Below are 71,667 nucleotides of genomic sequence, written 5' to 3' on the forward strand. Positions count from 1 at the left end.
GGAAAAAGGCTTGACAAGAAAACAGTCCCAAAAAGCAAGCTGGAGCAGCCATTCAAATATCTAATAAAATATGCTTTCAGCCAAAATTAATCAAAACAAATCATATTCATCAAAGGAAATTCACCAAGACTGTGCCTCAATTCTGAACATCTGTGCTCTAACTGCAAGGATATCCACGTTCATAAAAGAGACATTACTAAAGCTTAACTCTCACTGTGAACCTCCCACGTTAATAGTGGGAGACGTCAACACCCTACTCTTTCCAATGGACAGGTCATTGAGACAGAAACTAAAAAGAAAAATAATGAGACCAATCGATGCTACGAATCAAATGGACTTAACATATCTAAAGAACATTTCACCCAAACAGAAAAGAATACATCTCTTCTCAGCACCTCAAGGAACCATCTCCAAAATTGACCATATAGTCTGTCACAAAGCAAGCCTTAACAGATACAAGAAAATAGAAATACCCCCTAGTGTTTTATCAGAGCACCATGCTTTAAAGCTGGATTTCAACAACAGAAACAACAGAAAGCCTAAAAACTCATGGAAACTGAATGACTCAACCCAATAACCACTCAATCAAGAAAAAGATAAAGAGAGAAATTAAAGACTTTCTAGAATTCATTTGAAAATGAGTGCACTACACACCCAAACTTACAGAACACAATAAAAGCAGTGCTGAGAGGAAAATTCATACCAGTTAAGTCCATTCATAAAGAAACTGAACAGATCTCATACTAACAACTTAAAGGTTGTACTTGAAAGCTTAAGAACAAATAGAAGCAAACACCCCAAAGAGGAGTAGATGGCAGGAAATAATCAAACTCAGGGCTGAAATCAATTATAAATACAGAGAATCAAGTAAACCAAGAGCTTGGTTCTTTGAGAAAAAAACAGTAAAATAGACCTAGCCAATCGAACTAACAGGTAGAGAGACAATATCCAAATTAACAAAATCAAAAAAAAAAAAGGAAAACATAACAACAGACACTAAAGAAATCCAAATAATCATTAGGTCTTACTTCAAAAGCCTTTACTCAACAAAAACTGAAAAGTGTAAACAAAATAGATGCTTTTCTAGATATATGCCACTTACCAAACAAAGTTAAATCAAGATCAGATAAACTAGTTAAATAGTCGTATAATATGTAAGAAAATAGAAGCACTCATTAAAAGTTTCCCAACCCCTTCCCCCCAACAAAAAGCCCAGAGCAAAATGGTTTTAGCACAGAATTCTACCAAATTTTTAATGGAGAGTGAAAAACAGCACTCCTCAAACTACCCCACAAATTAAAAACAGGAGGAACGTTGCCAGACTCGAAGCAACAGTCACTCTAATACCTAATCCACACAAAGACTCAACAAATAAATTATTTCAAACCATTCCCCTTATGAACATTGATGCAAAAATACTCAAAAGGGCCAGCCTGGGCTTTGCGGATGGAGTGGCGGGGCCCCAGGAGATCATGGTGCAGGGCTTCTAGCCCAGTGCCCTGCGGGGCCTGGGGCATCCAGGGAGGTTCAGGTATGCCAGTGGGGAGCTAAGGACAAAGGTATGGCACTGGTGAGCTCTGCGGGAGCGACCTGGAGGGGACAACCGGTGAGGGCCTTCTGTGTGTCCCTGGAAAGCAAGCGTGAATAGGCTGGGGACCTCCTTCTGGCAGCCCCGGGTACCCATGTGCATCCCCTCTCTCATGAGGCCCCCATCCTGGAACTGGGCCTGCTCCCCTTAAATGCCTTCCCTGTCATCAAGGGCCCCTATGGTGTTTAGCTCACTTAAAGTCCTGGAGGCTGCAGACCCTCCACAGGGCTCGCAGATACCTGCCTGGAATCTACCACCAGGGAGGAGGGAGGATCACATCGTGAGACCCATTCAGAAAAGGATGTGACTTGCAGCACTTGGACTCTCTGAAGTTATTAAAAGCTACAATGTACATCTACAGTAGCAGTGTGTGTGGAGGAAGTGACGGGACTTGTGGCCACACTTGTCAGGAACCAGTGTAGAAATGGAGCAGCCATACGTGTTAGATGATGAAGAACGAGATCCGGAACCACAACAAAGTTCACAAGAACCAGTTCAAGTCCATGATGAAGATGCTGAGCTAGCTCATCTTTGTAAGGGAGGAGAAGGTAAAAGAAGATGCTGAGCTGATCTTTGTTGGAGGAACTTCAACTTCACAACCAGCCAACTCGAACATTTTGAACAGGGTCACCCTGAACTCACGGTTAGAAAGAAAGCATGACCGACTTAGGGAGACCACCCTTCAAAGATTGCAGCCCTCACGTCGGGGCGCCTCCACATCGGAGGCCGTGATTGTCTTGCCGGTGTCTCCAGCTGAGTCAAGATCAACAGACAGTCCTACTATTACTGAGCCTTTGTCTGTGTCTGATTTAAAAAGTAATTCACCACAAGTTGTGCCTAGTAGCTCTTCAAAGTTTTGTCCACCTCTGGTTACACTCCCAAGTGCAGAGTAGCCCAATAAAGGCAGCGCTTTCAGGAGATTTGAATGGAAATTTGGATGTTTCTAAGAGCCATTTTTTCCACAAATCCACAGAGGCCTGAACGTCGTATTGAGATGGAGGAAAACCTCTCTTCAGCTTTGCCCCCTTCGGGTACCCTCCGTACTTCGAACGCACAACAGAGGACACTTTCCTGTGAGGCTTCCAAACCACTGAACCTCTCTGCGAATGGGGCACTTCGATCAGAGAACGCTGTCCACCCTCGCCAGGACAGTGGCTTGGTGGGAGCAGACTTTTCAAGCCTAGCAAGTCAGAAGACTTTGGATCCCAAGAAAGGCAGTTTGACCCTGTTACTTAGTGACTTTTATTACGGACAGTATAAAAGAGATGGGAAGCCGGAACAGAAGACTCCCACAACCTTTAAATGCCCCGGCACCTCGAAAGTTCTAAAAAGTGTTAAGCTTATGACCCACACCAAACATCATTTGGAGCTGGAGAGGCAGGGGAGCAGGGACGCCTGGGAGAGCCACACCACCTGCCTGCGCTGCCACCAGCAGTTCCCCGTCCCCATTCCAGCTGGAGTGCCACACTGACTGCGTGCACACGGTGACAGACCCTTCCATGATCTGCAAAATCTGTGAAATGTCATTTGAAACAGACCAAGTCCTTTTAACCTTCAAGGAAAATAACAGAACCTAAGACCCAGTGCCACCAAGTGTTTAAGAAGCCTAAGCAGCTGGAGGGGCTGCCTCCTGAGACAGCAGTGACTCTGGTGTCAGTGAAGCCTGCTGAGTCCGAATCTGTGAAAGTAGCATCCATCCCTGTGAGCACAACTGACTGGGAGCCATCTTACCCCAGACCTCAGGGCAGACTTTCACAAAAGCCCCATTGATTCTAACCTACGTCAGAACCCCAACCCCTCAGAGAGAAGAGTACAAATCCATCCGTCGGTCAATCGCTGGCACCCACGGTGATGAACCAATGAGCAGTTCTTTTTATCTTTAATTTTGGCAATAATGCGGGGGGGGGGTGTTTGTTTAGTTTTTGAAGGTTTCTTTTGTTCTCAATTAGTGCTGGAGCTGGATCCAAGGCTTCACAGATAATAAGTGCTCTAATACCCGATTCCCCTGCAGGAGCATTTTCTGAATGAACAGTGAGTGTTATTTAAATTACGCCTGGTTTTCATAGTAAGTGTTTATCTTATCACAAGGAAGGTGTTTGAGTCTGTATCCCCATGAATAGAAAACAAGCTGAAGTTATTTATTACTATTTTATATAACCCTAAGTTTGAGAGCACTTTTATGTAAAGGTTTGAAGTCTGGTGTGTTCACAAGGCCCCACCTCTCCCTGAAGATCTATAGGCAGTTAATGCTTGCTATAAGAGGGAAAGAGGCATTTTTTTTCTTTTCTTTTCTTTTCTTTTTTCTGTTTTGAGAGACATCTTAAGTGGTATAGCAATGGGTAAGTGGACAGGCACGTGTCTTTTTCAGTCTTGAAACCAAAAAAGGAATTCTGCCTGAATATCTTTACCTAAAAGAGTATCCAAGGAGGCCACGCCATTCTTGTAAAATACCCATGTTTGTGAAAGGCCCCTGCAAACATTAAAAGCACAGCTGTGTGTTCTCAGCGCCACATGAAGCAGCAACAGTAGTTCGAAGACTGGGACAGAGCCAATGACCATGGACTTTGTTTTGTTTGATGCTTGGAGTAGCTAGAGCTATCCACTCTCTGTTCCGTTTTGGCTAGCTATGTTTGAAGAAGTGGCCATGTCCTCCTGGGCCCATCTACCAAGTGACTTGGAGAGGTGCTGGGGCAGGAGAAGGCTCTTCCACAGGTCCACGCTCCTGGGAAGGCTGCTCCCGAATGGAGTCACCTTAGAATTCTGAGTGCTTGTGAGAAAACTTCAAGAAAAACGAGGCTAGAGTCTTGTGACCTCAAGTGTTTCAAAGCACACAACTTTTTTCTTGGATTATGCTTGTATGTCCCTCCCAGATGGAGTGGACAGAAGGGAATTTCCTTCTGATTATTCATTACAGCTGACTATCGCCATTGGTTTATATGCCTCTGTGGAAACCACCGGTTGTTTGTTTTATTTTGTTTTGTTTTATTTTCGTCCACTTACTGCTTGTCTTTCTGCTTGTTCACTTACTGAGGTGACGCTATGTAACCACTGAGTACAAACTGGCTGATGTTCTGAAGAAAGTTAGCTATTGCATGAGACTTTATTCTGCTCGTTTGGAGACTCCCTTCTAGAGGTTGCACCACCAACTAGAGGGATGACCAGTTCCTGTATTCTCATATGGTCTGAGCTGCCCATCATCATCTAGATGTTGTTTAACCAACCAAGTTATAAATTAGGACATGCCTCGTAGCAAGCCATTATTAAAAGGAAATGATCTTTACATGATCTGACACAAGCAGGTCCTGAAGGCATTACAAAGTTGCAGGAAGACGTTTCCCAAATGCCTAAGGTTTCTCCTCCATTGACAGTGCTGTCTGCTGCCAAACATGCTCGTAGAACCTCATGATGTTTACCCTATGATCCATTGACGAAGGTAGACAATATTAGGGCCTGTTTGAATGATGGTTCTGCATGTTAGGTAGGCCGCAGCCAGCTGTGGACAGATGGGGCATTGCAACCCTTTCTGGTAAAGCCCTGAAGCAAAGGGACATCTTGTTTGGTAGAACGTCAGGTAGTACTCATGATCATGCATTTTTCTTGGGAAGAGACATGGCCAGATGTGCAGTTCTTCTCGGATCCATGGATATTGCCAATAGATTTTTCAAGGGCTTGCAAATTACATGTTTAGAGAATCAATGAGAAAGACAACTGGTGAAGAGTACGAGGAGAGATCTCTCCAGATAGGAGAGAAATGTAAAGATACTTGTGTCCTACATATCATCACATCTAGCTGTATAGTCATGGGGAAATAAATAAGCTCCCCTGTGTCTCAGTTTCCTCTTCCATAAAATGGATTGATGACATCATATAGGTCAAAAGGCCATCACAGGAGTCACAAAATGTGACAATCTCTATGTCCCTGTTGTCACTAGACACAACCCTTGCCAACAAGAGCTGGGCACTGTCTGTGCAGGTATACAGAAATTGGCCCTTTGTTCCTACCCTTTCATTTGGGGTGATGAAGGTGGAGGTGTCCATCAGTCCTGTGAGCTGGAAATTTAGGTAAAGGCTACCACCCTGCCCAGAGTAGGAGTGTTCAGGGGAGAGGAGCTGGTCTGACCTGCGGGCTCCATGCTGCAGCAGCAGAGAGGGCTCCAAAGGTGCCAGATATGGGCAGGGTGGGAGACCCAGCAAAAAGGCAGTGGATGACGGAAACTAGGGCCTGGAGGAGGGAAAGAGTGAGGACAGAACTGGGCGCCAGGTTTTCATAGACACTGAAAATAGACTCCAGACAGCATTGGAGTCAGGAGCCTGAACTGTAGACTTTGAAATTGTGATTCAAACCAAACTTTTGGTTTGCTCAGTGGATTGACCCAGATCACTGAATTCACTGATCCATTGATCAACATGTGTGTTTTCATGCCAGCACCATGGAGTTTTATCACTGTTGCTCGGTCATATCGCTTGAAATCAGGGATGGTGGTACCTCCAGAAGTTCTTTCATTGCACTAGTATTTTTTTATAACTATCCTGGGTGTTTTGGATTTTCCATATGAAGTTGAGACTACTGATTTTTTTAATTGGTTTTTAGTGTTCATTTTGAAATGACTTAGACATTCGAGGACAAATGTTGGCTGCCGCCCCCACTGGAGACAAGTAGGGCAGAGGTCATGCCCTCTCCTTTTGCTTCTGACTTCTTTTCCTTTCCATACAGACTTTGAACCATTTGATTCAGAGAAGACATACCCAGGAGGTCAGTGGGCTTGTGTAGAATGGAGGTGAGAATTTCCACATCAGAAAGTGGTTCTGAGAGAGACTACAAATCAGTGTTCCCAGAAATCACCCTGTCTGCACAATTCTAATCAGAACACAGAGCACAGCTTGTCCATGCCAGCATTTCCTAAGAGGGGGAGGAGCCTGTGATGGGGATAAATAGGCTTCAGTGTCCTGGGGAGAGCAACACACCAGGCAAGTGGCAACCCTGAACATCAGGAGTGAGCTTTCACAGAGGTTGGCAGCTGGCTGGTATCTGCTGTGCAGGTAATGTCCAGGATTCCTTGCTTCCAGAGACAGAAGGAACCATCCCAGAACTGTGTGGTACTGGCTATGGCCTGAAACCTATGTTTGTGGTTGTTGGGCAAGGGCTTTGCCTGAGAGACTGGGTTAGAATCATGAAACATTTCTGGAGTTCATAAAACCTTCTGTCTGTGCTGTTTCTCTTGCCTATGAAAGATGCAGGTTGTCTTAGTCGGGGTTTCTATTCCTGCACAAACATCATGACCAAGAAGCAGGTTGGGGAGGAAAGGGTTTATTCAGCTTACAATTTCCACATTGCTGTTCATCACCAAAGAATGTCAGGACTGGAACTCAAGCAGGTCAGGAAGCAGAAATGGATGCAGAGGCCATGGAGGGATGTTTATTACTGGCTTGCTTCCCCTGGCTTGCTTAGCCTGCTTTCTTATAGAACCCAGGTCTACCAACCCAGGGATGGCACCGCCCACAATGGACCTCCCCCCTTGATCACTAGTTGAGAAAATGCCTTACAGCTGGATCTCCCTCAACTGAGGCTCCTTTCTCTGTGATAACTCCAGCTGTGTCAAGTTGACACACAACCAGCCAGTACACAGGTGCTGTGGTCTATACTCATGGAAAATAAATGAGCCTCCTCCTCTGACTCCATGGGGGCAAGTGTTTTCCTTTTTTTTTTTTTTCTTTGATATTTTATTTACTTACATTTTAAATGTTATCCCCTTTCCTGGTTTCCCCACTGGAATCCTCCTATTCCATCCTCCTCCCCCGGCCACTATAAGAATGTTTTCTCACTTACCACTCCCTCTCATCTCCCCGCCCTAGCATTCCTCTGCACTGGGGTATTAAGACTTCACAAGGCCAAGGACCTCTCCTCTCATTGGTGCCTGGTAAGGCCATCTTCTGCTACATATGTTGCTGAAATCATGGGTCCCTCCATGTGTACCTTTGGTTGGTGGTTTAGTCTCTGGAAGCTCTGGGGGTGGTGGGGTTCTGGTTGGTTTATTGTTGTTCTTCCTTCCTGTAGGGTTGCAAACCCTTTGAGCTCCTTCAATTCTTTTTCTAACCCCTCCATTTGGGACCCTGTTCTCAGTCCAATCATTGGCTGAGAGCATCCGACTCTGTATTTGTCACTGTCTGGCAGAGCCTCTCAGGAGACAGCTATATCAGGTACCTTTCAGCATTTGCTTCTTGGTGTCCACAATATTTTCTGAGCTTAGTGACAGTATATGGAATGGATCCCTGGGTAAGGCCATCTCTGGATGACCTTTCCTTCAGTCTCTACTTCAAATTTTGTCTCTATATTTCCTCCTATGAATATTTTGTCCCCCCTTTAAGAAGGACTGAAGCATACCCTCTTTGGTCTTCCAAATTTCTTGAGTTTCATGTTGTCTGTAGATTGTATCTTGGGTAATCCGAGCTGTTGGACTATTATCCAATTATCAGTGAGCACATACCATGTATGTTCTTTTGTAATTTGGTTACCTCACTCAGGATGATATTTTCTAGTTGTATCCATTTGCATAAGAATTTCATAAAGTCGTTGTTTTTAATAGCTGAGTAGTACCTCATTGCATAAATGTACCACATTATCTGCATCCATTCCACTATTGAAGGACATCTGAGTTCTTAACAGATTCTGGCTATTACAAACAAGACTGCTATGAACATAGTGGAGCATGTGTCCTTATTATATGTTGGAGAATCTTTTGGGTATATGCCTACAAGTGGTATATCTGGGTCCTCAGGTAGTACTATGTGCAGTTTTCTGAGGCAGCTACAGACTGATTTCCACAGTGGTCATACCAGCTTGCAATCCCACCAACAATGGAGGAGTGTTCCTCTTTCTCCACATCTTCAACAGCATCTCCTGTCTCCTGAGTTTTTGAACTTAGCCATTCTGGCTGGTGTGAGGTGGAATCTCAGGGTTGTTTTGATTTGCATGTCCCTAATGAGTAAGAATGTTGAATATTTCTTTAGGTGCTTCTTGGCCATTTGATATTCATTGGTAATTCTTTGTTTAGATCTGTCCCCCATTTTTAATAGAGTTATCTGATTCTCTGGAGTCTAACTTGTTGAGTTCTTTATATGTATTGGATATTAGCCCTCTATCTTTTCCCAAATCTGTTGGTTGCTGTTTTGTCCTATTGACAATGTTCTTTGCCTTACAGAAGCCTTGCAATTTCATGAGGTACCATTTGTCGATTCTTGATCTTAAGAGCATAAGCTATTGATGGTCTGTTCAGAAAATTTTCCCCTATGCCTATGTGTTCGAGGATCTTCCCCACTTTCTCTTCTATTAGTTTCAGTGTATCGGGTTTTATGGGGAGGTCTTTGATCCACTTGGGGTTGAGCTTTGCAGGTGATAAGAATGGATTGATTTGCATTCTTCTGCATGCTGACCTCTAGTTGAACCAGCACCATTTGTTGAAAATGCTGTATTTTTCCACTGGATGGTTTTAGCTCCTTTGTCAAAGATCAAGTGGCCATAGGTGTGTGGGTTCATTTCTGGGTCTTCAATTCTATTCCACTGACTTATCTGCCTGTCTCTGTACCAATACCATGCAGTTTTTTTCACTATTGCTCGGTAATACACCTTGATGTTGAGGATTGTGATTCCCCAGAAGTTCTTTTAGTGTTGAGAATAGTTTTTGCTATCCTAGGTTTTTTTTTTTTTTTTTTTTTTTTTTTTTTTTTGTAATTCCAAATGAAATTGCAAATTGCTCTTTCCAACTCTATGAAGAGTTGAGTTGGAATTTTGATGGAGATTGCATTGAATCTGTATATTGCTTTTGGCAAACTAAATGCAGAGAAACTTGAAGCAATCCCACAAAAACCAGGAACTAGACAAGGCTGCCCACTCTCTCCCTACCTATTCAATATAGCACTTGAAGTCCTGGTCAGAGCAATTAGACAACAAAAAGAGGTCAAGGGGATACAAATTGGATTGAAAAAAGTCAAAATATCACTGTTTGCATATGATATGATAGTATACTTAAGTGACCCCAAAAAATTCACCATAGGACACCTAAACTTGATAAACGACTTCAGCAAAGGGACTGGATATGAAATTAACTCAAACCAATAGGTAGCTTTTCTCTACTCAAATGATAAATAGGCTGAGAAATAAATTAAGGAAACATCACACTTCATAATAGTCACAAACAGTAAAAAGAAAAAAAAATACCTTGGTATAACTCTAACCAAGGAAGTGAAAGAGCTGTATGACAAGAACTTCAAGTCTCTGAGGAAAGAAATCAAAGATGATGTGAAAAGATGGAAAGATCTCCCATGTTCATGGATTGGCAGGATTAATATAGAAAGAATGGCCATCTTGCCAAAAAGCAATCTACAGGGGCAAGTTTTGAGAACTGGCCTAGCTTGGATAGCTAGAGTAAGACAGGACTGTTTTAGAGTTGGCAGCTTTACCATATTCACATCACAGAGGAGATACCTGGGGGCTTGGGACCCCACTTCTTTCTTAAATCCCAGATCCCTTGTCCGAGCAGAGGGACTTCACCCTCAACTAGGGAAGCGAAGGAGGCTCAGTTACTGAGCCATGTCTCCTACTGTATGAACTGAGCAGCCTCTTTTCTCTGGAAAGAATTTTGGCACCAAATATTGTTTAGTGCTTTTCCAAAGAAATGGTTGCATCAGTCTGAAAGTAAAGCACAGGGTAAAGGTGGCCAAGCAATGGGAAGAAGCAGCTTAGCGCTAACACACCCTCCTCTACTCCCTCCTGTTCCCTGTATGTTCTTTGAGAATTCTCTTCCCCGTTTTCCTTTTGCTCCCTCCTACTTTCTCTCCTTCTCCCTCCTCATATCTCCTGCCCCCCCATTTCATCAATTTTTCTCTACTACTTCCTTTCTCCAAACTTTACTTCCACCCCCCTGTCCTCCCTCCTCTCTCCTATCCTCTCCTGTCCTTCCTCTCCCTTCCCTCTTCTCTCCTCTCCCCAGTCTCATTGTTCCTTCTCTCTCCACTTCTTCCTCAGCCTCCTGTTCATATCCCATCCACCTTAACCTTTACACATCTGAACAAATGCTCAGAGGTTAAAGGTAGGTAGCCATAATTATCATGATTGCAAGCTTCCAACTGTAGCCCATTAGGAAGGCTGTGGTCCCCACTCCGGGAGTTCAAAGAGCAGAAGGACCCCTAGTCATTCCGTGCAACCACTCCCAATGCCCACAATAACCAACCACTTACCAGTAATGTAACCTGGCCCCCTCACCAAGCTGCACAGAGAGGTCCACCCGTTTGCTTACTATCACACAGCCATCCTGACAGACAACGTAAAATCTGGTCCAAATATCAGAAACTGATACCATTGCTTCTTCTTCCCACCAGAAGGCCTTCCAAGCCTGAAGTACAAATCACCATGTGGTTCCCTGAGAGAACCATCCTCTGTGTGTCTTTCTGCTACCAGTTCTCATGGGTCCAGGACTTCTGAACTGCACCAGATATCTCTCCTTCCTCCTCTCAACTAACCCTCCCAACACCTAACTTCATGAACTTAGATGCCTTAAGATTTCTCCGACCTGTTATCAAAGGGATAAGAAAGAACCTGGGACTTTTTTTAAAAAAAGCCTCAAGTTTCCTGAGTTCTGCCTAAGGAGGTGGAGGCTGTAGGTAACTCAAGTACAAGGTACAGACAGGGCTCACACTTATCCCTTGCTTATCCCTTGCTCCTATTCTGGCTTGCTCTGTGACCCTAACTTGTGTCTTCCAATCTGGGTCTTGGTTCTCTACCATGAAAATTCACTAACGCAAGAGCACTTCCTCCATGTTAGTAGGGAGCACATGAGGCAGTACTCCCTTCTGAGTCTCCAGGGCACCTCCTGTAGACTGTCACAGAGGCAGGAAGGGCAGCAGAGCAGGGCACGATGCTGGTCACATGGGAGAACAAGGAAATGGTGAGAGTACCAGCTGGTCCTCTAAAACTCAAAGGATGTTTTCCTTTCAGCCTAGAGAACAGAGAAGATGGCCGTCCTTTCAGCTCTAGTTCTCTTGATGGCAGGGATCTGCTCTGATGTCCTATGCTTCCCAGATGGAACATTAAAAGAGACTCAACTCCGTGAAGACCAAGACAATGGAGCACATCTGGAAAGTCTCACATTGGCCTCCATCAACACTAACTTTGCCTTCAGCCTCTACAAAAAGTTGGCTTTGAAGAGTCCAGATAAAAACATTGTCTTCTCTCCAATAAGCATCTCAGCTGCCTTGGCTATTGTGTCCCTGGGAGCAAAAGACAACACCCTGGAAGAGATTCTAGAAGGTCTCAAGTTCAATCTCACAGAGACCCCTGAGGCAGACATTCATCAGGGCTTTGGGCACCTCCTACAGAAGCTCAGCCAGCCAGGGGACCAGGTACAGATGAGCATAGGCAGCGCCATGTTTATCCAAAAGCACCTGCAGATCCTGGCAGAGTTCCAGGAGAAGGCACGGGCTCTGTACCAGGCTGAGGCCTTCACAGCAGACTTCCAGCAGCCTGGTGAGACCATAAAGCTCATCAATGGCTATGTGAGCAATCAGACCCAAGGAAATATCAAGGAACTGGTCTCAGAGCTGGATGAAAGCATAGCCATGGTACTGGTGAATTACATCTACTTTAAAGGTGAGAGTGGATACTGCCTGGGGGTGGAAGGAGAGGATGTTGACTAGGAACTTGTGTCCTTTATGCTGACCATTGGAAAGGATGTGCTCAAAGCCTTGGAGAAATGGGTGCCTAACTTCTTCTTACTCACAAGTGGCCACTTCAAAGATATTTCTGGACAATAGTTGTGTTTTCTTTTCAAGAGAAGCCCTGAGCTCTCCATAGAAGAGCTGATTATTGGCTATGACTTAATCCTACTTACAAGCAGAATGTCATACCTCACATGTCCTATCTGTTGGTCAGAAGCCATGGATACTCCTACAGAGACAGGTTCCCCCAGGATTCCCACAGCAGGCATCTCTAATGCATTCCTATGACAGATATCTATGCCTGCAGGAGAGCCTCTGCCTCTAGGTGTATCCAGGTTGGCTCGGGACTATTTGATCATAAGAAGCCTAGAGAGAGAACAGATATCGGCAGGTAGCATTGCCCACAAATAGTGAAGAGCCCTGTAGGCAGTTACTGTGTTGTACTTCTCCTCTGATCATTTTCTGTATTAAACTGATGTGAGCATGGAGAAGCAGGGGTTGGGTAAAAGCCCCTAGAGATGGGATAGTGTGGGGCAGACAGTGTTACGTGTTTAGTGTCAGATTGCTTTGTGTAATTTTGCCTTTGTAAAATAACTAGCCACTTAGCATGAAAAGTCAGAATTCCCAAGACGTATTCCTAAACCAAGAATTCTGATGAGACTTGGGTGCAAGACAGATGCAGACTCAGCTGGAGATGTTATGGGTCACAGTACTGGGAGAAATCCAGAGATCCCACACCAGCAAAATCCTGCCCCATAGAGATCAGGGATCAAAATTGGATCAAAAAGCCCCGAAATTGGTGCCTAACAGAAGTCATGGTGTGACCAGACCTGGGGTGGATCTGGAAGTGATTAAAGTTAGTCCATGGCAGAAGTAGGGCAGGTCTGAGCTGTAGACAAAGACCTCAAGGTGACAATGGAGAGAAATATAAGATAGGAGGTCAGGAACCCCCCAGAGTTGTTGTGGCTAGGAATGGTAGAAGCATTGTGACAGCCTGAGGGTCAGACTGCAGGACATGGCTCTCTCAACTGTCCACAGGACACAGACTCAAGTGTCTTGGTGTGAAGAGTAATGCATGTTTAGGCTGCGAGATGCCCAGACCAATAAATTGTTTTACTCTCAAGTCCTACACTGTGCGTTGGGAGTGGGAGAATAAACTAGAAATCTGGTATAATCGTGAGCTAGTATGTGTGGTTTGTAGAGACTGTCACAGCACATGTGGGAGAAGGACTCACGACCCACGTCTTAGCTACAATCTATGGGATGATCACCTGCTCTGATGTGGGAGAACTCAGTCTCTAATGCTCTGCTTTCCCTAAAACCTATTGTAAAAGCCATTGCCTTCTGGGCATGGTTCCTCTGAGAAACATAGGACCTTTTCCTCTCCACAGGCTCACCATCTTCAACCTTGTCTCTCTTACACACTCCACCCCAGATCACAGTGTCAGGAGTGCAAGTAGCCAGATTGAGGTTTTGAGTTTCCCCTGTCCAAAACAAGCCTGGGGATGATACTCTAAGCTGGCAGCTTGATCAACTCCCAAACTTTATCCAGTTCAGCATATGCCAAACTAAGGGACACTCTAAATGACTGGAGAGGAGTGGATTGCGGCCATGATTCACAGGCTGAGCATAAATGGGGAAGAGGGGGAGTGTTTGTCCTGCAGTTAACACATGATCATTTGTCTCATCTTTAGGCAAATGGAAGATGCCCTTTGATGCCCAAGACACTCTTGAGTCTCAGTTCTACTTGGATGAGAATAGAACTGTGATGGTGCCCATGATGAAAATTAAGGACCTGACCACACCCTACTTCCGGGATGAGAAGATGAAATGCACTGTGGTGGAGCTGAAGTACACAGGAAATGCCAGCGCCATGTTCATCCTCCCTGACCAGGGCAGGATGCAGCAGGTGGAGGACAGTTTGCAACCAGAGACCCTGAGGAAGTGGAAGGAATCTATGGAACCCACGTATGTGTCCTCGAACCAGAACTGGCCTGGCTTCCTGTTCTACTGTTGCCTTAGAGTCTCACTAGTACCCAGTGGAATGAATGCTTAAGGTGTCAGCAGGGGACAGGTGGAGTTGAGTTGAATTCCCCTCTGCTATGTATTTTGGGCCCTGAGTTGCTGTCGAATTTGTTGTTCACAAGATGAGATCATCTAGAACTGGATGCTGAGAGTCCCTCCCTCTAGCAGGCTGTAAGTTACTCATGAACCTAGAATGAGCTGGAAGGCGGAGGGAATTGTGATTGACAGGAGATAAGCTCTGAGAATCAGCTGTTCCTGGTGAAGCCATCTTATCCTCTCAAGACTATTCATTCACCATACATGGAATAAGACTTGAAGACCTACTATGTGCCATCTGATGTAGACTTTGAAAGTATATCAGAGACAGAAGCACAAACTTACCCTTGGGGTTTCTCTTGTAATTGAAGAAGAAAGAGTGTAAGAATGCAAATTAAGTTAATTATTGTTTTTTAGGATAAAATATGAGAAAGGGTGAAGTTAAAAAGGGGAGTATCCAAGGATTAGGAAAGCTGGAGTTACACCATGGAAGGACTGCATTTCTGGATCTAGAAGGACAGCATTCTCAGTAAAGGAACAGCTAGGACCAAGTAGGACAAGTTAACTTTCTACTCGAACTCTCAGTCACTGATGAATACTTAATGCATTAGGAAGAGCAAGGTCAAGTTGTCCAGTTAAAGCTTCACTCCAGGGAGTGGGCTGTGTGTGAAAAAGAGCCCCAGTGACATGATGGATTGAGGGTGTCATGAAGTCCAGGGAACCTTACATTGCTATTTTTATTCTCAGCAAGATAAAAGAGCTCCAACTGCCCAAGTTCTCAGTGTTTGCTGACTACAGCCTGGAGGATGTTCTTCCAGAGCTGGGCATCAGGGAAGTCTTCACCAGACAAGCTGATCTGAGTAGAATCACAGGATCCAAGGACCTAAGAGTCTCCCAGGTAAGAAATACAGGGTGCTTCGGCTTGGGTCCTGAATGTGGATGGTGGAGGTCATGTGAGCATGGGGCATGGTACATGTGTAAGAACACCTACATTTCTGATGCTCCCTAACAAATGTCCCTCCTCCACTCTGTGTCCACGAGCTCACCTAGGAGACCAGGTGGGGAAGGGCCTATACTTGCTTTATAGATCCATGGGTACCAACCTATGAGCGCTGCAGGGCCACTCACAATCCACTGCAGAGCCAAAGCACATCCAGCCTCAGCTTCTGCCCTCCAAGCCTGGCACAGTTCTTCCTGACCAGCACACTGATTACTAACAGTAACAGTGACAGCAAGGAATCTTTGACAGTTCTGATGAAACCCCAAGAAACAGAGAGAAGTTGCCTTAGACCCTCAGACTGCAACCCTAGCTGCACAGCCTGTCAGTGCCCAATGTGCTGTGTCCACTCAGAGCCCTGGGCTCAGATGTGTAACAGCAGGACGTGGCATCTGGGAATGTGAAGCCATGGGCTGTGCACTGCTGTTGTGTATCCCGAGGAGGCTGGACAGGAGGGATGTGAACCCTGCACTGGCTGCCAGCACCCTGGCTGTTCCCCTGAAGAAGCTGAGGAGCTGCCTGGGAGGAAATGCCTGCTGTTGCCCACTGCCATCCTTCAGTTTGTACTGGGTGTGAGGGCAGCAAGGTTCAGACCCTTAACAGGCCTCATCTCACACCCTGAGCAGAGACTTGGGAAATCCGTGGTTAGAGCTTCATGAAAGGAACAAGAAAGCTCACCAGCAGACGAGGCCAGCACTCAGTGCTTGCTCCAGACCTCTCTCCTGCCTGCTCTTGTCTGCACTGAGTGATGTGTTTCTCTCCCCACAGGTGGTCCACAAGGCTGTGCTGGATGTGGCTGAGACAGGCACAGAAGCAGCTGCTGCCACAGGGGTCAATTTGGTGTTACGTGGGAAAAAACTTCAAGTTATGACTCTGTTGTTCAACAGGCCATTCGTCATTGTCATCTCTGACACACATGCTCAGACAACCCTCTTTATGGGCAGAGTCACTAACCCCAAGCAAGCCTGAAGCTTCCCAAAGTCTGACAATTCTGCCCAGGTCCCCAAGATGGACCCAGCATGTGGATTTCGCTGTACATCCTACCATTCGTGCTCTGATTGGCTGTTGCAAAGATGGCTTGACAGTGACACCCACTATCTCTGTGTCTCCCACATGCACAGGATCCTTCAGACTGTCTGTGTCAGGCTCTCAGGCCTCTTGGGAGCATCTGCACACGTTTCTGAACATGGAATCTGTCTTTACTCTTCTTCCCTGGTGACTCCTTTTTATGTGTCCACACCCCAAATCTCGGCATTGACAAATATATGCATTTTCACTATAGGCTCTGAGCACATCTGCTTTCAGCTTCCACCATCATGATGGAGCCATGACACCCTCTGGGCCTACCCATGAGAATGAGGCTCAGGACTGAGAGGGGATCCTGCTGCACTGAATGCTATTCTAGCATCTGAGCTCACCTGGTGCCATGCTCTTAGGTTATGCTTTCCCCTCTGCAGGCAATGCCACTCAGTGCCCCTTGCAAGGTCCCCTGACCCTGAGCACATTTGGCACAGTTTGAGCCCAAACTCCTGTAGCTGCATGGGGGTCTGCGGGTCAAAGCAGCTCCTCTCCTCCTGGCACTCCTACTCTGGGCACAGTTGTAGCCTTTCTCTAATTTCTCAGCCGACCAACCTCACAGAAAATATGAACAACATAAACCAAAGTGAAGCGGTAGGATCAATAAACATACAAACAGAAAGTGCCCAGGATGTGTTCCCTCAACTCCCGTTGCATTGTCTCTTGTGACAACATAGTAGTAGAGATTGTCACTCACTCCGTGACTCCTGTGATGGCCCTGTGACCTTCATGGTATTAACAGTTCCTTTATGGATGAGAAAACTGAGGCCCAGAACAGCTTAGTAATCTCCTTGTGAACACACAAGTAGACATTATATCTTGGGGGGTGCTCCTCCAAGTTTCCTGATGCCAGAGGAACTGTCATCCCCAAGTTGTAACTGTTCATGAGGTGTCACTGTGGTGGCAGGTGGATGAGGAAACAGGGCTCTAATACTTCCCAGAGAAGAACCAAATGATCCACTGATCAGTTGACATCTCTATTGAGGTGAATCCAAGAGTGATGAGAAGGTGCTCAGATAACTAGAGAGAATATTTGGGGCAGGGGAAAGAACAATAGGCCATTTCAGAGAATCTGAGAGAAGGGGAATTTCTGGGATAACAGAGCCGAGTGATGTTAAAGCAGAAGAGGTAGGAGTGGACACAGGGTAGCAAAGAGCTTGTCTCCTTGAGGATTCTGGAATAATTCAATGCCACAGGAGTGTTGGGATTAGATAAAGCTTCTCACTTGGAAAAGGTACTCTATGAGGTTACAGTGCAAAGAACTGTGTTGTGAGAGGTGAGCAGTGCCCTTGAGGGCAGTCTTGGGAAACATCAGGACACAGCTGGAAAGGAGAGTGGATAAGCTCAAGAGATAAGCTGGTTTGCTGTCTCCATGAAAGAAGAAGGAGGGAGGTCAAGGTGCATTCAGCTTGCAGTACCTGCTTTTCATGGAGAGTCCTCTAGGCCTGGGAACATAGCCAGTGTTGTATATGGAGAGGTGCTGCAGTAAATATTTAAAAGGTGGAAACCTTTTATCCCACTCCAGTGCCGGCCCCCGGAGGCCATATGGGACTGCAGAAATCTCTAACTTGGTGGCTCCATGAATTTGGCTGTGGTTCACTCTCCACCTCTGTATATTGTTTTCACTCACTGTCCTTCACTGCCCGGTAGAAACATAACTTTACAATCATTAACTTATCAAACAGGTTTATATGTTAAATTCTCAATCCATAAGCCCTCTACACAATAAGCTCAAAACCAGTGGACAAAGATATAAACTGCCCTTCCAGATGAGATAAATTAGACCCATAGAAACCCTTAGAAATAATCATAACCTTATCAAGCTAGAGATGTGCTGAGAAAAACATACACATCTGCCTCCATCTTCTTCCTCTGCCATTCTCCTCCTCCTCTCCCTCTCTTCCACTCCTCCAGACTCTTCCCACCTACCTCTCCACTGTTCAATCATGTATTGCCTTAATTTCAACTTATAGAGAGGGACAGGTATATATTCAGGTTGAGACTTGCTTGAGTCTTAAGGCTACTAAGAACACCCATTGAGTAGAGGACATGAGGTCATCAGAGAATTGGAGCCTTGTAGACCACACTCAGGACCCCCCAGTGAGCACTCAGGTGAACTTCCCCGATGGCCATGAGATGAAAGAGGAGAACTTATCTATTGAAACAATCAAATGTCCCAACAGTCTTCCCAATGTGTCTATTAGGCATCACCCTGAGACTGGGATACTACATTGCACTCCATGAATGCTGACTAGCCGCAGCTATATCCCTCCGCTGTCCTGGATTCAGGCCAAGTGTCTAAAGAGCCTGGTGCTTAATGCATCTCGTTCTACTGATTAGCTGATTCTGGAACTTGTGGCCAAATCTGAGTCCATGTCTCCTGCAGTCTAGAACTTAGATATTGGGAATAACTTCTCATTCCCTGGGCATTAAGGGTTTCCTCTCTCTTGTCCATCAGTTGTTGCCTTGGTGATGAGCCCTCTACAGGGAGAGATCCAGTGTGCAATTGAGGTAACAGATTATGGTGGGGGAACGATAGGTGCCCCCAAACACTGCATTTCACTGAGATTAAATGCCTGGGAACTTCTTTCATGGTTCAGTGTTTTCCAGAGGCTGATGGTGTTCATTTCATACTATTTTAACTTTGGGAAGTGGCTGTTGGGAGGGTGAGATGGTAGTTTGCATCATGCTGTCAGGAGAAACAGCAAAAAGGGACTACCCTCTGGAGGCTGTTCACATGCAGCACCTAATTGCCCGAGAGGCAGCGGCTGTCATCTACCACTTGCAGTTATTTGAGGAGCTCCACCACTGGTGCCCATTACCAGCGACCCCACAGAAGCTGCCGCCATGGATACCGTGGAGGCCTCCTTCAAGTGCTGCATTATTGGACTCACCAAGTTTGGCAGGAGTGCTCACCAAGTGGTCAGGTACCACCCTCGTGCCCCTGTCATTGCTGTGAAGTGCAAACCCCAGACTGCTCGCCAGGCCCATCTGTACCACGGCATCTTCCCTGTGCTGTGTAAGGACGCCGTACAGGACGCCTGGGTGGAGCATGTTGACCTCCGTGTAAACCTGGCCATGGGTGTTGGCAAGGCCCGAGGCCTCTTCAAGAAGAGAGATGTTGTCAGCAATGTTTGTAGTGCTCACTCTGAGCCATGATATGGCACTGGTGGGCTGGGACACCAGGAAAAGTTAATGCCTCTGAAACGTGCAATACAGCCCAGCTATTTTTCATGGCCCTACCTAAGCCAGGGGTGAAAGAAGAATGCAAGACTGGAAACCCTCTGACTATCACAGAAGGGCAGCAGCATCTCTGTGTATGTTGCTCCTGTAGAAAGTTGTCCAGAGAATTCCCGGCTCTAACCTGGAGCCAGGAGACAAGAGTAGGGGCTGAGAGTGTGGGGCCCAGGGTTCCCTGTAGATGACTTGGCCCTGGCCCTGACTTGCTTTCCCAGCAGCTTTGGCCTCCCTCATCCTCCTTGTGCACCCATTGCTGTCACTGCAGATGCTCCACTCTCCACCTTGTCTTCTGTAGCGTCTCTAGGCCTGTTGCTATGGTGCCTACCTGAATGTCAATAAACAGCATCTGAAGCACCAAAAAAAAAAAAAAAAGCTTTTTATCAGTTCCACTGTTGGAAACACCAAGATTAGTTTGCTGGTACCAATGGTCTATATGAGTCATGCAACCATAAAAATTACTTTGAAAGTGCCGTGCATTATGATTAGATCATTTAGATCATTGATTTGTCTATGCTGCCCATTATGATAAGTAAGATCACCTTGACTTTGCTGATTCAGTTCATCCACTTGGCCCCTGCTACATCGAGGTCCAACAAAATTCATTGCATGTAGCGATCGCCTATCTCACCAGCAAGAAAGACGGACCACAACAGGATCTTTCTACAGGCGTTTATTGCGGGTTTGATTGTAGTTGCGAAAGACCCCGAGCCCAGAAATCAACCCTCCTTATATATGCTTAGGAGGGATGTGTGCTACCTGATTGGTGCATTCTGTATGCCCTAATTAGCATACTTGGGACTAGAGAACAAGTCAGCATGAGTCAGCAAAACAGGCATATGTGCATGCGCACTTAGGTTGTTTATCTCAAAACTGGCCATCCTCCCTTTGGGCTGAGCGCCATCTTGTAATGGCGAATGTGGTGGCTTCCCACAATTGCATTGAATGCATCCAACTGAACAGCAGTGTCTCCAAACCCCAGGTCTGTCACAGGAAAAGGGCGACCATAAAGCCCTTCAAATGTGCTGATGCCCTTCTCACCATTTTTCATGTTACAAGACTGGTGAAGAGCATCTCTTCTGGGCTTTCCCATTGTAAAAGATTGGGTTTTACACAGCACACACAATCTAGCATTGCAATTTTCCTGAACCTTAAAATCCCTTCATCAGCACCAACCCAAGAAGTACCAGGCATCTCCAACCCACTTTCAGTAGTGGTTCTTCAGACAAATGCTTCAGATATCCATATTTTTAATTGGTATCTTTTAACTGTATGAGTATCCCAATTAAACTAGAGTCTCTACTATCTGAGCCATATCAATAACCTCAATCTGATCCATTTTACATTCCTTCCACAATTACCCAACACTCTAAAAATGCATTCCCATACAAATTACTCAGTCTTCTACTTCACTGAATTGATTGGCTGGCTAGATTATGTCAGCTTGACAAAAGCTAGAGTCACCAGAAAGAGGAAACCTCAATTTAAAAACAAAAAGGTTCAATAAGGTCAGACTGTAGGAAAGCACTGGGGAATTTTCTGAATTACTGATTAATGGTGGAAGGGCCGGTGCATTATGGGAAGGGCCATCATTGGGCTAGTGATCCTAAGTACTATAAGTTATCAAACTGAGGAGGCTGTGGGAAGCAAGCAAGTAAGCAGCACCCCTCTATGGCTTCTGCATCAGCTCCTGCCTTGAGGTTCCTGTCCTGCCTGAGTTCCTGTCCTGGTTTCCATCGATGATGGACAGTGATGTGGAAGTATAAAGCAAATAAACCCTTTCCTTTCCAACTTGCTTTTTGGTCATGGTGTTTCATCACAGCATTTGGAATGCTAAGACAACTAGCAAACTTGTTGAGCTCCTTAGTAGTATCCTTTAACAGGTCCCCCAAAAACACAGGAGGCCCCCAGACCTCTGCACGACTGATCCATTAAGGAAGCACCAACAAGGATGTGAAAATAAGCATGTAGAAAGCATCACTAACAAAAATGAAAGCAAAGATCTAATTCATCAAAGTTCACAGTTGGGGGGCAAAACATCTCTAAATGTACTACCCTTACTTCTTGGTTTCTATGGTTCTAATTCTGACTAAATGTTCTTGTTAACTGAATTATACCCCCCCCCCAGGATATGGTTTTTCTACTTAAAAGTTCACCCTGAGAAATAGGGATACAGTGTCATCCTGAACAGCCACTGTCATCTCTATCCAGCTATAAAGACTTTCTACTGGCTTAACCCAGTATCCAAGTCGTCTTCTCTGGTAGGTAGTCTACAGCAGCAGTGTACCTCCATTCCAGGAGCCAACTTAGCCTTAAGGCTGGTTATATACAGGTGTAGAGCAGACTATGGGTGGGCTCTGAGATTCAACAGTATTTTTTGCCTGATGTCTCCTTTAGAGCAAGTCATTTCTGGTTCAGTAGACTAACGTGGAAACTTTTGGTTTATTTGGAAAGTCATTTATGTCAAAAGTTGTTTTGCTGGGGCACACAGGTGAAAGGATGTTTTCCTGAAGCAGACATGGGTGAAAGGATTTTGGATATAGCAAACACGTGAAAGATCCCATGATGCAGGAGTATAATAAATATGACCCCACAGACAGTGGGAGACCACCACTATGCATTGGTTCAGTTTGCTCTGTCTTGCTATTCAATTCTTCACAAAAGAAACACGTGTCTAAGTTCGCCTGACATATTGTTGTTGAGCTCAACTTGTGGTAACACAGCTTGTGAGGCAGTTTGCTGCTTCTGTGGCCTTGCCTTAGTCTGGTTGGCAAGCTTTGCAGCTTTTTCAGGAATGAACTACAGCTGCTGGTTTGTGCCTGGTGTCTGCCTGCTGAGAGGACTGGTCTGCAGCTGCTGGTTTGTGTGTGGTGTCTGCCTAGAGATAAAGGTCTGGTCTGCAATTGCTGGGTCATATTTTGTGTTTGCCGTGGGACTGACCTGCTGCCAAAGATGATCAAGCTTAACCCCAAAGAACTATTGCTGAACAGGTCCACTTCCCCCATAGCCTAATAACTTTTCTCTTCAACTACCTTTGCTGGGTAGTGGGCTAGAGAAGAGGTTAATCCTTATTAAAAGTAGGTTGCAAAAAGTTATGTCTACAGTAGACAGTGAAGAATTAATTTCCTCAGTCAAACGTGGGAAAGGCAATATTTTAGAAGGCAAGGTTGAGGGTTGACTACATCTCATGCTAAGGATGAAGTGACTACATTCCTAGGTTAGATGAACCCTTGAGAATCTGAGGGTTTAAATCTCATGCCTGCCCCAGTCTCCTTCAGCCTGCAAAGCTCTCAGCTATTTCTCCAGTACCATGCCTACCTGTTTGATAGCAATGGGCACGACTGCCTTTGGGCTTCTGTTTACACAGTCAAAGGCTTTCTGTTAGAGCCTTGTCTCCAGCACCACTGTTCTGGGGTCTCTGCTTTGGACCCAACATTCCAGCCTTTTGTTAAACATGAGAATTGCAAAGAAAAAGAACAAACCCACAATTGTCAGATTGAAATAAGCTGTAGTGGGGGTACACCCAGAAGTGGGTAGGCGCCTGTCTCGCCCTAAGTCGGGATTTGAAAGAACAATTTGCTGGTCTCTTGAACTCCCTTTTATAGGAGACATAAAGTGTTTATAAGGGCAAAGGGGTTGCTGTTATACACTATTGGAAAGATACAATGAAGGGGGTAGGGGAAGGGGAAGGATATACACCATGTAGATGGGGTCACAAGTTTAGTGTAGGTTGCAGAACATGTGTTGCAGTTTATATAAGATCTAAGAAATGGGAGCTCATTCTTGATTGCAAATAAAAACCTTAATTTGCAAGGAATTAACACGGGATAAACAGGAACTTCTTAACTCTAGCAAGTGCAAAAAGAAACCATTAATCTCACCATCTGACAAGAAAAGCATGGCCACGGGTTAAAGACAACTGAAGACAATTAGTCATATAATGATCATATAGTGGTCAGGGGTGGACTTCGACCAGGTCCACATTTGGCTTCCCAGAAAATGACTATGAGTCACATCTTGCAGCAGCTTAAAATGGCTAAGCCCAAGATTCACTGCATTTCCCATCAGATCAAATTAGGGGCAGTGTACATCCTGATGTCTTCCCTGCCTATAAACCTCCTCCCTGCATCCAATAAGGGCAAGCAAACGCCCTGATGTGTTTCCTGCCCAAGCACCTCTTGCCCACATGTGATCAAGCACATCCAGGAAAGGTGGGTCAAACAAACGTAGGATAGACAAACAGGACTTTGTTCTGAGACAAATGGTCTCAACTGCAAACAGAACCATTAACCTGCGAGGTTTATCTTTCTCATTTTGGTCTCAAATTACAAGAACTTAACACAAGACAAAAGGGATCTTATTCTTTAACTGCAAACAAAAAGTTTAACCTGCACAGGACAAACAGAAATGTATTGTTAACTCTCTTACCTAAATACAGAAACCTTAACCTACCATGTATATTATTCCTCGGTTGGTCTCATATTAGTAGGCTCACATAGTCTTTCCTCTCCTACCTCCTGACTGAGGTCTTGAGAAGAGGAGTTCTTTTGATTTTAATAAATACTTCTTTTTAAGGATTCATTTTTTATGTGTATGAGTACACTGTCACTGTCTTTACACACACCTGAAGAGGGCATTGGATTCCATTACAGGTGGTTAACAGATACCAAGTGGTTGCTGGGAATTGAACACAGGACCTCTAGAAGAGCAGCCAGTGCTCTTAACCACTGAGCAATCTCTCCAGCCCCAAGAAGAGTTCTTGAATGCTGCTCTAAAGCAGCAGAGTGAGAGGTAGCATGGCATAAGGTAATCTACATACTGGTTTAAGCTGCTGGGGGACAGGTTGTGCGAAAGGAGGTCAGTGGCCAGAACCCGGTGGAAATAATGGGAACTGAGTCAGATCCCCTAGGGCAGATAGTCCAAGTAAGATGAGGTGCTGTTATCTGGGAGTAAAGGGAGAAGTAGAGAAAGAGTTTGATAAAGTCAAATATGCGGGTTAGGTCCTGCTAGGGGGATAGGAAGGATGCTGTACCAATGATGCTGAGGTCCTGAGCATGGGATAAGAAGGATGCTGAGCTGATGGTGCTGAGGTCCTGAGCATGGGATGAAAAGGATGCTGAGCTGATGGTGCTGAGGTCCTGAGCATGGGATGAAAAGGATGCTGAGCTGATGGTGCTGAGGTCCTGAGCATGGGCAGTAAAAACCATCAGGCTTTGGGATGGGCAAGGCAGGGGTGATACAGTCTGAAAGAGTATGCTTGAGAACACCTTTATTAAGCAGGTGCTGTATAAGAGGCTTTAAGCCTTGTGCAGAGTGATACATGGGTAAAGGTAGGGTCCTGGAGTAGGACTGTAATGTGGGTGCTGATGGAAACCCTCTGGAAAAGAAAGGGTGTCCTGTACTTTGGGATCAGTGAGGGAGTATGGAAGAGAATCCATTAAAGCATTAATAGGAGTCAGTGAACAAAGGCCCCTCAGAGTTTAGGAGAAGGAAAATACTGGAAGGATCTGGATGCATGTAAGACGTGTAAGAGAAAGGAAAAGCATGAGGTGGCCATGATATTCTTGCCCAACAGAGAGGTTAGGGAATGAGGCATAAATAGAGGAGAGCAGATCTCTATTTAGCATATGTGCATTCCTGACAAAATAGATGTAAGTGTGAACAGGTTCTTGATGTAAACATCAAGCATGTGTTTATTAATATCTAAATATCCATAAGGAAACTAGGGGGGATGGACATAGAGTTGCTCTGTTCTGTCCAAAATGACTTGAGACTCCAGGACAAATGTTGGCTGAAGCCCTCCCTGGAGACCAACAGGGCAGAGATTGCGCACTCTCCTTTTGCTTCTCACTTCTCCCCCCTTTCCACATTGAGTATGAAACATTTGGTACACAGAAGACATGCCTAGGAGAAAAGTAGGCTTGTGTAGAGCAGAAATGGGGATTTTCTCATCAGGAAGTAGTTCTGATAAAGACTACAAATCCATGTTACCAGAAATCACCCTGTCTGCACAATTCTAATCAGAACACAGAGCACAGCTTGTCCATGCCAGCATTTCCTAAGAGGGGGAGGAGCCTGTGATGGGGATAAATAGGCTTCAGTGTCCTGGGGAGAGCAACACACCAGGCAAGTGGCAACCCTGAACATCAGGAGTGAGCTTTCACAGAGGTTGGCAGCTGACTGGTATCTGCTGTGCAGGTAATGTCCAGGATTCCTTGCTTCCAGAGACAGAAGGAACCATCCCAGAACTGTGTGGTACTGGCTGTGGCCTGCAACCTATGTTTGTGGGGGTGGGGCAAGGGCTTTGCCTGAGAGACTGGGTTAGAACCAGGGAATATTTCTGGGGTTCTTAAAATCTTCTCTCTGTTCTGTCTCTCTTGCCTATGGAAGATGAAGACGCTGTGGTCTGTGCTCATAGAGAGTGATTGGAGCCTGCTCCTCTGACTCCATGGGGGCAGTTTGGAGAGCTGGCCTAGCTTGCATGCTGCTGTCATAGCTAGGGTGACACAGGACTCTTGCAGAGTCACTCTGAGGGAGTTGACCTTGGGGGTTGGGGCCCCACTTCCCTCGTAGATCCCAGATCCTTGGCCAAGCAGAGGGACTTTACCCTCGACTAAGCAAGTCACTGAGCCATGCCTCCTGCTGTATGAACCGAGCAGCCTTTTTTCTCTGGAGATAACTTTGGCAGAAAATGTTGTTTTGTGCTTTCCCAAAGAAATGTTTGCATCAGTCTAAAAGTAAAATCAGCCAAGTTGCTGAGGTCCCTGGCTCATCTGCAGGCATGTCATAGCTACTTGCACAAGTGGCTTAGCACCAACACGCCCTCCTCTGGTCCTTCCAATTCCCTCTTCTCTCCCCTCCATCTGCCCATGGCTCCATCCTCTTCTTCTTTCTAGCCCTCCTACTACTACCTCCTTCCCCCCTTTCTTCCGCTTTATGACTCCTTTCTTTCTCCAACTCCTGCTCTCCCCTTTCTCTCATCCTCTCCCTCCCACTCATTTACCAACTACCTTCTCCTTTGGACGCCTGAACAAATGGCCAGAGGCTAAGCGTAGATGATCTTGTTTACCAAGATGGCAGGTGATAAGCAGTAGCCCATTAGGATGCCTGTGGCCCCCTCACCAGGTGTATAAAGAGAAGATGGACCCCTAGACATTTTCAACAACCACTCCCAATGCCCACAATAACCAACCACTTACCAGTAATGTAACCTGTCCCCCTCACTAAGCTGCACAGAGAGGTCCACCCATTTGCTTACTATCACACAGCCATCCTGACAGCCAACGTGAAATTTGGTCCAAATGTCAGAGACTGACATCATTCCTTCTTCTTCCCTCCAGAAGGTCTTCCTAGCCTGAGGTACAAATCACCATGTGGTTTCCTGACAGGGCTGAAAGAACCTTCCCCTAGTGACCCTACTAATACCTATTCACACCACACCGGATGTTTCAGATGCTTCTTCTCAGTTTTCATCTGCACTCTCAGAAACATGCTCTGATTCAGGCCACAATTTTGAGGTTTTGCAGACTTGTCACAGGAAGGCTAAGATAGACCCTGCGGTAACTACTGCTCCAAGGCCCCTGAGGTCTGCCTACAGGGAACAAGTAGCAAGGAACTTGGAGGAAGGGAACAATTGCAAAGCAAGAGGAGTCCCTGCCTTCTAATGGGTCCATTTACCATGAGAGAAAGAGAATATTCTGAGGAGGTGGGGCTTATACCCATCCCCCTCTTCTATATTGGCTTCTTCTTTGACCCTGGCATATCTCTCTAACTCTCTGAGTATTTGATTCTCCATTAGAAAAATCTGCTACTGCAACAGCACTTCCTTCATGTTAGTAGGGAGCACATGAGGCAGTACTGTCGTCTGAGTCTCCAGAGTAGATCATGTAGATGGTCACAGAGGCAGGAAGGGCAGCAGAGCAGGGCATGATGCCGGTCACATGGGAGAACAAGGAAATGGTGAGAGTACCAGCTAGTCCTCCCATACTCAAAGGATGTTTTCCTTTCAGCCTGGAGAACAGAGAAGATGGCCTTCGTTGTAGCTCTGGGGCTCTTGATGGCAGGGATCTGCTCTGATGTCCTATGCTTCCCAGATGGCACATTGGGAAGGGACACTCAATTCCATGAAGACCAAGACAATGGGAGACAACTGGACAGTCTCACATTGGCCTCCATCAACACTGACTTTGCCTTCAGCCTCTACAAGAAGCTGGCTTTGAAGAACCCAGATAAAAATATTGTCTTCTCCCCACTTAGCATCTCAGCTGCCTTGGCTATTGTGTCCCTGGGAGCAAAAGACAACACCCTGGAAGAGATTCTAGAAGGTCTCAAGTTCAATCTCACAGAGACCCCTGAGGCAGACATTCATCAGGGCTTTGGGCACCTCCTACAAAAGCTCAACCAGCCAGGGAACCTGGTACAGATCAGCATAGGCAGCGCCATGTTTATTCAAAAGCACCTGCAGATCCTGGCAGAGTTCGAGGAGAAGGCACGGGCTCTGTACCAGGCTGAGGCCTTCACAGCAGACTTCCAGCAGCCTGGTGAAGCTAAAAAGCTCATCAATGGCTATGTGAGGAAACAGACCCAGGGGAAGATCAAGCAACTGATCTCAGAGCTGGATGAGAGCATAGCCATGGTGCTGGTGAATTACATCTACTTTAAAGGTGAGAGTGGAAATGTCTGGGGAGTGGAGGGAGAGGATGTTGACTTGGTACCTGTGTCAATAGGATGATCACTGGAAAGGAGATCCTCTAAGTTTGGTAGACATGGGTACCTTACTTCTTATGACCCAAAGGCCTTAATTTTTCTCTGGGGATTTTTGAAAATGGTTCGTGGTACATAGTCAACATAAACTCTGATCTGTCCATCTAAGAAGAGTGACCTGTGCTGTGACTTAAACTTAGTCATTAGCAGAATTCTATAGCTCACATGTTCAGCCCCACCTGAGTGTGCAGAAGCCATGAAAACTCCTTATAGAGACATATTCCCTCAGACTGCCTCCTGCAGGCATTTTGAATGTGCTCCTGTAGGACTTGTACATCCCTGTTGAGGAGCCTCTGTCTCTAGTAGGGAGCAGATGGGATGGGGAATTGTTACCCTAAGATGGGTGACTGCTTTAATCTTAAGAGAAAAAACAGCATAGCCCACAGCTAGTGAAGAGCCCTGGGGGCAATTACTATGCAGGAGTTCTCCCATGAGTCTTTTCTGTAGCTAGCCCTTGACATGAAGAAGCAGGGACTAGGTAAAAGACATTAGAGATGGGACCAGTCAGCCAGAACAAGTTGTTGTTCTGTGTTTAGTGTCTAGCTGTTTAGTGGAATTTTGCTTTTGTAAAACAGCTGCTTAGCATGAGAAGCTAAAATTCCCAAGACATATTCCTGAGCCAGAGAGTCTGATAAGACTTGGGCACAAGTTAATTGGAGATTCAGCTAGAAATGTTATACGTAACGGTACTGGGGGGAAATCCAGAGATCCCACACCCACAACATCCTGGCTGATAGACACGGGGAGCAAGGTGACAGCCCAGAAGTCATGATGTGACCAGACCTGGTGGATCTGGGGCTAATTAAACTTAGTCCAGGGCAGAGGGAAAGTAAGGCTGGAACTACAGGCAGAAAATCAAGGTGAAAATGGACAGAATTACATGACAGGAAGTCAGAGAACAGGAGGACAGAGGGCAGGAGGACAGGATGTCCCCAGAGCTGCTGTGGGCTGGGGATAGTGGAAGCAGTGTGACAGGCTGAAGGGTCAGATGCAGGACATGGCTCTCTCAACTGTCCACAGGACACAGGCTCAAGTGCTGCTCGGTGTGAGGTGGGATGTATGCTTAGGCTGCGAGATGCCAAAAGCAAGAAATGGTTTCACTCTCAAGTCCCACAGTGTGCATTCATTGGGAGTGGGGACAGGAAGTAGGAATCTGGGATAAGCCTGAGCTGAACCTGTGGTTGGTGGTGACCATAGTCTTTGTGTGAGATGAGGACTCCTTACCCATGTCTTAGCCCACAATCTATGGGATTGTTGACTGTTCACAATATGGGAGATCTCAGTCTGCGCTGTTCTATTTCACCTAAAGTCTGTCCTACAAGGCTTTGCCCTCTCGACATGGTTCCCCTGAGGAAGACAGGACCCTCAATCCCCGTCTCCAGTCTCACCACCTGCACTCTCTTCTCTCTTGCACACTCTACACCAAGTCCCTGACTGTGTCAGAAGCCCAAGTAGCCAGGTTGTGGATTTGAGGTTCCCCTTTCCAAACCAAGCCTGGACACAATGCTCATAGCAGCAGCTTGACCAAATACCAAGGTTTTTCTAGTTCAGCGTATGACACACTAAGGGACACTCTGAGTGACTGAATACAGATGGATTGCTGTCACAACTCTGAGTCTGAATGAAAAGGAGGTGCTGTGCCTCTGCTGCTGTTACCGTCTGGTGATTTGCTCCTTCTTTAGGCAAATGGAAGGTGCCCTTTGACCCCCGTGACACATTCAAGTCTGAGTTCTACTTGGGTAAAAGGAGACCTGTGAGGGTGCCCATGATGAGCCTTGAGGACCTGACCACACCCTACTTCCGGGATGAGGAGATGAAATGCACTGTGGTGGAGCTGAAGTACACAGGAAATGCCAGCGCCATGTTCATCCTCCCTGACCAGGGCAGGATGCAGCAGGTGGAAGACAGTTTGCAACCAGAGACCCTGAGGAAGTGGAAGGAGTCTCTGGAACCCAGGTGTGTGTCCTCGGGACCAGAACTGGCCTGGCTCCCTGTTCTGCTGTTGCCTGAGGCCCAGTGTCCCTGTACCTCAGAGTCTCACTAGTACCCAGTGGAATGAATGCTTAAGGTGTCAGCAGGGGACAGGTGGAGTTGAGTTGAATTCCCCTCTGCTATGTATTTTGGGCCCTGAGTTGCTGTTGAATTTGTTGTTCACAAGATGAGATCATCTAGAACTGGATGCTGAGAGTCCCTCCCTCTAGAAGGCTGTAAGTTACTCATGAACCTAGAATGAGCTGGAAGGCGGAGGGAATTGTGATTGACAGGAGATGAGCTCTGAGAATCAGCCCGGTGGAGCCATCTTATTCTCTCAAGACTATTCATTCACCATACATGGAATAAGACTTGAAGACCTACTATGTGTCTGCCTCTGACTTAGACCCTAAGAAAATAACTGAGGCTGAAGCACAAAAATTTCAAGGAAATTTTAAGAAAAGGCCTTCTGGGCTTTCTTGTCATTGAGTAAGAGGGAGAAGGGATGTGAAAATTAAGCTAATCCTTATTTAGTGAGTTACAGGTGAGGAGCAGTGAGCCTGTATGTGCAGTGTGCTGTGTGAAAAGAAAAGCTCACTCGGTGATGTCTGAGGGTCGGCATGACGGGGGAGGATTGCATTTGTGGATAAAGAGGAAAGCATTCTCAGTCAAGGAAGAGTTAGGACCGCGTCAGGTTGCTTGTCTTCAGTCTACATTCTCAGTCACTGATGGAAAGTTAATGTGCTAGAAAGAGCAAAATCTCGTGGTCTAGGCATGGGTGGAAAGGGGGCTTCACTCTAGGGAGAGGGCTGTCTGTGGAGAGAAGCCCCAGGGACACGGTCCAGTGACAATTTTGTTTCTCTTTCCTTCTCAGGATGATAGATGAGCTCCACCTGCCCAAGTTCTCCATCTCCACCAGCTACAACCTGGAGGACATCCTTCCAGAGCTGGGCATCAGGGAAGTCTTCTCCACACAGGCTGACCTGTCAGGGATCACTGGAGACAAGGACCTAAGAGTCTCCCAGGTAAGACAAGAAGCACTTGGTAGTTCATCTTGGGTTCTGAACATCGATGGTTAAGGCCATGTGGGCATGTGGGATTGGCACATCTGTGAAACGACCTGTATGCCTCAGTTTCCCTCATGCCTGGAAGAACTTAATACCCTAGATACTCCTGCTGAGAGCATACACCCAGTCTCTACTTTACCCCCTGGATGTAACCACACCCAGGAGCCCACGGTAGGGAAGTGCCTATGTTTGATGTTAGACCACATGGGTACCAACCTGTGCTACACTGCAGATATCAACCACAATCCACTGCAGAGCCAAAGCATATCCAGCCTCAGCTTCTGCCCTCCAAGCCTGGCACAGTTCTTCCTGACCAGCACACTGATTACTAACAGTAACAGTGACAGCAAGGAATCTTTGACAGTTCCCCAAGAAACAGAGAGAAGTTGCCTTAGACCCTCAGACTGCATCCCTAGCTGCACAGCCTGTCAGTGCCCAATGTGCTGTGTCCACTCAGAGCCCTGGGCTCAGATGTGTAACAGCAGGACATGGCATCTGGGAATGTGAAGCCATGGGCTGTGCACTGCTGTTGTGTATCCCGAGGAGGCTGGACAGGAGGGATGTGAACCCTGCACTGGCTGCCAGCACCCTGGCTGTTCCCCTGAAGAAGCTGAGGAGCGGCCTGGGAGGAAATGCCTGCTGTTGCCCACTGCCGTCCTTCAGTTTGTACTGGGTGTGAGGGCAGCACAGGTTCAGACCCTGAACAGGCCTCATCTCACACCCTGAGCAGAGACTTGGGAAATCCGTGGTTAGAGTCATGAAAGGAACAAGAAAAGTCACCAGCAGACGAGGCCAGTACTCAGCGCTTGCTCCAGACCTCTTTTCTGCCCGCTCTTGTCTGCACTGAGTGACGTGTTTCTCTCCCACAGGTGGTCCACAAGGCTGTGCTGGATGTGGCTGAGACAGGCACGGAAGCAGCTGCCGCCACAGGGGTCAAACTTGTCCCAATGTCTGGAAAACTGGACCCTCTGACTGTATATTTCAACCATCCTTTCCTGATGGTTATCACTGACACAGAAACTGCAACTGTCACCTTTTTGGCCAAGATATCTAACCCCAAATGAGACTAGAACTTCCCAAGAGCTGATGCTTCTTCCCAGGAGCCAGGCATTAAGACTGTCTGTGGGTCTCCATGTACATTTTGGCTTCTGTGCTCTGACTGGCCATGGCATGCCTGGATTAGACTGTGACTGTGTTTCAACCTCATGCACAGAGGCCTATGAGTAATCAGTGCCATGCTCCCAGAATTCTTGGGAGCCCTAGCTCATGTCCCTGAGCCTGAAGTTTGTCTTAACCCCTGCCCCAGCTATCTCCCCTTTATCTGCCTCCACACAAAAGCCCCATAAGGTAGGCTCAGTCTCAATTTAGGCTATGTCTCTCTTGACCTTTGCTGTCTTGAAGGGACTGTGCAAGCTTACAGGCCAACCTATATGGACCAAGAAGAAAGCTAGATGCCGTGTCTATCTGCAGCATCTGGGACCACTCAGTTCCCAGTCCTGCCTCAGTCTTTCCCTCCTCCAAGCTCCTTGCAGGATCTCCTGACCTTGTCCACATCTGGCACAGAGTTGGAGCCCTTGCTTTGGCAGGTGCATGGGGCCTGTTGGTCAGAGCAGACCCATCACACCCCCAGCACTCCTACTTAGAGCAAAGTAGCCCTTCTTTTACTTCCCAGTTGACAGTCACACAAAAGGTGAATGCCACCAACTGAAATGAAGAGGTAAGATTGAAGAATCAATAAACTTATAAGTGTATTGAGTGTGGCAGTGTTCTCTCAGTTCCTGTTGGCAGTGGTTGCCTCTCATGACAGCGGGGACGTAGGGACTGTCACTCACACCCTGTGAACTCCTGTGATGTCCCTCTGACCCACACACTATTATGAGTCCCTTTAAGGATGAGGAAAGTGAAGCACGGAGAAGCTTGGTCATTTCTCCATGTCACACAGCTAGGAAATTATGGTACTCTGGGTGTCCTAAAGACACAGGGACACCCAACCTGCACCCAGTTGAGTCTGTTCCCCAGGAATCACCGTGGTGGTGAGCAAGTGGTTGATAAAACAAGACTCTAGATGCTTTAAAGAGGGCACCCAAAGGAGCCTGGGACCAGAATGTAACCTCTGTTCTGAGGTCAGAGGTTAAGTATTTCTGTTCAGATGGAATGATATCCTAAGACAGGCCACATGGGGTGCCGGGCATCCAAGGAGAATCCTGTAAGCCTTGGAACTGTCAAAGGCCTGCAGACAGAGGGAAAGGTGTCCAGCTTTCCCTCAAGGGACCGAGAGACTCAAGGGACCTAAGAACACACAGTGACAGGTGGACCTGTGGTCAGCAGAGAATCACACACAGGATTGCCTTCCCTAGTGAGCACTGAGATGCTATACCATTAAGACCTTCGGAGTGAGATAAGAATGGGGACCACCTATTGAAAGCAGCCAAGTGTGGCAACCGTTGCAATGTCCCTAACTGTCAGTGGAGACCGTGAGCTTACCACCACATGCCATGACTACTGACATGGTCCAGCTGTACTCCTCCATCCTTTCTGCTCTCAGACCAGGTGTCTAAGGAGCCTGCTGTTGAACACATCTAATGCTGCCTGTGAGCTGGATCAGGAACTTGTGGCCAAAGTCTGCATCCACCCCTCATGGGAGTCTAGAACCTAGACATTGGGATTTACTTCTCCTCATTCCCTAGGGGCAGAGGGTCTCCATCTCTTTGGCCAGCAAATTGCCTTAGTGTTGAACCCTCTAGAGCACTGTCCCTCTAGATGATGTGTGGTTGGCCCAGCCTTGCAGGGCTAGAATCTAAAGCCTTCCAGTACAGCAGTAGAAATGGGGAACGGTGCAGCCTCTTTGGAAAGGTTGATGCAGCAATTGCCCTGTAGACAGGCACTCAGAGGAACAGGAAGCAAGGACATGACAGGCACTGCAGCCAGCGTCCTCCATGCTTCTTCATACTCACAAAAGGCTTGTGACCCAAGTGTCCCCCAACAGATGAATGGACAAGCAGAGCTTGCTCAGGGCACACACTATTACTACATTAGATAAACAAAGGAGGTGGCATTTCCTGCTGCCCTGTGTGTGAGCCTGCCAATATGCTCACAGTGAAAGAGCCACGCAGTAGGGCCTGTGTGATGTGGCCCATAGACATGTGATATCCAGAACCAGAACAGTGGAATCCATGTGCATACAGAGGGTTCTAATGGTTGTGGGAGCTATGGGGAGGGAAGCGTGGGGTGACTCATCATTGGGTATGGAATCTGTAGAGCAGTGCCTAACATAGCTAGAAACTAGACACTGGAAATGGACTAAGAGACCTGAGGGAGGTTCTCTAAGTTCAAGGTTGTGTAAGGGCTGGGCAGCAGGGGAAAGGCCCAGCTGCAGGGGGACATTGGTGAGATATGGAGTGGGGACACCAGGCTCCACACAGAGCCTTTGGCAGTGGGGAGCAGAGCTCCTCTGTGTCCCTCCCAGGCCTGCAGTCTGTCCTTGCCAGGTCCCTGGCTTTGCCCTGTCACTGTGAGGAGAAATTGATGTGTTTAGTGTCATTTCATCCACTCCTCCTTCTGGGCCAAGGAGGAAATGTCTGAGAGTGAGTTCAAGGTCAGTAGGGTAACCTAGTGGGACACTGTGTCAAAACAAAAAGTAAGAGGGCTGTGCACATGGAAACACACACACACACATTCACAAACTCAGACACACATTACACACATGCTCAACGATGACTCATTTGTAGCATATTTTCTGACTGTGTCAGGCACTGAGTTCAAGCTCCAGTGCTGTCCCCAAAGGAAAACCCATCTTATGAGGATTGGAACCATAGTAAATGACATTTTACTGTTGTCCAGGGCTAACATTTTGACTTTTCCGTTGCTGACAAACAGCTTGAGGGATTTTGTCGTTTGAGGAAAGGGCTGTGCTTAGAAACCTAACCCCACCCACCCCCCAGCTCCCTTCATACCTGACAGCTGTGCAACACTGTGAGCTCCCAGATCTAAAGCCAGCACACGTCAAAGTGTCTGCTTGTTTTCCCCCCCGAGTCTGTGTGGCGAGGAAGAGGAAAAGGTCTGTTTGGTTGGTTTGTTGGTTGGTTGGTTGGTTTGTTGGTTTGTTGGTTTGTTTGTTTGTTTTGTTTTGTTTTGTTTTTGAGATATGGTTGTTCTGCATAGCTCAGGCTGTTCTGGAACTCATTCTGTAGACTGGCTAGCTTGAAAAAGATTCCCCTGCCCCTGCCCCTGCCCCTGCCCCTGCCCCTGCCCCTGCCCCTGCCCCTGCTCCTGCCCCTGCCCCTGCCTCTGCCTCTGCCTCTGCCCCTGCCTCTGCCTCTGCCTCTGCCCCTGCCCCTGCCCTTGGAGACCTGGGATTAAAAGTGTACACAATCATCCAGCAGCTTTAAAAAAATTCTTAGAAAACAAGAATGTGTAGCATTTATTTCAACACATTTCAGAGGGGTAAAGAGGTAGAGAAACATCTGTGATCGTTTGCATATGCTTAGCCCAGAGAGTGGCACTATTAGAAGGTGTGGCCTTGTTGAGGGAAGTGTGTCACTCTAGGGGTGGGCCTGGAGACACTCCTCCTAGCTGCCTGAGGATGCTTAGTCTGTTCCTGGCTTCCTCTGGATGAAGATGTAGAACTCTCAGCTCCTCCTGCACCATGCCTGCCTGGATGCTGCCATGCTCTTGTCTTGATGATAATGGACTGAACCTCTGAACCTGTAAGCCAGCCTCAATTAAATGTTGTCATTTATAAGATTTGCCTTGGTCATGGTGTCTGTTCACAGCAATGAAACCCTAACTAAGACAACATCATATATATGAGAGGCAACAACTGTTCATATGTACATGTCATGCAATGTACATGTATATAAATATATAGCATCATATGCACACCACACAACATATATGAGGCAAATAAACTGATAACAAGATGGTGGGGAAGGACACCTGGCTCACAGACTTCTCTTTGTGCTTATTCAGCCAGGGCACTTTTGTCCACCCCTGTCCCCAAGCCAGCTGTCGAAGGACCAGTGATGCAGTTGCTAAGGATTATCCCCTCCCTCAAAGTACAAACTCACTTTTCTGCATCTGAGTGTCAAGTCCTTCTAACTGGTCCTCTTCCATCATTAGGTTGATGCGTAACCCCCATCACAGTGTTAAAAGCGCCAGGAATGGACGACCTGTTAGGGCATGTTTTAATAGTCATGGAGCTGCGTAGAGACAAGAGCAGGGTCTCAGGCAGCTCTGTCCCAGGTTGACCACAGAGTTTCTGATGTGTGGACTTTTGCCCCAAGGGTGGCTCTCCCAGGCTTCCTCTGCCCTGCCACAAAGTTTCTGTGAGCAGCATAGACTTTGCCTCCGGCCACTATAGGAAGTTGACTCTTCCTACCCCAGGAGAAAATGTTATCTTCTTTCCAGACAGCATCTCCCTGGCCTTGGTCGCACATTCCCTGAAGACCCCAAAAGCCAGAAGACCTCAGCTCCTCGCTAACCTGGGCTCCAACCTCTCCATGGTGCTGAGGCTGAGGGGTCCAGGCTGGGTATATGATCTGCTGCTCCAGCTGCCAGTGCAGAACTCCCAGCTACTTTTAATGCTGGCCAGCACAGGTTCATTAATCTGGACCATTAGTCCACTCAAGACCTGGGGCAGGCCCACATACAGACACAGCAGATCTGGGAGAGCTTGGGGACTGTATAAAGAACCTGAGCCAAGAAACGCCAGCAGCTCTGGTGAACCATGCTTTCTCTGCCTGCACCCCAAGTCTCATCACCTGCACTCAACGGGAGTTCCCGTGCTGCCAGACAGTGAGGGGGCATTCAGTAAATTCGGTGCTTGTGTGCTTAATGCTTAATGCCACTTGCTGAGTTTGTATGTGATGGAATGTCCTACCTTTATTGTGCACAGTTGGGGGTGGGGTCTTGTTTGAAAGGCAGACCCCCAACATGTCCTGGGTGATTCTGATTCAGGGTCTGGGGAGGGTTTGGACCCAAACCTCTGCACTGGAAGATCTCTAGTCTCTCACAGGAGTTTCTGCCATGGGAGGAGGGGGGGTGCAGGGGAGGCGGGATCCTGCCACAGAAAGACTATGATCTTCGTTTTGAGTAGCCCTGTAGGTAACCCCAGGACCCCAGAGGTTACAGGGCCTAAACTCCTTGCTTCAGGAGGTCTGGGAAGGATCTTGAATAGAGAAGTGGGTAGAACGCTAGTGGAAAAAGCTTTCTTTCTATGAAGCAAGCAGGCTGTGTTCATACTTCCCTGGCTGGAAATGGTCAATTAGCCTTGCACACCCCCTAGTGGCCATTTGGGAGAAGACAGTGGCGGGTGTAGGTTTTCTCTGGCTTTCTCCCTTAGGGCTGGAGAGTCAAACCCTATTTGTGCCTCTGGGATGCAGTGGAGGGTCTCAGTCATTCATACCCTGGCTGTCTTCGACCCTGTCACCCTAATAAGGCACCACAACATAGCAGGGTAGGCACAGACTGGTGTCCCCAACTCTCAGAGGAGAAAATAGATCTTGTTGGTCTTGCTGTTTTGAGACAGGACCTTGGCTGCCCCATCTGCCTGGCTCTGCCTTCCAGAGCTGCACTAGAGATGCTAGTCCCCACTTACAGAGAAAAATAAAATTTTTTCTTAATTTCCTTTTTTCGTAAAAAACACGGGGCCGGGGGTGGGGTGGGGAGGGGTGTGTACGGCACATATTTGGAAAATCAGAGGACAACTGTTAGGCATCAATTTTCACCACCCATCTTCTTCCTGTCTCTCCACACAGAATTCTAGCCCCCCCCCCCGCCCCCGCCCCCCACCGCCCCCGTGGCAGCACAGGCCACATGGAGCATCCGTCCTTGGCAGGGTTTGGTGCTCTGCTTGCTCCTAGTCCCTGGAGCTGTTGGGGCTGGTGGTCCTCTCAGGCTTACTTGTTTCAGGGAGTGTTAGGCTACTTGCTAGTCATTCAGATGTGCATAGGTCAGAATGCAGAGCACAGAGGTAGCCTCGCTCCTCTCTGCCACCTACTGGCACACATGTGACACAGCAGCCACACCTGCATCTCTTCTAGGGGCCACATTTTCTTAACTATGCCTCGAGTTTCTTTACAGCTTCCTGCCAGTTACAAGACAACAGTCCAATCTGCCGAGCTAGCATTCTCAGCTTGTCCCTTTGTGCCACCCTGACCCCTCTATCCATCCCTGTCCCCTATCTCCCTTAAATTGCTGCACAGACCCCCATATGTATTCTACAAGCCTAGGATCATTGTCTTCCCAGCCTTGGCTCAGATGCAGAAATAAGTCCCTTGGGTAAAAATCCCTTTAATGTCGACTCTTCTCTATCAAACCATGAGCTCTGAGTCACTGCAGTGTCATCCCATGGTCTCTGCTGTACCTGGCACAGTGGATTATAAGAATGGACGCTCTATAAACATGTTCTGAACACATCCTTGGATGAACGAATGATGGGGGTGTGATACTTCACAAATGTCCTGTGGAACTTGCTCATAAGTGGATTTTGGTTTAATATCTCTAGGGTGAGACTGAGGACTTTGTGTTTCCCACAAGGCCTCAGTAATACTGAGGTTTCTGGTGAGTTAACATGTTTTATATGGCAAGATACTGGGTGTTCTTGTCCCCATTACCTCAAAAGGGATGACATCTATGTTACTGGAAGATGTGGCTCCATCCCTCAACCCATTTGTGGAGCTGACTAAACCTTTTGAAGATTCCTATTTTTTAAGTCTGCAAACTTTGCTTTGGAGTCGCCTGTCAATTATCATGTAGGATGAAATAAAGATGAGAATGAAAACAACTCACAAGACTCAGAATGTTCCTGAAACTTACAAGGTTCACAAGACCACCTACATAAATAGTAAAAGCTCCTGCAGTGAGACTTTCCCACTGGCTTAGATGTTGTTCAGGAAGCTCTAGAAATATTGTTTCCGTGATTTACCACCTATGTTGGGGTAAACTGTCTGGTAATGCAGCTGTCTTTGAGTCACCCATGTGCCTGAAAGTAACCCCTCACCCATGTCCTTATAAATCCCCCCCCAATAAATTCACTCATCTATTAAACTAGACTTGAGTGGTGCTGTTCCTTTGGTCTGTGATCATGGGCCTATTTATATTTGGTAAGTATTTGTTCATATCTCCCCAGGAAAAGTAACACAACACAGTTATTTTCTGAATAGAGACCAACAGAACCACAGATGTTTTAGGGAAAACTAACAGCACAGCCTCTGCCATGGGTGCTGAGACATGCAACTAAGGCTGATCCATATGGGAGAAGAGTGTCCAGGAGAAATCCCAATATGGCTACCAGCCCCCACTCGGGTCCCACATCTTCTGGGATGTGATAGGACACACAGCCAAGACTGAGTCATCTAAGAATGGGAATACCAGTAGGGAGACTCCCAGAGTGGCTGACTTCCTTTTTGTGGTACAGAGTGGTGTGTTTGCTTAATGAGTGGGGCCCGCCGGGTGACTGTGGAGATACCTTGAAAACGGTGGAAGACCTAGAGAATGTGCTGTTGTCCGTGAGCTGCCCCTGCAGTCGCATGACGACTGCTGTGTGTGCACCGGACTGAGGCTAGGACAGCTGCTTGGAGGGAACTTTCCTGTTCAAGGGAGGAACTACAGTGGGAAAGGGACATGAGACTAGTGTCCTGTGTTAGCCTCTGGCTCTGTGGGTAAATGAACATGGAGGATGAGATGGAGTGTGGGATTGCTGATACTTTTTTACTTAGTTTTATTTTTATGTGCACTGGTGTTTTGCCTGAATGAATGTCTGTGGTAGGGTGTTGGATCCCAGGGAGCTGGAGTTACAGACAGTTATGAACTGTCTTTGTGGGTGTTGGGAATCAAGCGTAGGTCTTGGAGAAAAACACTTGGCTCTTTTAACCACTGAGCCATCTCTCCAACCCTGGCTTGTTTTTTTCCTTGAAATGAGAGTCAAAAGAAAGCACAGGTTAGATCTGTGCTTAAGAGCCCTTCCTAGGACCCAAACATTTGGATTCTATGGGAAGAACTAAAGACACGGGGGGAGGAGAGCACAGCAGATATGCTAGCAGACACTCCTCACCTCTCTGGGCTACCATTTTACAGACAGGAAGTGGAGATCCATGAGTTGGCAGAGGGTCTCAGCAAGGGTCCAGAATGAGAAACTGACAATCAAGGAAAACTCTGAACCTGAGTTGCTTGAAATGGGAAATACTTTAACATTTTGTTTTACATGTTTTTATTTAGCAGGAGAGGGGTACGAATGTGCATACACCAAAGTGTGTGTGTATGTGTGTTTGTGTGTGTGTGTGTGTATGTGTGTTTGTGTGTGTATGTGTGTATGTGTGTGTATATGTGTGTGTGTGTATGTGTGTGTGTGTGTGTGTGTGTGTGTGTGTGTGTGTGTGTGTGTGTCAGTTAGGACAGCTTGCAGGCATCAATTCCTATCTTTCACTTTGTGGGTTCCGAGGACTGAACTCAGATCAACTCAGACCATCATTAGGTTCGGAGGCAAGGGCCTTTACCCACTGAGCCATCTTGCCAGCCTAAGGGACAGTAAACAATGAAAGGCAAGCCACAGAGTGGATTAAGGGGCACAGAGGCAAATGGGATCAACCTAAGTATAAGTAGAGAAACTGAGTAGTGAGACGGCCCATCCCTCCCTAAGACAAAGACCCTAGGCAATGTGCAGGAAACCTGTCTCTGGGTGGGCTGGCTCATACAAGTTGTTGGGGACACTTGGTTACCATCTGCTGAGGTCACCATGCACATCAGAGACTGGAAGAAGACGGGGGGAGGACAGGCACAGAGAGGAGAGGGTAGAGTTTGGTGCCCTGTTTTCTGAGCTGGACAGAACTGTATTCACCGCAGAGTTCAGAAAGAGGGCTGGTTCAGCAGGGATTCTCGCGAGAGCTCTAGAGCTTCATAGTAGGATATGTCTGTGAGAGTTAGAAGAGGCTGTGGTGGGTCTGAATGACAGGCAGACGTGTAAATCGTGTTCATAAAGTGAAGCAATAAGGAGGGACTACGAGAAGGAGCAATGGAGACAAACCGGCCTGCCTGGGTCACTTAAAGCCAGAGTACCTAGGGGAAGACATTACAGAAATCCAGATTCTGTGTGGTGAGCTTCTGGAAGGTTGGAAAGACTGTGTGGGAGTTCACAAAAGACCCGAGGGGTATGAGAAGACAGGTGAAAAGATTTAAGTCTGACCCAGGCTGGGCAATCATCCCCCTGAGAGTGCGGGCTGTATAGTTCTCCCCTGGAAGACAGTATACAGGGGATAGAAACTATTTGCCAAGCCCTGGGCTCTTTCACCCACCAGATGTAGCTGATGGGAAAGCATGGACCACAGTGCTGGTCTGGAGCCTGTAAAAACCAAAGATCTGGCTCCAGGGGCAGATACAGCTGACTAGTGCAGCCCCTAGGCTTGCTCCAAGCCGAGAGGTACAATCCAGCACTGCTGAGGGTCGGGAGATGAATAGTGGCTCCACCCTAGCGTGCCGCCTTGAGGAGGTCAGATGATTCAGTTGATCTGACTCAGATCAAGGAGTTGATTCAGCGACCCATAGAGATTTAGATTGGGTATTGGTGTGGTCCTCGCAAACTCACCCAGCACCCCGCACCCTGCACCCCGCATGCTGCCATGCTGAATGAATATAACCTATTATATTCATTGCTGTTTTGAAAAATAATTGCATCGGACCTCGCTACCGCTTCTAATTTAGCATCTCCTAAGCACTTCCCTTAGCCTCTCCCCTTAGCCACTCCTCTTAGCTACTTCCCATTAGTCACTCCCCCTAGCCACTCCCCCTAGCCACTCCCCCTAGCCACTCCCCCTAGCCACTCCCCCTAGCCACTCCCCCTAGCCACTCCCCCTAGCCACTCCCCCTAGCCAGCTAAAACCAATTGGTAATTACATGGAAAGGATGATGGTGGGTTTTCAGAGCTCTTGCCCACTGTCTAAAATGCTTTCTTCATATAATGCTAACCTGAGTTTCTAACAGACTCATAAAGTATCTAGACGTCCAGTAAAGACGGCCATTAAGGATTAAACAGAGGCTCCCTATGTGAATGGGCCAAGTGCTCTCCCAGAAACCACAGGCTTGTATAATAAAACTCCTAGTGGCAGGAACAGGCTGTCTTCCAATGGGCGATTGTCCAGGGAGGCCCCTACGGCCTAGCAACCCATAAAATTATTGCTAACGCTGTTGATTGCTAGCCAGAACCAGATGGTGTGTCCCTATTTCTGAAGGGACTGCATGGTTTGCAATGGATCACAGATCCAGTCAAGCTGGGGCTGAACTGGAAATTCTCTCCCTGCCCGCAGGCTTTCGTAGCGTTGGAAGGTACTCTGAAAACTACTGTAAGAGAACTGTGCTTGGACTCAGCTGAGCTATGGCCCCTGCATGCTACAACACTGATGTGACATAGTCTTGCCCATCACAGCAGCAGGAACGCGACCGTGAAGGCTGTAACCAATTGCTTTCTGATAGAATTTAAGGCCCGCTCCACATAAGCCAGGACAGAAACCCGTGTCTATGGGGACCACAGGCTCCATGCGGATATCAGTGGCTATTGCTTTGTCTTGGGATTTGTCTTAGGTGTACTTTACAGGTAAGAAGTTATATGCACAGGAGAAGAATCGTTGCAGCATCCCTTGAAACTGCAGAAACAAGAGAAAAAGCTAAAGGAGAGCACACACCCGTGAGGCCGGAGGCAGACACTGAGTATCCCACTCCACTAGGAAGGAAGATCTGGACCTATTCAAACACGGGTTTTAAGCTGGGTATAGAAGCTCGTATCTGTCATCCCGGCACTTGGAAAGCAGGGACAGGGGATTGCCTCCAAGCCGGAAGCCAGCTTGGTCGACATAATTACTTCAGGGTCACCGCAGTTCCACTGGGAGAATCCGTCTCAACAAAATAAAACTCTAATCCCAGAACTTTAAAGATGGAGGCAGAAGGACCCGTACGAAGTGATTCTCAGCTACGAAGTGAGTTCAAGGCTAGCCAGAGCTACATAAGACCCTGTCTCCGAAGACAAAACCAAAACCAAACAAAACCTTCACAATTTTAAGTCGGCAGGAGAACTCAAACTCTGGAAATATATCTAGTGCTGGCAAAAAGCCACAGAGATTGCAAATTAAGCAACGAAGTCAAGTGTTTTTGTGTTCCCAAGTATTAGAAACTGTTATGTGGTCCTAGACACTGAGAAGGTTCGGGCCTTTGACCATCAACCCTGCTACACTGAATTTTATGTATTTCTGAAACAGGAAATATTTCATTAAAAACTAAAGATTCTATTTCTTTGAAGGGTGTTTCTCTTGTTTGTTTTCTGACTAAAGCTGCCCAATTGCTCCAGAGAGCAAGAACGCTTCCCACCCTCTGAGCCTCGGTGAGGACTCCTATGGAAGCCATTCTCTCAGCTGCCTGCTTAAGGAAGGAAGTGAACAATCGTCTTTGCCCCAGGGAGAACCTTTCTGCTCTTTGAATACCTGAGTTCCTGTGGGAAGCTTGACAGCATCTTGTCTGGGACCTGAGATTCTGCCTAGGAGGTGGAGACAGAGGTCTGCCTGCCCCCACCCCAATCTCACCCCAACCACCCCACCCTGCACTGGCCATTCTAGACGAGCCAATGTACAGGAAGAAGGTGCCTTAGAATCAGGAAGAGTCTGTGTTGAGTTCACAAGGTACAGAATCCCAGGATTTCTGCCTCCCTGGGCAAGCCCTTTCCATCTGTGTCTGCCTGTACATGGATGAGATTTGAGTCACTGTCTCCCTTAGAGATCTGGAATGTGTCCAGCCGGCCACCTCCTCCCTCTCAATCAGGTTCCTTGCTCTCTTCTCCAGTGCCTTCAGGCCGAAAACTATTCCAAAGTGAATTGTCCCCATTTAGCCTTGTCACTGTGCTGACTCTGTTCCTGTCCCCAGCCAACACCCAAACTCTGAGAGGGCCCCGCCCTCTTCGCTGGACCCATGCATCTAGACTAACTCAGGAGCCTCCAAAGCTGTCCCGAAGAGGTTGCCTTTAACTCAGGCCCATGCCCGGAGGAGCCTGACCACACTAAATCCCTACGTTGGCATTTCCAGCGAGAGAAAAGAGGCAGCTGCCTTATAGGTTCACCTTGCCTTGGCTTCTCTAAGAAAATATTGAACTGCGGTTCTTCTGTGTAGAGAGACACTAAGTGTCCTGCCTCTCTCTGTTTACCATCCCCCATGGGTTTCTATCCAGGCTCCACTTCCCCTCCATGGATCCCGAGAGGGGAAGGAAGGCAGGACAGCCGGGGTCAGAGAGATCTCAAGCAGCGGTGAGGAGAGGGAGAACAGACTCCTGGGAGACAGCTTCAGTGAGACAGCTCACTTTAATGGAGTAAACAAAGAATATGTAAAGCTTTAAGTGAGTGAGTGGGACATATTGGGGTGAATGTACATTATTGGCTGAGCCCGGGGTGCTGCTCCAACAAGGCCACACCTCCTCGTGGGCCAAACATTCAAACACATGAGTCTATGGGAGCCAAACCTGTTCAAACCACCACATTCTGTTAGGCTCTGGTAAGCCCTTTGCCTAAAAGATGTTGCACCTCCATCCCCTCTCAACGAACACACACACACCCAACAGCTCACTACTATCAGTATAAATGTAGGATGATTTCAGTTGCTGGAATTTTGTTAGATTGCACAGAAATGAAAGAAGGAAAAAAAGACTGTCTTTTTCAAAATAAATGATGTAAGAATTTTGTGTTCTTCTGCCATGCCATGTACCCATCATCAGATCATGCCATGTGCCCATCAGATCATGTCATAAACCCATCATCAGATCAGCCAGGGGTCAACCCTGCACTGGCTCCATTTTTCTTGAATATTTTCCTGGATATCTCATGACCACACTCCTGTGGGTGATTTGTTTTGCCATTGGGTGAGTATAGCTGAAGGAGGAATGCAGTCGGTCTTACCTTGAGATCCATTCACTGGGCTCACAGCTTCTTGCTGTTCACGCAGAGGGTGTGTGGGCTTCTGCTTAGGTCTGGAGCTACAGCTTCTGCTGGAAAATATTAGGATCCCCACAGAGATCTTAGGACACACATGTATACATGCACACATGCACACATGCATGGACACACACATGCACACATTCATGGGTGCACACACATGCATACACATACATGCATGCACAACAGAGATGTGCACATCCATGTACTCAAGCATGTACACACACGTTGATTGTGTTAAATACAGGTGGGAAAGCATGTGATGCATTAACACACCAAAGCATCCCATTTGTTTTTGACAGACATTCTATAGGGCTAAGCAGGGAAACTTGGAAGGCGGGGTGTTTAATAGCAGCTTGCCTGTTCATAGGCTAACACTCATCTCCACAAATACAAGGATACCTCGTGAGGGTTGATATCCATTCTCAGTTCAATTTTTTTTAGAGAAAACAAATGTCAAAATTAGAAGAAGCAGCAGAACATGAAGCTGAATGTCACATGTCATGATAAGAACCGTGGATACTGACATCTCACTGGGACCAGAATTGGGCGGCAGGGCAGCGTGTGTTGGCCCACACTGTACTGGAATTCTCATCCTGCTTTTTTTTTTTTTTAATAAAGCAAAAAGAAAAGCAATAATTTCTGAGGATGTGATGAAATCATGTTACTTTTGGACAGAATGATATATCAAGAAATCCCAGAGGAATAATCTAAAAACTATTTTTAAAAAAAAGAAAGAAAGAAAGCTCAGTGAAACATGCCAGATACATGCTAAATATTCCAGAGCTAATAGATTCTTTCTCTTTTAACAAGAACAGAAAAAATTGTGGGTGGGCGTGTGGGTGGGTGGGTGGGCTCCATCCTTAATAAGAATTTTTAAACCTAAAGGGAGTGGAGACACGGCTTAGTGAGTAAGGCACTTACCATGGAGAGTGGGTACCTAAGCTCAGATCCCAGGAAGCTGGGAGAGGGCTGGGGAGACATGGCCTTCTACCTGGAACTCCAGAGCTTAGTGGGCAGAGGTGGAGTTCACTCGGGCAAGCTGGCCAGCCAGCCTAACAGGAACCAGCAATAGATTTTGTCTCAACAAAGTAGAGAGAGACAGAGAAAAGTACCTGACATCAACCTCTGGCCTCCATGTGTTTATGTGCACCTACAAATGTCTTCCCACATGTGTGTGAGCTAGACTCCATGTGTTCATGTGCACCTACAAATGTCTTCCCACACGTGTGTGAGCTAGACTCCATGTGTTCAAGTGCACACATACGTATGTATTTCCACACATGTGAGATAGCTTCCATGTGTTCATGTGCACACTTACATATGTATTGCCATACATGTATAAGCAGGCCTCCATGTGTTCATGTGCACACATATATTTCCCCACACATGCAACACAAATACATCAACGTACATTACACACACACACACACACACACACACACACACACACACACACACGAAGCTCTAAGGATTTCTAAGACTTAAATGGCAGAGGCATGGAGGTGTGGCAGCGAGTGGCTGGCATGGAGTGAAGCCAAGAGCTCACGTAGCAAACACAAGCCGGAAACAGAGAAAGCGGACTAGTTAGTAGGCCCAGGCTATGAACTCTTAAGGTTGGTCTCAGGACACACTTCCTCAAGCAAAACTACACTGTCTAAACCTCCCTGGGCAGACAGCACCACCAAGTGGGGACTGTCTTCAAATGCCTGTTTATTTCTCATTCAAGCCACCTAAGAGGGCATTTCAGTCTCTATACCAAGACTGATGCACAACCTAGTAATGGTTTACCCTTCTGCCCTCCCAGGATCCGGACACTTCTGCTCTCAGGAGTGCGCCCTCTGCTGGACACATAGAGACATGTCATGGCCACAACTCTGAAACTGGACATTATCAGACATCTGCATTGGTTTGAATTCCCAGGCTTCCTTCTCAGCTTCTGATGCCAGAAGCTGTCTGGAACCTCAAAAAGATCTGTTCTTGCAGAGCCCAACCTCTGAGTTTGCAAGAGGTCATTAGGTCTTTACCTTACATGCCCTTTAGAAAACTTCAGCATGGGTGTTCTCTGCGTCAAGCCGTAGTAACTACACCAAGAAAAACAGGGAGAACATTCTTATTATCCACTATGATGGGAAGTGTGACATTTTGGGCTTTGTTTTTGTTTTTTGTCATTTTGGCGGGGATTGTTGGTTTTGGTTTTTTAGGGGGTTCTGGGGGGTTGGGGTGGGTTCATTTGTTTGTTTGTTTAGCTTTTTTTTTTTTTTTTTTTTTTTTTTGAGATGTAGTTTCCCTGTGTATCTCTGGCTATCTCAAAACACTCTCTGTAGACCAGGCTGGCCTCAAACTCAGAGATTCACCTGCCTCTGCCTCCTGGGTGCTGGGATTAAAGGCCTGCGCCACCAACACCTGACCATATGGAATTTTTGAAAGATTTACTTTATTCTGTGTGTATGGGAGTTTTGTCTGAACGTATCCATGCATCTGATGACCAGAGGCCAGGGAGAGGGAAGGATTCCTCTTGGTAATGGACTCAAGAACAGTTTGGAGCTGTCATGTGGGTTCTGGGAACCGAAGCCGGGTCCTCTGCAGGAGCAGCAACTGCTCATAACCACAGGACACCTCTCCAGGTGAAACTGGACTTTTAAAAAACTGAAGGTTGTAAACATTTGGGACTCTCCCTCTGTGGGGGGTCCAAAGAGACCTGAAGAAAACTAGGAGACAGGAAGCATGCAGTTAGCTGGAGTTTCTTCTGGGTTTCCCAGTGTTTGGTTGGTTGTTTATTTCTAGTTTTCTAAAGCACCCAGTGCTGGAGATGTAGACCCGGGGCCTGAAGAGAAAAGCATGTGTCCCTGTGATTGTATTACCGAAGACAGCTAATAAGAGGAAACTGCTCTGTCCACCGGGGACTGTCTGACTGTAACTTGGCAGAAATATAAGAAAAGTATCAAACCATTTGTGAAAAGTCCACAAAAGTGATGGGTCTAGAAAGAAACTGTCCCAAGCTAGAAGAACAACCTACACCGAGGCCACCACCTCTGCCCGAGTGAGGATGGGTTTGACACTAAAGCCAATGACCCAACAAGACTAGGAACCTGTGGGTCTTGAAGTGGCTTCCTTTTTTTCCTGTGTCCACTGATGGAGTGTATAGAGACTGACCTGGAAGGTTCCCATGCTATGCTGAGCACACACAGTGTCTCTGCTTTCCTGGGGTTTGCAGTGTGAATCCTGTGGGGAGGCTGTAGCAAGAACCATGGGAGGGGAGCGTGGGCAGGCAGAAGGTCAGACTCAGTGACTGTTCTGTGGAGAGCAGACATCGGGTGATCAGGCTTACCAGAGCCCAACCACCCTGGGAAGGAATGACCTGCACTTCTGGAGACAGAAGAAGGCTGGGAAGACAAGACAGAGAACAGCAGAAACTGATGGAGGTTAGATCAGCCTGAAAGCCAGGAGACTTCACAGGGTACCACCCTGCCCGCCTGTGACTTCCAGCTTCAGTGCTCACATTCTCAGAAGGATGGCTCTGTGCCCTGGTGACCTATAGACACAGATAAGCCGGATGACAATAGCAAGGCTTTGTGGAAGTGGCACCCTCGGGAGCCAAGGCTGTCTGACAGGTTCTCTAAGGACCAGAAAATTAGCTCCTTGTCCAGACTAGGCAAGCACTCCACTGCTGAGCTACACTGCTAGCCTCTTTTCCTTTTTGAAAACTTTGAGGTAGGAGCCCAGGGAGATTGCTCAGAGAGCAGGAATGTTTACTCCACAGATATAAAGATATGGAGACCGGATCTCAAATTCCCATCACTAGACAAAAATCTTACACGAAGCTCCGTGTGCCTGTGGCTCCAGCATTGAGGGGACGGGCCAAACAGGCAGATCCCCAAATCACTCGCTAACCAGCCTGGCCAAAAAGGAGAGCTTCTGGTTTGGTAAGAGTCTCTGTCTCAAGGCAGTAAGGCTTGAGGGAGGACTCCAGACATCTTGCTCTGATCTCTGCACACACTCACACGGCTGTACATCTTTACAAACCCACACGCATGAACACACACACATTCAAGACAGGATCTCACTGAGGTCCCTATGCTAGTGTGGGACCATCGGTGTTATAGAGGCTTGCAATCCTCCTGCCTCAACTTCCCAAGGGTCTGGGATTGTAGGCCTGGATAATCTGTCTCCTTAAAGTGATGAGTCCCAAGATTTAAGAGTTTCACATTGGAGGCCAAGGCAGGGTAGGAAGGAAAGAGAGAGGTAGAAGAAACGAAAAAGGAAGAAAGTACAGGGTGAAGTTGCTTAGATCCCATCCTTAGGAGAGTAGAAGGCTGGTGGTCAGATGGACCTGCCGCTGAAGGGCTGGGGTACTGAGGCGAGAATACACGCTAAGAATGGAAGGGACGCACTGCCTTTTAAATTGTGGGTGCTTTGTATGGAGAGTTGTGAGTTAAAGTGAGTGTGTAAGAAGTAACATACATATTCACATATGCACATACCATATACACATATATACACCACACACACACACATACAGACACACACACACCACACACACCACACCATACACACATACACACCACACACACACCACACACACCACACCATACACACATACACACCACACACACACAACACACACAGATCACCCCCCACATATTATACCACACATGCACCACACCACACACACACACACACACACACACACACACCACTCACTGACATCCCCTCACAAGGCTGACCTGCATTCTCTGACTTTAACCCCTCATGCAGATGTCTCTGGTCTCTGGGGTCCAAATTTCTTGACAGCAGCGGCAAGGAGAAGTGGAGACGTGGGCTCGGAAGGGAGACAGGCTGGATGAGTGCAGTCCATATGCCTCCTCTTGTTCCTCACTTTTGTATAAACACTGTCATTTGCCATTAGACGTGAGGATGACGTTGATTTGAGCAGTGGAATGTCAGCTGAGTGGAAAGTGCTCAGACTCATTATAAAAACATCCAAGGTTTCGCTTCTAATTATCCACTGCTGGCGTCTCAAGTAGGCCATGCCAGCAGCATGCCTTCCCCTCAGAGGAGACCTATGAGCCCAGCCCGCCACATCCTCCACCCCCTTTGGTAGGAAAATGTGCTAAGCATGAAAACAGGGTCACCTTCCATATTACTAAGGATCCAATTCCTGTCTTACTGGGCCTTTCTCCTTTGCTGTTGGCCCTGGGTGCTGTTCTGGGTTGAAGGACCTTGTGTGCTCTTTTCTTTGGGGGATGGAGGGAAAATCAGTATGGCTGCTGAGAGCTACCTGACAGGCCTTGGGCCTCAGACCCAGCTCTGGACAATGGAAATCTCTGGGGATATGGATATGGATAACCATATTTACTCTTCAACACCTGAGCAGTGCACCTACTGTGTGCCAATTCATAATTCACATGCTGGAGCCTGGAATAGGAATGGTATAGTCTGCCCTGTAACCCACTTAAGGGGAAGGTAGACCCAGGAATAGACAGAGTCATTGGCTATCGTGGGCTGGGGTAGATGCCTGTACAGGGACCTGGGAGACAAGGGAGCAGCCTATAGAAGAAGTGGAAAGAGCTTTGAGGAGGGGAGACTGTCAAGAAATAACCAGGCAATGAGGTGTAGAGACAGTCACATGATGGAACCAGGGCAGTGAATCAATGCCAAAACCCACCCAGAGCTTCATAGGACTATGGACATGTGAGGTTCTATAGTTGCTCAGAGGTTTTGCACACTCCTTCTGAATTCCAGAATCTCCTCAAAGGATCATGGGCTCCCCAGCAACTCCTCCCCAGACTCCCTTGCAGCTAGGCCACTACCATGAGTTGACTTTGAATCTTCCAATGAGACATAACCATAGAAAGAACAATTCCAGTCAGCAGTACATGTCACTTACCATGTGACAACCATGTTTTCCAAGATGACTGCACAGACTGTACCCCTGACCCTCACCACTGCCCCCACTCCTGTGCTTTATGGCCCCAGGAGCAGCATCTCTGGACAGAGCAGCTTGTCTGTGCCTGGACCTTGTCTTCATTAGCAGTGTGGAGACACCTGCACAGCCTTGTCTTGGCTGGCCACAGGCTCCAAGGGTCCTTTAAACCTGCTTTACTTCTCTCTAGAGCAGCAAACCTTGACCTGGGTGCCCCTTGTACAGCCTGAAGTCAGGCTTGGAACTCTTTATATGTCCATTATATTTCAGTTCATTTCAGAACTGACAGTGGTCTCCCATTATGTGATGGGGTGGCATTTCAAGATCCCCCAGTGGATGCCTGAAGCCTTGGGTAGGACCCAGCCTTACAGGTGTGGTTTTTCCTGCAGGTGCTCATGATGGAGACACATACTGTGCTAAATATATGTACTGGATAGGACACTGTATTATACTATTGTGCAATATATTGTCTGAAAGGTAGTGAATGTTCTCTCTCTCTCTCTCTCTCTCTCTCTCTCTCTCTCTCTCTCTCTCACTCACTAGATTTTTCAGGTAATATTTTCAGTCTCTGTACATAATCCACACTGTGCCACATAACTGAACCTCAGAATCTGGGGTTGGGACCCCACAGAATCATCAAGTTTGTCTTCAGTTTGGCAACCCTTGGCCGCATCAGCATCTGTCCTCACTTGGTCTTAGTGAGTCTCTCCCTGGTCCACTGAGGCTGAACCCAGGTACTGAGTGGGCTAAGTGTAGACAGGCAGCACAAGCCTGTTGGATGTACTGAGCCCATTAACTAAGAACCTGGGCAAGGAGACATATTTGTCTCCTAGGCAGCCTCCTGGGGCCTGGCCAACATCTGACCCCTCTCGGATGGCTTTTCCAGGGTCAGCCTATTATGAACGAATCCTGACTAATTCGGTCGCCCTCCCGTTTCTCAGCCATGATTTGTGACTTAATTGCAGCCGGGAAAAAAAATTAATGAGAACTGCACGGCCCAGGTCATATCCATAATTCATAACTGCAATAAACTTCTGGACATGCTGCCGTGACTTACGGCAGTCTGAGTAGTGTGCTCACTGGGGCGGGTGGGGGGGCCCAGATGTTTCCGCTACAGAATGTTACAGAGTTCACAGGCTGAAGGAGCTGAGCCTCCCAACTTGGTGGCAGAGTGTTGCTTTGGTTGGAGGCAAAAATCTAAAGACTTGGATCCCCTTAAGCTGTCCTAGAAAGCAAGGCATTCTGGAAGCTTGGAGGCTGGAACTATGAGGAGGGAGAAGAGGAGGAGGGAGAAGAGGAGGAGGGAGAAGAGGAGGAGGGAGAAGAGGAGGAGGGAGAAGAGGAGGAGGGAGAAGAGGAGGAGGGAGAAGAGGAGGAGGGAGAAGAGGAGGAGGGAGAAGAGGAGAGAGAAGAGGAGGAAGGAGAAGAGGAGGAAGGAGAGGAGGAGGAGGGAGAGGAGGAGGAGGGAGAAGAGGAGGAGGGAGAAGAGGAGGAGGGAGAAGAGGAGGAGGGAGAAGAGGAGGAAGGAGAGGAGGAGGAGGGAGAGGAGGAGGAGGGAGAAGAGGAGGAGGGAGAAGAGGAGGAGGGAGAAGAGGAGGAGGGAGAAGAGGAGGAGGGAGAAGAGGAGGAGGGAGAAGAGGAGGAGGGAGAAGAGGAGGAGGGAGAGGAGGAGGAGGGAGAGGAGGAGGAGGGAGAAGAGGAGGAGGGAGAAGAGGAGGAGGGAGAAGAGGAGGAGGGAGAAGAGGAGGAGGGAGAAGAGGAGGAGGGAGAAGAGGAGGAGAAAGAAGAGGAGGAGGGAGAAGAGGAGGAGAAAGAAGAGGAGAGAGAAGAGGAGAAGGGAGAAGAGGAGGAGGGAGAAGAGGAGAGAGAAGAGGAGAAGGGAGAAGAGGAGGAGGGAGAAGAGGAGGAGGGAGAAGAGGAGGAGGGAGAAGAGGAGGAGGGAGAAGAGGAGGAGGGAGAAGAGGAGGAGGGAGAAGAGGAGGAGGGAGAAGAGGAGAAGGAGCAGATAACAAAGATAGTAGTTGATTTCAGCAGGGGAGATGGCTTATTGGTAAAGTAGTTTGCATTGCAAATGTAAGGATCTGAGTTCAGATCCCCCACCCCCACCCCGGTAGCCACATCAAAAGCTGAATGCCATGTAACACATCTATAATCCTAGTGCTAGAGAGACTGAGACAGATTCCTGAAGCTCACTGGACCGGCTTTGTTGAATCAGTGAGCTCCAGGTTCGGTGCGAGGCTCTAGAGACCCTGCCTCAAAACATAAGCTAACAAACAATTGAGAAAGAGAAAGACACCTAATGTCAGTCTCTGGCCTCTGCACACACACATCAACATGAACATTCGCACGCACACACACATGCATGCACACGCACACACATGAGATTTTAGGGTACCCCAATCCCACTGGAGCCCCTTGGTGCAGAGGGAGAGTCTACGCTGACCCCTAAGGGAGAGAACGGAGGTATGCTATGTCAGTTAGGGGTACAGGGTACAAATGGTAGAAAAGGCAGTTCAGATCGATTTCCTTCAGTCACAGATAAGAGGTTATTGACTCGCAATAAACTGTGGCTCCAGGCAAGGCCTGATCAGGAGACTCAAGTGACGCAGTCGGCAATCCGAGGTGGCAATGTCTGCTGTCATTTCCTCCCATTCAGGCTCCACACCATGGGCCTCAGGCAGATCCAGGATTGACCTGAAGAAGCCAACTGGCTGCATGAGTTCTGGAGAGCACAGCTCCAGCGGAAGAAAGATGGCCTCCTCCCCGCCCCCTCCCCCAGTGGTAAACCAGGGCCTCATTCTTGAGCTTTGCTCATGCTCATAATTAGAGCAGGTGTTTGCCCCAAGGCTCATCCTTGGGAGGAGGGCGAGCCACGCTGGTGAGCCACAGGGCAAACGTCCTGTCTATTTGAAGGGAAGACACCTTTTACCGGGTGACGGGTCAGACGGGAGTCTGCTGTGTGAGGCAGGAGTGGGTAAAGCAGGTGCTTAATCTTGCAGAGAAGGGTTGGGGGGAGTGTCCATATCTCATCCTCCATGAGCTACCCTCTCGGACAGAGTCGCATGGTTGCCATGAGGCCTACCCTTCTGCCCGTTTGTAGAAAAGTTCCCTGACGTTGGCCATGGCAGAAGGCTCGTTTGCAGAGATGGCTGAATGTAAACCAGGGAAATGTTCCTTAAAATCAGAGCCACTGGGGCCCTGCCTCTGCCCACACTCTGTCTCAGGACTCGGGTGGTCCCAGAATCCAGGATATCGGTCTGGCATACTATTCCCAGCACAGACAGTGTGGAGCAGGACCTGCCCCCAGCTGTGGGGCCTGCTGTCTGAGTACGTGGTCTTCTGGCCAGAGTGATGGGCTGGCCCTGGGGATTTTGTACCACAGGCAGTGTCTTCTAGTGTGTGCCCTCTAATTTGCTCAGAGATGTGTAAAGGAGGGTGGTGGAAGGTAATCAAAGAGACTGGGAGAGGGGTGGTGCCAGGAGCAGGAAGTATATTTGAAGGCAAGTGATAAGACAGAGCAAGCTCACCCTCACCTTCTGGGCACCAGGCTGTCACACCTATGTTTCTTAGCTCTAGCCTGCGTTCATCTTCTCCAAGTAGACTGGGGGTCTCACACCTTCCCAACCCCAGCAGGCTGCATTTCCGAGGGGCTGGGATTATAGCCATGCACCACTGTGCCTGGAGCACCACCATGCCTGGAGCACTGGGGATCAAATCCAGGTCTCTGCACACTAGATCAGTGCTCTGCCAACTGAACCACATCTCCAGTCCCTATGAAAGCTTTGTAATATGTTCCTTTACTACAGTTTGGCTGCCATTCCTGTTTGGATCAATACATCCTCGACGCAGGATGCAAGGGAAGATGACACAGCCTCAGCCACCAAGGGTGAAGGACCACACACAAAGGCGGAGAACTTGGAAGCCCATTCTGCGTCTTTTAGTTCTTTTCACACTCGCCTTGAAGGGACAGAGGCTGAGTTAGAAGAGGCTCCTCTGTCGCGTAAAAGAGACGTCACCACAAACCAGCTCACGCATCCCAAAACATCCAAACATCTCTGTGAATCCGTGGACATGGTGACCCCGGCGAGCCTCACACCTGCCTGCATCCCTGTGAACATTTCAGGTGAGCAGCTGCACACTCCGGAGAGGAGCCACCCGCAGCCCGGGCATGCACCTGAGTCCACTGCGCACAAAAGCTTGCTGTCACCAGCACCAGGTGTTCCATAGTGACTCTTTTTTTAAAGATCTGTAAGATATAGCTTTAATTATATGTCTGTGGGGGTAGAGCATGCATGGGAGTGTGGGTGCGGGAAAAACCCTGACAATGGTGCCGAACCCGGTAGGGTAGGAGTTACAGGTGACTGTGAAGCACTTGATGGGGGTATGGGAACAAGCTCTTAACCACTGGGCCGTTTCTCCAGCTCCCCACACGACTCCTAGGGCACCCTGAATGAGGGCCCCAGATGAATCTCCTACTCCCCACAAAGAATTCAAAATTAGGCAAAGGTAGTGAATGTTGGGCCACATGCCTTTAACAGCAGCAGACACAGATGGACCTCTGTGAGTTCAAGGCCAACCTGGTCTACATAGTGAGACTCCGCATCAAAGATAGATGGATGGATAGATAGATAGATAGATAGAGAGAGAGAGAGAGAGAGAGAGAGAGAGAGGCAGGCAGGCAGGTAGACAGACAGACAGACAAAGGACTTTTTGAAATAAAAGAAAACGTTTGTGTATGGAAAAATAAAGCAACACCTCTCTAAATCTGCTGAATTTTTATAACTATTTCTTTCTTCCACGTTTATTTATCAACCAGTTTTGTAGCCTGGTGCCCACCTCGCAGAAGCACCTGGCATGTCATATGTCTTCCCGGTGATCCAGCAATGATGTACGCTCAGTCGACACTCCATGGCCCGGTGGACATCAAGTGTGAGCTTGCACTCAGCCAGACTCCTGATCGAGAGACATGTGCGTGTGGGCTCACAGTTCTGAGCACATGCATGTATCCACACACGCATGCAAACAGCCTCATGGAGCTCGGAGCCCTGAGACGGAATATGGTGGGACACCTTGACCCCTCTTGGGGTTTTGGCTGTCACCAGCTCCATCCTCAGTAGGAAGCAGCAGACTCACAAGCACTGAGCCCTCCAGACCTCGAGGTAAGACAATTTACTTCATAGGTGCTCAGAGGCAGAGGCCTGGTTATCAAGGGAAGGAACAATCAAGCTCATCGTAGTAGGTCTTGGAAACACACACCAATTGGCAAGACAGATGACAGGAAAGAGCGCCCTGCCGTGAACATCGGAAGGATGGTTACCATCGGCCTGTCCCACTACCACCCAATCACCAGATCACCCCACCCAACCAGGCCCAGGCCAAGTCATTAATTCTGCTTATAACTCTAGACGCTGGTGAGGGTTGAGGCTCAGTGGCATAGCACTTGCTTGGCAGAAACCCAGATTTGACCCCATTTCAACCTGATCCAGTTGGCCTATGTAGACACCTCTCAAACCTTCCCATCTATCCTGCCTTGAAACCAACCGTGGGAACCTCTGGTCAGCAGACACCTATGACAGGAAACATGTTCAAGATTCAGAGCCTTGCTCCCCAACACTGAGGCAGTTCCAAATGCCCATATGGTAAAAGCAAGCCAAGGAGTACCCTTCTGTCATTACTGCCGAGGTGGGGGTAAGGGGTGTTTATAGATCCAGCCACCCTGCCCTTGCTAATGGTGGAAGCTGCCACATGGCTGTACCAGCAGCCAGACCTTTCCAGATTCTATACCCAAGGCCCTAAGGGTTTCCTAATTTTCACATTCTCCCACACCCTATCCCTAGCAGCTAGCATTTGAGCCCTGAAAGTATACCATGACATTAAGTTGTCCTTTGACATTCAGAGCCTGCTTGCTGGAGCATTTGGGGGCTTGCGGGGTGGGGGGTAAGGATGCACCTGCAGGGAGTGCCCTCGAGTGGGTGGGAAGCACTCAGCCTGGGTGCCCAGTGAAAAGGTCACCATCTCCGCAGCACAGTGAGCCAGTTCCTACACCCATGACGGTTGGGAATATCTCTGCCTGGATCGAATTTGTCTTCATACGAATAACACTTCAAAACACATATTCTCGGTGTTTTATGAGCAAAGAACAGAGTGGCCTGGGGCTTGAACTCGGGTCCTCGTTCTTGCATGGAGAGAGCACATTACCAACTAGGCCATCTCCCCAGCCCGAGGAGACAGCAAATCTTTCTGACGGTACCTATTGAAGCACAGTAAATTCATCTTAAAGTGCAGAGGTTGCCCGTAACCCACTCCCATAGGTTCATCCACTCCGGGGCTACTTTCTTTACCTTTCATTGAGGGTTACTTAAAGCTATGGGAAAGTCATAGACCTAAGTGCACATCACCCTCCTGAGCCCCTGCATGAATGTATAGCCACAGAGTGAGCGCCACAGACCTCCACAGTGACCCTGCCCTCCCAGTGCACAGACTGAAGGCTTCCCTGTGGCCTCGGGGAAACATCACCTATCCTGGGATCTCATATCTTCCTTGCTTCAGCCTCCAACTCGGCAGCCATGAGATCCCACCGCACCACTGCTTAGGCTGCGGCTTCTTCACTGCATTCTAGAATTTTCTCAGAGAGCCGGTTGCTGTGAGCACACCTGCTCCGCTGTTGACGGACATCTGAGCTTTCATAGGTTGGAGGCATTGTGGGTGAGGTCCTGTGGAAACCTTGCCTGTCGATTCCTGCATCTAAGATTTTTACAATAATAATTACATACTTTGCACTGTGCGTTACATAATTGATAAACGGAGCAACTAATATCAATCTATTGGGGGCTCAGGAAAAACATTTGCTCTGCCAACGTGAGGGCCTGAGTTCAAACACCCAGCACCTGAATAAAAAGCCAGGCATGGCTGAGCCTACCTGTAACCCCAGTATTGGGGATGGAGACAGGAACCTGAGGACTCACATTACCAGAATGGTAGGCTTCCATCCAGCAAGAGGCCCTGTCTTGAGACAATTAGGCATAGTGATAGGAGAAGGCAATCTGCTCTGGATTCTGCATGTACACACATGGGTGTACACACAGACATATGCTCATATACAGTATACTCTCAATAGATAGAATATATGTTATGTGCCATGTGTCATTTATCATATACCATATGTCATATATATTATATTTTATATTATATGTTATATGATGTTATATGTTATGTTATAAGTTATATGATGTTATGTTATATGTTATATGATGTTATATGTTATATGCTATATGATGTCATATGTTATATGCTATATGTTGTGTGTAGTGTGTTATGTGTCATATATCATATATTATATATTCAATGGGCTCTTAGCTTTTCGGTAGCCTTGTTTAATGTCATGCAGTAGGCATTTAAAAATACAACATCATTACAGTCCTACCCTAGTCATAATGCTTGAAAACCATTGCTGGCTTTTCTTTCCATTTTATGGACGAAAACTGAGGCTTAGAGGTAAGCAAGGAAGCTAGCTCTCAACTGTAGGTTCTGCTCATGAAAGAACCTCGGTGTGAGGAAGGAAATAGCCCAGGGTAGAAGAGAGCAGAAAGTCTAAGGTGTTCTAAACAAATGGCTTAAAGAGCTGCTTTCCCGCTTTTGGCCACTAGGCGGCGACAGAGCAGCGTCCAGAGCCGCCGGCGAGCTGGGCTGGATCAGCCTGCGGCAGCTTGGAGACAAACCAGGCCTGTGAGCAAGATTTCAGGAAAAGACCAGGTAGGAGCAGGCTCTGGCGAAGGATCAGAAACTTTTCAAAGACCAGCTCCCTTGTGCCTCCGGAGTCTTGAGTATTCTAAATCACCTGAGCTCCCCGAGTGTCCCTGACCTCATTGGTAGGCTGGGAAAGACGGATGAGAAGAGGAAGGCAGTATCAGACAACATGAGAAAGGGCGGGCGCTCCCTCCCTCCGCCCCGGCTGCATCCCCCTACAAAGAGGCATCCAGAAGAAGCCAGACCCCCGTCTTCTGTCTGCACCTTCCTGCCCAGCCCCTCGGACCGGGGACATTTTCCAGAGTCACTAGAGTCCCCCGTGAGACACTGAAATGAAGTGTGCAACTTGCCTTCCTTAGACGCGATTATGCCTGGGGTCTCAGGAAGACACTAAAAGAGCTTTGAGACATAAACCTGTAAACCTCGGGTATGTCAGGAGCACTTGGAGTTGGACAGAACACCTGTGATCAGGTTCAAAGGTGACTTTGGCTGAGCAGTGAGCTCCAGACCCGTCTAGGCATGAGACCCTCATATGTAATTTTCTCTGCGCTCTGCCCTCTACACATTGAAAATCCTCACCCTCACATGAGCAATTAACTGGCTTAAGACCCAACGGCAGGACTCCCTTTCTGTAGCTCTGTCTGAGCACCAGACTGGGAATTCCTGAAAACTGGACACCTTACCCACCCCCAGCATCCTCCTGCCTCTGTCCCAAGTCTGATCCAGCTGTCCCGCTCTGGGAACCTTGAACTTGGCTTTATGGTCATCTTTTGCTATGTAGTAAGTTCAAGGGCAGTGTGGGTTATATGTGATCCTGTCCCCAAAACAAGACAAGGAAAAAGGAGTGATCACATCTCATTCTAAATAGCAAAATAAGTTCCAGATGAACCCAATGTGTATAAGTTTAAAAGTCTTAAAACGGGGCTGGAGAGATGGCCCAGTGGTTAAGAGCACTGACTGCTCTTGGTCCTGAGTTCAATTCCCAGCAACCACATGGTGGCTCACAACCATCTGTAATGGGATCTGATGCCCTCTTCTGGTGTGTCTGAAGAGAGCGATAGTATACTCATATAAATAAAATAAAAATAAAACAACAAAAAAAACAAACAAAAAACACAACATGCTTACTACATATAACTTCAAAATGACAAACTCACCTCTTCAAGGATACATTACTCAAACCAAATAAAGGATTGCTGGCTTCTCATAAATTGTGTGTGCATGTGCATTTGTGTGTAGCTCATCTGTGTGTGTGGGTGGGGGGGTCTGGGCTTTTTGAAATGGTCTCACTGTGTATCGCTGGCTGGCCGGAAAGTCGCTAGTCTTGAATTCAGAGTTCCACCCTTTTCTGCCTTCCCAGTGCTGGGGTAAAAGGTGTGTGTCCCCATACCTGGCTCATCTGTCATGTGTATGCTATGTACGTCATTGTTTTTGGAAGCAGGGTCTCTCACTAACCTGGAACCCACTGAGTAAGTGGCCTGTCTGGCTATGGAGTCTCTGCCTCCCCCGAGCTGGGGTTACAAATATGCATCCCATGCCTGTTATGTGTGCAGATTCCAGGGAACAAACTCAGATCTTCTTGCTTACAAAGCAAACCATTAGTGACTGAGCCACCCCCATGACCCCTTCACAAATACGCTTACAAACTGAACTGGGAACGTGATATCAGGTTAACTAGCAGATGGGGAAAGAATTAGCAATTTACATCAGGGATAAAGAAATATTCCCTTTATATTCAAAAAGCAAGCATGAGAGTATACACACAGACACACAGACACACAGACACACAAACACACACACACAATGGGATCTGTCTCAATCAGGATTTCTATCCCTGCACAAACATCATGACCAAGAAGCAAGTTGGGGAGGAAAGGGTTTATTCAGCTCACACTTCCACATTGCTGTTCACCACCAAAGGAAGTCAGGGTTGGAACTCAAGCAGGTCAGGAAGCAGGAGCTGATGCAGAGGCCATGGAGGGATGTCACTTACTGGCTTGCTTCCCCTGGCTTGTTCAGTCTGCTTTCTTATAGAACCCAGGTCTACTAGCCCAGGGATGGCACCACCCACAATGGACGGGGCCCTCCCCCTTGATCACTAGTTGAGAAAATGCCTTACAGCTGGATCTCATGGAGGCATTTCCTCAACTGAGGCTCCTTTCTCCAGCTTGTGTCAAGTTGACACAAAATCAGCCAGTACAGGATCCAAGCTGACTATGGTGGTATATGCCTGTGTCCCAGCCCTTGGCAGGCTGAGACAGGGTCTGGTGAGATCAGGACTATATAACAACCTTGTCTCAAAAATAAAGTAGTAGAAAAGAAGAAAAGAAAGTGGGTTCATATATGGGTTCAAATCCCAGCCTTACCAATTGTGCTCCTAACCAAGTTACTTGACTACTCTGGGACTCTGGGATCCATGTCTGTTTAAAAAAAAATAAAATAAAAATCTGGGCCTCACTGGGCTGATATAAAGATGAATCTATGAAGACTTTCAACATCACTACTATTGGCACAATTTCCCTGCACTGGCCCACGTTGGCAGGGAGCAGTCAGGTGGGTCTCTGTAAGGATTCTATTCCTTCTTTGGCCTCAGACCTAGTATACTTAAGTCCAGGTCAACGTTAGTGGAGGTGTCTCCATGCGCACAGGGAGGAGGCCTGGGTGCAAATTCAAATTCCCAGACCTCATTAGCAGATGGAAACAGAGGCTCCTAAATAGCTTTGTGGAGAGGCAGTGGACCGCCAAAGGGTCTGCACTTAAAGGCAAGGGGGAAGGGCAGCTTCCGGTTATTTGTGGAGAGCATCACCGATGGTAAAGGGAGTCACCTGTCCCCCAGGCTTGGTGTCCTGGGCAGAAAAGGGACCCTAGGCAAGTCCTAGAGGGGGAGGTGACAAGGAGCAGAGAGGAGGGAGGAGAATGAAAGGCCACCCTAACAGGTCACAGAATACCCTGCCCTGCCTGCTTGCAAAGCCACCCTGTGAGCCAGGGCCCTACAGTAAGAAGATAACAATGCCCTTGATGTGGTTTGCCTTTGGCTTCCAAACTGTCAACTCAGTGACCTCCTCCCTCCCTGGGCCTCAGTTTCTCCCTCGTGAAGCTGCCAGAGCCCAGAAGCTGACCAGAAGGAAGCACTCAATTCTCTGTGGGGCTTGCTGCTTTCCAAGGCCGATGCTTGTCTTGAGATGGAAGGTCTCAGGCACCTGCCTGGGCAGAGGTCCCAGAGTTCTCCCTGGTTTCTGCCAGCTGCTGCTCAGGTGGCCATGGCTGAGGCCTGCTTGCTTGTGGACAAGGCATTCTAATGCTATGGGCTCACCTCAGACTAACTATTCTTTTTCCCAGCAGGGGTGCCTGCCAGCAGTCTGTCTGACCCAATGTTTGTCCCATGTAAGCCACACTCAAGCAGTCGTCCTGTCCTCCCCATTCCTCTTGCTCTCTTCCAGAGCCCAGTGCAGGGACAGCCCAGGCAACACTGGGAAGAATGCCCGGGCGGTGCCTTTGACTTGAAAGAAGACGCGCACCAGCCCAGAGCAGTGCCGGTAATGTCGCTGCACCATATAGGGACCCAGTGAGCTCTTCACCATGTGGCCTTCCCGGAGGAGACATGATCCGGGCATCACTGGTGAAGAAACAGTTCAGGAGGGTCCCCATTGGCTGCTTTATGTCACGTGGTGGGTAGTTTGGCGAGGTCCCATTGGCTGTCTAGTGTCACGTGGTACATAAGCGTTGAGCCTTGGCATGTTCCAAGGCTTTCAGGCGCCAGCCCTGAAGCTCCCGCTCGGGTCTGTCTTGCAATGGGTGGCTATGGAAGAGTATATGCAAACCAGAGAAAGGTCGATTGGAAGATGAACCTAAAGAGGCTCTCCCTTAGTACGTTTCCAGAATAAATGCCCTTCCTTTTTCTACTCTTCATTGCTACAGAAGCCCCTAAACCTCTAAATGAGATGCCAAGTGGGGTTGCTTAAATAGCTAAAAGCAGTGTTAACAAGGACAGAGGCACCAATTTAGGCGGCGAGGGTTTTAAGCTCCTCCCTCTCCCCACTCCTGTGTAGAATCCTAATGTGCCTGCCCCCACCCATCAGGAAGTCCTATCTCCCTCTCCCTTGCTTCCTTTTCTCCCTCCACACCTCTTTAGGATCATCGGGGTCGCCCGGTGGTAAGGGAACGGAATGTTCTTGACTCCCCAGATGTCTTGCAGTTAGTTCTCCCCGTGAGTACAAAGGTCTGCGTCACGCTTTACAGACTGCAAGGGGAGCACAGGCAGGTTTTATTAGATTGCTGTGGCCTTCTGCCCACAAGTGGCCCTGGTGCTAAGTGTTCTCCAGGTGCCGGGCAACTTTTGCTCAGGGCTAGAGGGTCCCTGTACTTCCAGCCTCAAAGTACGCACGGTGGGCTGAACTAGCCTTTTCAGGGAGAGCCCATGGAAGATTCTAGATCCTTCCCCACGTGTAGTCTTTCCTTGCATATGGCCTCACCTCTGGTGCTGGGAAGGAACGGTTTTTCCTGCTCTAGGACCTGACCAGGAACAGGGGTTGTTTCCTGGGGAAAAGGTCATTCTAACACCGTGTAGTGTCTGCATGTGCGTCAGTAGATCATGGACTGAGCAGTTGTCACCACATTTATCTTGGAAGTCGTTTCTGATGAAAGGAGTTCTTCTCTTTCCCCCACGGTTGTCCTTTGGCTCTTCCGCCATTCATGAGCATCAAAATCAAATCTCTCAGCCTCAACATCCAACCTCTAGGAGAAGCGCATGTGCTCTGTATAGATGATGCGGCCTTGAATGATGCACCTTAACGCGTGGTGTTTTGTTTGACCCTCCAAGGAGGCTTTGGGCTAAGAGCCATCTTTGTGCACCAGCACATCACAGCCCAGAGGAGTTAGAGAACATGGCCCAAGTTCACAGCGAGGATTCACTGGGCTGGTACTGATACCAGAACCCCCTGATCGGTGTCTTTCAATCTCCCTCTGCAGCTGCACCCTCATAGCCAATCACAAGGGAGAGGCGGGGCTTGGTCAGTGACAGGCAGGGAAAAGCTTGCTTTTCTTACCCATTGCCCTTGAGTGTGAGGTGTCTTCCATTAGATCCACGCGCCAGCCATTTGCCAGCTCTAAAGACAAGTACAAGGTCTTCAATGAACCCCAAGGCGTATTTAGTGCCATTGCCCATGGGCACTCCCCGTGTATTCACAGAGCATGAGCGTGTGCAGATGTGTGCGTTCACACACACACACACACACACACACACACACACACACGCACGCACGCACTACAGGGCAGAAACACCTGCTCCACTGGCTGTGAACACTCAGCCACCCCTTCTTGGCAGCAAGCAGAGGAATGTATGGGCTGGCAACCAGGAAAAAGAGAGAACGGGACAGGAGGGCCTCCTCCATCCTACCAGGGAATCAGGGCAGGGAGGGGCACGGCCCTCGGGTTCCCAGGTGGATGGGTGAGCACAGTTCAGCACCTTGGACCAGTTGAAGACCAGCCCTGGCCTTTCTGCTCTCTAGCTGCAGGATCCAGGCCAAGCACTGGCCTCTTCTGTACAAATAGGTAGATCTTAAACTGCGGCCTGGCTGACAATCTACCCTCAGGCTGGGTAAACATACCAAGGGATATAAAGACTGGCAATGGGTGGCCACGGCTCAGCCACAGGAAACTTGCCTAGTGCCGCATGGCCCTGGGCTCTATCCCAAGCTCTAAAGCTAAATGCAAGACACTCATGATGTGGGATGAGAGCCGGGGAAAGTTAGAGTGTCTCTCTGGGCCTCAGATCCTTCCTCTGTGAGTGGGAGTGACACAGGACCAGACTCCTGCATGTGAAATGAGGTGGCCATGGACGGGCAGCACACAGCAAGGACTCCTGTACATCAGCACACTCTTCTCCCATTCAGACCCTGCTCAGCCAGCTCCTAGTGGGTTACCTACTCCAGGAAGAACTTCATGATACTGCTTTGGGATAAAATCTACACCCATGGGGACCCTCACCACTGAGTCTGTCCTTCCAAGCCACAGATGGCGTGACAGTCTGCCTCCCAAGGGTTTGGGACTGAGGAGCCAGGACAAAGCAGTGAGGGACGCTGTGTAGGCCTGGTTGGGGGGGTGGGTCCATGGCCAGCCTCTTGAGTCTGGAAGGTTGTGGGGGTAGATTTTGGAGCTGATGAGTATTCTAAGGAGGGGGATGAGCTATTGCAAAGACAGAAAGATGGGCCAGAGTGTAACTAACTCAACTTGGATGGGAGAAGGACTGGGGGGAGGAGAAGCATTGTGCTTGGCCTTAAATGCCGGGCTGATGTGGATGGGAATGTTAGAGAGAGCTCGGACAGGGGGGTGCTAGAGAGTCAGGAAAAAGTAGGGATTCAGTGGGCATGACAGTGTAAGATGGGAGAACGGCGGCTGGACAGTGGGTGGCTGCCAGGCCCTGGGGAACCATGAGCTATCACCCACCACTTTATCCAAATAAGGCCCCTCCCTCTTCCCATCTCCTCCTGACTGCACAGAGACCTGGGAGGCAGCTTTTAAGTGTGTGGTGAGTAGCAGCCCAAGTGGACAGAGGGCTTCGTGCCTACGGGATCCCTACTTCCCCCCCGACCCCCGGTCAGGGTTGTCAGCTCTGTAACGTGCTTCTCGTTTCTCTTTTCCTCTCCCACGACATCTGTTTGACATTTGCCTCTTGTGACTGAGGAGGAGCTGGTTGGTGCTGAAGAGGGTCCTTTTGAACATCTTTGCCTTGAAGGAAGGGGCACAAACGTTTGGGAAGCGGCTGGCTGCAGCCCGCTCTCTCCCAGCCCCCACTCCACTGGACTTCCCCTCAGTGTTATGAAAAGGTGGCTCAGTCCAAATCAAGACCCCCAGGCCAACCCAGAACAGCCTTGCTGGTTCTGGCTCAGCACGCTATGACAAGACCTTCACATACGTGACATAGTCTGGTGTTCCTTTCCCTGAGTGTGTCCTTGACAGGGCTTCGTCTGCCTCCTAGCTCCATCTTCATTTGGCCCGATAGTGTGATGTTAACACCACAGCCTTTTGGAAGGGGACAAATGTATAAGTCTCAGGGCAGCCAAGGGGTGAGGACAGCTCCTGCAGCCCCATCTCAGAGCTCAGCGTTGTCACCTCCCCTGTCTCTCGTGAGGCGTTATCTTTTACTTTTTAACTTGTATTCCGTGTGTGTGTGTGTGTGTGTGTGTGTGTGTGTGTGTGTACAAATCAGAGGTTAGCATAGAGTATCTTCCTTAGTTATTCTCCACCTTCCTTTTAAAATCTCTCACTAAACCGGAAGCTCGCCCTTCAAGCCTCCAGGATCCCCTTCTTCTTCCTCTTCAGAGCTGGGGGTTACAGGAGCCACTTTTACATCCGTGCCAGGAATGGTCTTCACACTTTCCAGACTGAGCTGGATCCCCATCCCCACCAAAGTAGTGCCTTTCACTCTGATTACAAAGTGCCGGCTGCCGAATGAACAGCCAGCACCCCACACACGTACCTCGAGGTGAACGGGGCAGCCACAGACACGGGCCATGTGCTTACCCCGTGCGGAGGGACACTGTAAACTATCTGATTCGAGGCCCAGATGTACCCGGAGATGTAAGGGTTACACAAACAGGTGTGCAGAAGAACTTAATAAAAATGCCTAAAACCCAGCACAAGCTTCTGCAACCCATCATATGCCTGCACTTTTATATAAAAACTGCCACGCACGACACCTACAATAGGCCTACCCAGTTTTCTGCAGTGGGCATGGCCGGTTATCCTCGGGTGGGAAGGGGTGTTTGTTGAACTTGGCCGCTGTCAGCAGGGGATGTTTGCCACTTTTCAGTCCTCTGTACAAGTATGACACTCCAAGATCTGTTTCCTGGGTGCCATGAGGGAGAGGAGCGCCCCCTGCTGGCAGAGGCTGCCCGCATGCAGCCCAAAGTAACAAGGGCTTGTGTTTACTTCACTCACCTTTCCCATCTCCCAGACTCGGTTTCCCTGTCTGTCAAATAAATAGGAGGGTATAGACCCCTTTAGCCCTTCATCCATCACGAGGGTAAACTCTTACTAAGGATTTTCTCCCCAAACGTGAATGTTCAGGTTCCAGGCCTGCCAGGAAGATACACCAGCCCCTCCAAAGCTCTCTGCTGGCTTTTCCTCCCGCTGTCCTTGCTCTCTGAAGTCTTTTTTCCTGGGTTATAAGCCAGCATTGGTTTTGGATGGGGTTTATAAATGGCTGCAAATGCGGTACCCTGAATTTCCCAGATTTGGGGGCTTGGGGAAGACACTAGAAAATCCTTTCAGAGGCTTTGTTAAAGAAGAGCTCACAGCTGGGCTCTGCCTCCTGATGAGGGTACACCCAGACAAAGTCCCCCTTTTGAATGACAGTCTGAGGAAGGACAGAAAGTAACTAAGAGGAGTGGGGAGGGTCCATCTTTTGATTCACAGGAAATGCTCTCCGGTATTTATCTCTCTGGAACAGGATCAGGTGACCCTGTGTGTGCTTCCGATCTTACCACCATCAGTGTGATCTTGGACAGGCCACACAGCCTATGGGGTTCCTGAGAGCTGGATTCCTGTCCCTGCCAAATGGCTGGGATCATGCAACCCAGGTCCAGATCCCTCCAACCGGGATCCCATAACCTTGAAGAAGTGGGTAGACAAGATCACTGCCTCCTCCTTCCAGAACACCTCTAAGGACCAGCTTGGTGCTGGGCTTCTCAGGGATGGGCTCTCCATATGCAAAGGAGCCACAACCGAAATGCCACCTGCATGAAACCCAAGGTTCGAATTGGCCACAGGGGTGAAGATGGGGCAGACACTTTTATACCACCTGGTTCCACTGCGCCTCTCCCCTACCCCCAGGGCTAGCCATCTTCCCTGTCTGTGTGCTTGAGCTGCAGAAATGGGGTTGAAACATGCACAACCCTGCGGGGGGGGGGGGGGGAACATGGGTCCATCTGCTAACAGGGAAGAACCCAGCACTGAGAACAGTCCCAAGGTCCCTTGGAAAGTGAAAGACAGAGTCATCCCAAATCCATGTCTCTCTACGGCCCATCTCCTGGAGGGACTGTGTGTCTGTGTGTGTGTGTGTGTGTGTGTGTGTCTGTGTCTGTGTCTGTGTGTCTGTGTGTGTGTGTCTGTGTGTCTGTGTGTGTGTGTATGTCTGTGTGTGTGTCTGTGTCTGTGTCTGTGTGTGTGTCTGTGTGTGTGTCTGTGTGTGTGTGTGTCTGTGTGTGTGTGCCTGTGTCTGTGCATGTGTGTGTGTCTGTGTGTGCCTGTGTCTGTGCATGTGTCTGTTTGTATGCGTCTGTGTGTGTCTGTTGGGGGACCACTTTTGTTATTAATAGTTCCTGAGGTTTTTTCCTGTGGGGTAGCACTCAGAAGGCTGAGGCAAAAGGATCGAAAGTTCAAGACCAGCCTGGGTTACAGGGACAATTGGAGTTGAGCAGCCACACTCCTCAAAAACAAAGGAGTGAGGGTATTCAGCTCAGTGGTAGAAGGCTTGCCTCACATACTCAAGGTCCTGGATTCCATTCCAGCGCGCCCCGTCTCTCCGGGAGGGGGAGGGGAATCTACCACTCCTGGAAAGGAAACAGCTCAAAAAAAGAAGAGTTCTGGTAGCTGCATTGCTCCTCTCCTCCACTTCCCAGGAAGAGCCACCACCAATCTTCTCTGGCAAAGGCTACTGTGGCTAATTCGAAGGTTTCCTAAGCCCAGCCCCTCCCAGCTCCCCCGCTCCAGTTTAAAAGGACAAGTACCCGGAGCCAAGCCCACTTAGGCCACCAGCTGGCTGATGCCCCTTCGTCTTGGGCTTGCCGGCGGCGGCCCGTGACTGCATTCTGTTTCACATCTCGGGCATGACGGGGCCCAGAGACTAACCAGCACCCACAGGGCGGGGTTGTTCAAGACAGCAGCCCTGTTATGAAATAGGGCGCCTCTCTCGGAACCCGGCTCTGCATCCCGTCAAAACGACGTGTGTCTTTCCTTTCCTTCCTCGAGAAGGTGAAATATAAACCTGGAACAACACTGGATCCCTGTTCCCTCCTGGACAAAAGTCAAAACTGGAATCTGATAAATCTGAAATCAACGCTCGTTTCTAATTGTACGTCACGGGGCTGGACACGGTGCCGGGGCCGGTGGCATTTCACGTCGTATGTTATTGTTGGTGCCGACAGAAGACATGAATCTTTCGGAACATTCAAGAAGAAATGAGAATTTCCACGATTCTGGCAACTGAATACCGACCTATTTTACTTACTACAAAGGAGGCCTCTGTCCCTCCCTCAAAACTTTGCAACTGGGAAGGCAGAGTCTGTGGGACCCTTTACCCCTCTATGTGCTGACCAAGGACTGTCTCCTACTTGTTTACCGGAAAAGAACTCCCACTCACCTACAAAACCCAGCTCAGAAGTGTCCACTCTGAGAACCCTACCTAGCTGCCAAGTTACTTGCCAGGGCTGCTTCTAAGTGACCAGGAGCTGATGAGTCTCCAGACATCCCAGAATATCCATGTCACCCTTTACAATCTCCAAACCCTCCAGAGACAAGGACTATAACACCCAGTTCTCTTCTGATCCACAGGTTCCAAGACCAGTACTCAGGAGGGGCCCTGAGGACAGTCTTGTGTTGTAAGTGATGACCATTTTTCTCCTTAACCTAGAGCAATGATTTGGGGACAGGTGTGTTGTCACGTGCCTATAATCACAGCATTTGGGAGGCTGCAGATGAAGACTGGGTAGATGGCTCAGTGGTCAAGAGCACTGGCTGCTGTCTCAGAGGACTCGGGTTCGATTCCCGGCACCCACATGGCGGCTCATGAAGATCTTTAACTCCAGTTCCAGGGGATCCGACACCCTCTTCTGGTCTCCACAGGCATCAGGCACACATGTGGGTACACAAACATACATGCAGTCAATAATATACATAGACACATAAAAATGATAAAGATAATGTTTGAAATGGTTGGCAGGTCACTTGGGCTTTGTAAAAAAAATAAAATAAAATCGTGTCTGTCTTTTAAAATCTCATCTATTTGTTTATTTTGGACACAGGTGTCCTGTGTGACAGGACATCCATGTGGAGGTCAGAGGTCAACTTCCAGGAATCTTTTGACCTGGGGTCAAGTTCAGGCCATCGGTCACAGTGACAAGTGCCTCAACTCGCTGACCCATCTTGCATTTCCAAAATAATGGCTTTTTAAATTAATTAATTAATTAATAATTAAGGCACTAATTCTCAACTGGTAGATCTTCCACACACCCCTCCCTAGGGGACACCTGCCTGTGACTGGAGCCAGCTCGCTTGTCACATCTGGGGAGGAGAAAGCAGCTAGTGAGCACGGGGGCGGGGGGCTATAGGACCCTTATGGACCTAAACAGCCTTGCTTTAGTGAGACCCTTCTTCCATAAAACATGAAATAAAATTATATTTTACAATTGAGTTGATATGGAGATAAATGTCATTGGGCTGAATTTTTTTTTTTTTAAAGATCTCTCTGTAGCAGATTGACCTGAAATGTACAATATAGCCCAGGCTAGCCTCAACTTCTCTTATATTGGAATTATGGATGCTTACCTTCATACCTGGTTACACATCCTTTATTAGTATGCTCATTTTTTTTTCTTCTGATTTTAAATTTTAATTCAAGGACTTTTGCAGGGCTCCAAAAATACTCTGGTGTTTGGTGCTCAGCATGACTACTGGGTGAGAGGCTTGGGGCCCCCCAAACATTTCAGAAAGCCTAGGACCTCCTCATGAAACAGCCTCAAAGGACAACAGGTCAACCCCGAGAAATGTGTCGTCAAGGAAAACTCCAGAATGCAGAGCTTGCAGAGTTAGTCTGAGCTCCCATGGCCCCTGGAGCCCACTGACATAGCCAGGAGGGGTTAACCTTTACCAGCAAGGCTGTAGACCGGAGGAGGGGCTGATGGGCACAGTGCACACTTTCACGAGAACACTCATAAACAGGTTCCCCTCCCCCTCCTCACCAAAGGGTGGATAGAGCACGGACTGGTATTTTGTTCCTGTTCAGCTAGCTATCCAGGCAACCAGCAACACTTCATTATTCACACAAACGGGAAGTCCTCTGATGCCATTGCCTGGGGCAGCTTCATTAGCTAGGAGCTGAGTGGTCTCTGCAAATGTGTTTGTGTAATTTACATGATCTCCACACATGCATCCCTGTGCCGCTCGTTAAGGGAATGCTCTCTGAGAAACACATCTTTGGGCAAGCTCCTTGTCTTCAGAGCTCTGTGGGGGGTGCTTGCACAGGACTAGACAGTGTAAGTGACCTCCTGGTGCAACCCAGAGACGCCCATAAGCACTGGATGCAGCAAACGTGATAGTTATTCTGGATTATCACTTTGATAGGAGGACTGACTGGAAGTAAATTTAGGATGTTATGGGGATTTTCAGGCTTGAACTAGCTGAGGAGAGCAGATTCACCCTGCCTGTGGGTGGCGCCATTCTATGAACAGACTGAGTGGAAAGGAACCAAGCTGAGCTCCTGCGTTCATTTCTGCAGACACAATGTAACCAGTGGCCTGCAGCTACTAAAATCAGGATGTCTCCCCCTCCCCCCACCAGGCCCTACCCCA

General features: G+C 48.1%; 1 protein-coding gene and 1 pseudogene across 2 annotated transcripts; both read left to right on the forward strand.

The window, feature by feature from the left end:
- The first annotated feature begins 2,012 nt into the window (after positions 1-2,012).
- LOC308417929 (zinc finger protein 280B-like) lies at positions 2,013-3,358 on the forward strand (annotated as a pseudogene). The gene has a single exon. The product of its transcript is annotated as a zinc finger protein 280B-like (transcript).
- A 3,198-nt stretch (positions 3,359-6,556) lies between these two features.
- LOC308417935 (uncharacterized protein) lies at positions 6,557-33,222 on the forward strand. Its single transcript, XM_080913257.1, has 10 exons — positions 6,557-6,628; positions 11,580-12,230; positions 13,993-14,266; positions 15,107-15,257; positions 16,125-16,315; positions 19,259-19,569; positions 27,680-28,333; positions 30,116-30,389; positions 31,279-31,429; positions 32,341-33,222. The coding sequence occupies exons 2-10, from the start codon at positions 11,597-11,599 to the stop codon at positions 32,533-32,535; spliced, it is 2,835 nt and encodes a 944-aa protein (XP_080769383.1). The 5' UTR covers positions 6,557-6,628; positions 11,580-11,596; the 3' UTR covers positions 32,536-33,222.
- The last annotated feature ends 38,445 nt before the right edge of the window (positions 33,223-71,667 follow it).

This window comes from Micromys minutus (assembly GCF_963924665.1).
Source record: "Micromys minutus genome assembly, chromosome: 1".
Lineage (NCBI taxonomy): Eukaryota > Metazoa > Chordata > Mammalia > Rodentia > Muridae > Micromys > Micromys minutus.

Coding starts and splice junctions, on each gene's coding strand:
- LOC308417935 (XM_080913257.1), top strand. CDS start 11,597: ATGGCCGTCCTTTCAGCTCTAGTTCTCTTGATGGCAGGGATCTGCTCT. Junction 30,390..31,278: donor AAGGAGTCTCTGGAACCCAG/GTGTGTGTCCTC, acceptor TTTCCTTCTCAG/GATGATAGATGAGCTCCACC. Junction 31,430..32,340: donor AGGACCTAAGAGTCTCCCAG/GTAAGACAAGAA, acceptor TCTCTCCCACAG/GTGGTCCACAAGGCTGTGCT.